The 61,814-nt window shown below is 21.0% G+C and overlaps 8 protein-coding genes across 8 annotated transcripts; all 8 read right to left on the minus strand. All coding sequences in view use genetic code 6, as the record gives it.

The window, feature by feature from the left end:
* Nucleotides 1–1,562: 1,562 nt before the first annotated feature.
* On the minus strand, nt 1,563–5,218 carry TTHERM_01247770 (transmembrane protein, putative; the record flags this gene model as incomplete). Its single annotated transcript, XM_001029905.2, has 3 exons — nt 1,563–4,128; nt 4,225–4,443; nt 4,651–5,218. Coding segments are annotated over 3 exons (3,353 nt in total), but the record flags the coding sequence as incomplete, so codon positions are not given.
* A 4,103-nt stretch (nt 5,219–9,321) lies between these two features.
* TTHERM_01247780 (PAS domain S-box protein) lies at nt 9,322–12,932 on the minus strand (the record flags this gene model as incomplete). The annotated part of the gene is made up of 4 exons (XM_001029906.2): nt 9,322–9,367; nt 9,486–11,820; nt 11,874–12,092; nt 12,365–12,932. 4 exons carry the CDS (start codon nt 12,930–12,932, stop codon nt 9,322–9,324), a joined length of 3,168 nt encoding a protein of 1,055 aa, XP_001029906.2.
* Nucleotides 12,933–16,370: 3,438 nt separating this feature from the next.
* TTHERM_01247790 (transmembrane protein, putative) lies at nt 16,371–20,467 on the minus strand (the record flags this gene model as incomplete). The annotated part of the gene is made up of 4 exons (XM_001029907.2): nt 16,371–16,434; nt 16,629–19,254; nt 19,321–19,539; nt 19,900–20,467. 4 exons carry the CDS (start codon nt 20,465–20,467, stop codon nt 16,371–16,373), a joined length of 3,477 nt encoding a protein of 1,158 aa, XP_001029907.2.
* A 4,316-nt stretch (nt 20,468–24,783) lies between these two features.
* TTHERM_01247800 (PAS domain S-box protein) lies at nt 24,784–29,032 on the minus strand (the record flags this gene model as incomplete). The annotated part of the gene is made up of 5 exons (XM_001029908.2): nt 24,784–24,835; nt 24,913–27,097; nt 27,164–27,382; nt 27,685–28,597; nt 28,802–29,032. The coding sequence occupies 5 exons, from the start codon at nt 29,030–29,032 to the stop codon at nt 24,784–24,786; spliced, it is 3,600 nt and encodes a 1,199-aa protein (XP_001029908.2).
* A 3,255-nt stretch (nt 29,033–32,287) lies between these two features.
* Nucleotides 32,288–36,969, minus strand: TTHERM_01247810 (PAS domain S-box protein; the record flags this gene model as incomplete). The annotated part of the gene is made up of 5 exons (XM_001029909.2): nt 32,288–32,312; nt 32,395–35,197; nt 35,271–35,489; nt 35,648–36,557; nt 36,736–36,969. 5 exons carry the CDS (start codon nt 36,967–36,969, stop codon nt 32,288–32,290), a joined length of 4,191 nt encoding a protein of 1,396 aa, XP_001029909.2.
* A 3,259-nt stretch (nt 36,970–40,228) lies between these two features.
* Nucleotides 40,229–45,214, minus strand: TTHERM_01247820 (PAS domain S-box protein; the record flags this gene model as incomplete). The annotated part of the gene is made up of 4 exons (XM_001029910.2): nt 40,229–43,347; nt 43,412–43,630; nt 43,861–44,782; nt 44,984–45,214. 4 exons carry the CDS (start codon nt 45,212–45,214, stop codon nt 40,229–40,231), a joined length of 4,491 nt encoding a protein of 1,496 aa, XP_001029910.2.
* A 3,828-nt stretch (nt 45,215–49,042) lies between these two features.
* On the minus strand, nt 49,043–53,066 carry TTHERM_01247830 (PAS domain S-box protein; the record flags this gene model as incomplete). Its single annotated transcript, XM_001029911.1, has 4 exons — nt 49,043–49,106; nt 49,271–51,953; nt 52,038–52,256; nt 52,499–53,066. 4 exons carry the CDS (start codon nt 53,064–53,066, stop codon nt 49,043–49,045), a joined length of 3,534 nt encoding a protein of 1,177 aa, XP_001029911.1.
* Nucleotides 53,067–57,011: 3,945 nt separating this feature from the next.
* Nucleotides 57,012–61,463, minus strand: TTHERM_001247830 (cyclic nucleotide-binding domain protein; the record flags this gene model as incomplete). Its single annotated transcript, XM_012799331.1, has 13 exons — nt 57,012–57,133; nt 57,307–57,377; nt 57,622–57,711; nt 57,968–58,057; nt 58,323–58,412; nt 58,699–58,788; nt 59,058–59,147; nt 59,447–59,536; nt 59,821–59,910; nt 60,357–60,446; nt 60,743–60,832; nt 60,999–61,088; nt 61,374–61,463. Coding segments are annotated over 13 exons (1,183 nt in total), but the record flags the coding sequence as incomplete, so codon positions are not given.
* Nucleotides 61,464–61,814: the final 351 nt, after the last annotated feature.

Below are 61,814 nucleotides of genomic sequence, written 5' to 3' on the forward strand. Positions count from 1 at the left end.
TAATTACTTTATTTTATCATCTGAAATATTTTCCTTACTAGGTGTTAGATTGATTTCAAAAAGTAATTAATTAATTAATTAATTATGATATTTAAGATAATAAATTTAAATTATTACTTGAGATTTAATACTAAAGATTCTAATTTTTAACATTATACTAAAGTATTGTTAAGTTAAGCAACTTATTGTTTACTAAGAATACAATTTCTATTTATTTTATTAATAATAACAAAGAATTTAATCTATGAATAAATTATGAATGAATGAATCAAATAGATTAAATTTTATTTATTCTTAATTTTGTAATAAAAAAGAAAAAAATTAAAAAAATTTATTTATAAAAAATTTATGATTAAATATGAATTAATGAATAAATATTTATATTTATATATTTCATACTTTAACTGTAAGTCAATATGAGTTAGAGCTTTCAAGTTAGATTTCATTAACTGTTTATTTAAAAAAAAGATTTTATAATAATAAATAAAATTAATAATGATGGATACATCTTCTAAAATATTTTAAGAGTTATTCTATTACTCCATTTTTTTTTATTTATTTACCATTTTTATTTCTTTGATTTTTAATAAATTAATTAATTATGATCAGAAAGAAATTAATAATTTTGTTAAATTAAAAAAAATTATTGATTTTCTTTTTTAATTATTCTTATTTAATTTGTACCATTCTAAAAATATATATTAATAAATCAGTTTCCTTATATATTCTCCTTTCATTAAGATATAAATAGTAAATACTGTAATTTAAAATCATATTTAAAAAAAGTCAAGGAATTTTTTTATTCCACTGACAATGCGTTGCCAATATCTATTATATGTTTTTAATTTAAAAAATAACCATATTTATTAAATAGATTTTTAAGATAAATTTTGAAATTAATTTTAATATTTTAAAATAATAATATAATAAAAACTAAATTTTATAAATTAATTTAATTTTAAACAATTAAATAATCAATTTACTACATAGAACATTTAATTTATAAAATTTTATTCTATCTTAAAATTTTACATTCATAGAGTAGTAATTTTTTTCTTTTGTATTTAGATACTTAAAATTATCTATTTTATTTATTTATTCAATTTCAGCATTTAATTTGAATTTACCTAAAATATTATTGGATAAAATCGTTTTCATATAGAAGATTAATGTGGAATAGGGTAAAAATTCTCATAGAACTCTTTAATTAATCTCTTAACCAGCAAAAGAGATAAACCCATCCAATTAAAAATACAATGCAGATAATAATTATTTAAAAAAGGAGTAAATAAAGCAATCTTTATTTCAGTAGTTATTAATTATTTTGCAATTGATCATTTTAATATTGTTTAATTCCATTAACAATTTCCGAAATTACTTGAATTAGCTATTTAAATTCAATAAATGAATAAGAATATTATGATTAAGCAAAATGATCAATTAATTCATTCATGTCTTCGATTGAATACATTTCATACATCTCTTAAAATGTTTAAAAAACCATTTAAATTGAAAATATTAAGCCTTTTTATAGGATTCCTTTATACAAGCTGTTGCATTACAACTCCGTTATGTTGGAATTAAAATATTAAGGATAATTTTTTCTCACATCGCAGACATTTTGTTTTAACAGATTCAAATAAAAGTTTTTATACATTGCTTAATCATTTATTGTTATTCCTACTTCTACAACTAAATTTTAGATATATTAATTGTAATTTTAGTTTTAGCTTTAAATAATTGACAAATATTCATATTAGAGAGATTTTTATGGATGTAATTATTTAGATATTAGAAAAACTTATTCCATATGAGATGAGAAATTTTAAATTATCAAAGAGAAAATATCAATTAAAGAAATCTTAACTTTTAGTGTGTGCTAAGATTCTTTTTCAAAGGGATCAAATGCAATTAAATTAATAATAGGTATTACTAGCAGTAGTAATAAAACTATAATTCCTAAAAAAAGTAATATTAAATTTAGTTTCGGTATGCTGCTGAATGATGCAATTTTTCTTTTTCGCTTATTTTGCTATCTTTGAATTTAATTTGGAGCTGGATTATGATGTCTGATCTCTTGCAATTAAGCTTCTTTGCTTTCTATATTTGAATATAAGCATAGATCTCTTACTTGTTAAATTTGTTTTTATTTAATGGAATTTCGATTCTTAATTTATGCTTTATTGTCACAAGTTTGGTTTTCTAAGATTTTCATTTAGTCAGTTTTTTGTAGATTTATTTCAATTTATTTGATCTTAGACTCTATTACAGATGGAGAAAATGTACCAAAGAGCTTTAAAATATTTTGCTTTTAAACTTGAATAATGCAATTTAGAGGTAAAATCGATAATATTAGCAAAGAGCTAATTGTTGAAAATAACATAATTGTAAATATTTGGTAGTAATCCATAATTTCGAATTTGTTTTAAGCATGGTTTTCAACAATTAGTTGCAGATCTTTCATTTTTTGCTTGAAGTTTATGATATTTCCCCATATAAAATCTTCTTGAGAATCTTCATAATTCAAATAATAAAACACAATTTATTGTAAAAGCTACTTTAATGCAGCTTATAAACTTGTTTCATAAGTGAAGAAATTATTTTTTTATTATATATAATTTTCATCTTTTGCTCTTTTAATGTGAACTTTAAACTAATTTTTTTGCAATTCATCAAGTTATTCATCATTGTTGTTTGTCAGGATAAGTCTTTCCAACTTTAACTTGTAGTCTTATATTAATAGATATTGCTGATAATTAATTTGACTAGATTCATATTTTTAAAGATCGTTACTGTCAATGATTAAATATTTATTCTTTTCAAGAATAGTACCATATCTGTATAGCGAAATGAAATTCAAAGGGTCTATAAAGCAAAATAGAGCATCATCTATTTCTAAGAATGATTTGGCAAAAGAATTTAAATTTTATAAATTTTGAATGTAAATGACAAAAGAAACAATAATTAGAATGAGAAAAGCTGCAATTCCTGTGAAAGCCATTAACTTTAATCCAAAAGTAAATTCATTTTTTTTTACTCGTTTTATCATTTTCCTTTTCATCATTTATTCAGCGCTATGTTTACTACTAGAATTTATGCTAGATATTTCGTTTTATTTATTTTGTTAAAATTATTCTTTTTCTCTCCAGTTTATATTACTTGTTAAATTTGATGATGAATGTGAGCTTTAGTTGTCTGATTAGTTTATTTTATTCGGAGAATTATTTTAGATATTCTCTAAATTGTCTTTGCTTTGATAGCTAGAAATTTTATTTGATGCAATTGGCTCAATAATATGTATTTATTTTGTTTTATTAGGTAAAAATGTAAAGTGTCTTTGTTAATTTGTCTGATTTATTTGTATTTATAATCTATCTAGGCTAATTACACTAGGAGACAAAATTGTTTCTACTTACTCAACTGCATTCGTGGAAATTTTATAAGATTAATTTTGTGTTAATAACTATTAATCATAATTGAAATAATTTCCATTTTGATTTAATTATCTTTTTTCATTGTGCTACTGCTGATAATTTTTTAAATTTTACGAATCACAACTTCCATTACTATTCTGATGTAGAGAAAGTTTCTATTCGACACTATCATTTTGAAATTGTTGTTATTAATAACTTCTAAGAGAATTTTTTTCATACTCTTTGTTTTTAAACGCATTAAAATCTTAATTTTCAAAGATTTAAGAAAACTCTTTTGATGAAAAAAATTGAGAATTGGTGAAATTTGCATTTTATTATAATTATATTTTTTCCTAGTTCAAGGATTCTTTCATTTCCTTTAATCTATTAAGTTGTTCAAAGATTAAATTTTTTTAAACATAGTCAGTTATTTATGAGTAAAAATCAATTTCAATCAAATTAATATTGATTTTATTTTTTATAGAATGGCTTAATAACCTAAACTGAATATGAAAAACTTAATTATTCTAACAAAACATATTACTATTATTGTTAGTTTTTAAGGATTAATATAAACTTTCTGATAATAGTGTTTAGCTTTTGTCTGACTAAGGTTTTTTAATTACTAAAACAGAATTTAAGTGTTAATTTAACTACTAAGTCTAAAATAAATCTTCTAAAGTAGGAATCAGATCAAATATGTTTAATTGAGATCCTAATTAATAATAGAATTATTATAAATAAGTTAATAGATTAAATTATTTATTAATAAAAAATAAAGCATAAATAAATTAATTAATATCTTTATTACCGTTTTTATATCCTAGAGGTTAAAAAATATCTAAAAATATTTTCCTTGAAAAATCAGTGATTTTTCCTTCATTTTCAAAAAATATGTAAGAAAAATATTGTTTCTTTTTTTGAATGAGAGCACAGACTCCAAAATCGTTTTCAAAAGCTTCTATTTTTATTCTCAAATCAATAGGAAAAACAAATTCTTCATTATCTAAACCAAATATATTTCTATTTCCTTTTTGTATTTATTTCATGAAAGTCAAGCAACTTAAAAATAAATAAAAAATAAAAGAATATTATATATATATTTGCAGTTTTTCAAAATTTTAACACTGTAAAATGTCATTTTATTAGTATAAATTAAATAAAGATTTAAAACTATTTATCAACCTATATAAATTAAAAATTAAAAAATTGAAATTTTTGAGAATTTGTTAAATACCTAAATTTATGATAGCCATCTATTCATCATCAACAAAATGTTAGATTATTTAATCGTGATGTTTTTTCAGCATATTTGGTATTAAAGTATTCAGTTCTTTGCCATGAATAAATTCAGAACTGTATCCAAACATATTTTAAAATAATTTAGAAGTCTATTTAATCACATATTTCTTTTCTATCAAAGATGTAAATATGACAGATATTTTTTCTGATTGCTAATTGATTAAATTTAGTTTTTTATATTTATTATTCTTTTATTAATTTAGATTTTAAGCAGCATCTTGAAATTCTTTTATACTTCTATTTTAGAAGCCAAAAATTGAAATGAAAATGTAGGCTAGAAATTCAAGATCCGAATCATAAGGATTTATTTAAAATAACTCAATAAAAGTTTATTCTAAATCTTCCTTCTGATTTAATATTGGAGCATACATTTCTTATAATTATTACAAATTAATAAAGTCTCCACTAAGAAAATCGTAAAAATTGCCAATTTAAAGTAAAACTTTTCTTAATTTTTCTTTGCAATCGTTTATTTTATCAGCAAATATAATAACATCCATCATATTTAAATTCTAATTTTCAATCTTAGAGTAAGTCAATTTACTTTATTTATCTTTTAGAATTTATCTCTTAAGTTGCTAAAAGCAAAATAGCTAAGTCGAACCAACAGAATTTCTTTAATTTGCTAATTCATTTGAAATTTAAAAAAGGCTTACAAAACATTTTGTTGGATTATTTATTATTTCGTGAAGATAGCTTAACTGTGATAATTTTAATTCGTTAAGAATTTATTAGGGTTTTTATATTCTCTTTATTTAAATATGCTATTCTAATAAGTGATGTGTTACTCTCTGAACATATTCCTGCCTAAAATGCAAATAAGACATTTCTTTTATTTGCAAACAATCATTTTTCTCCTTTATTTTAAAATATTTTATAAATTCAAATAGCTAAAAAATTAATTTCAAGCAATAAAAAAAAGCATTTAAAAAATAAAAATTTTCTTTTTATCTTCATTTTGAATTTTTTAATAAATATTAATAATTCTAATTTAGTAAATTCAATAATTGAAGTCTAAATAGAATTTATTTAAATAAAAGTAATTTATTTATTTATTTATTTATTTGTTTGGTTGTTTATTTATTTATTTATTACGTGTTTTCTGTATTTATAGCAAAAACAAGATTGATAGTGATCTTCACAATTCTATTCATGGATTTATATGATCGTTTCGTAATTGATTCCTTGTCCTCTATTTAGGTAGCTTTCCTAGCTTAAAAGCGATTAATTTAATAGCAATCTTATAATTTTTAAGAATTTTGAGTCACTACACTTCAAAAGCTCCTTTTAATTTTAAAACTTTTCAAATAAACTTTCATTTTCTTTTTCTTTGTAATTTTTGATTAATTTAATAGACAAAGGCACTGTGATTATGCAAGCAATAAACACTTCAGTATCATTGAAAATATATATTTGTAACACAATACAAAGAGAAACTTGAAAAGAGAAAGCAATTAAATAACAATAGATTTTGTTAATAAAGCTTGATAAATAGTAATCATTGATTAATAAAAAATTAATCTCAACTAAAAAATACAGTAAGGAGTAGATGGCAACAAATCTATGATCTTAAAATTAATAAAGAAATATTAAAATAGTTCTCAAGCATAATAAGAATAATTTTAATTTGTTTGGTCGTTTAGATAGATAGTTTTCTGATTCTTGGAACGAGTAGCTAAAATTGTGGATCTCCAAAAAATATCCTAAAATATTATTAAAAAAGATTTTTAATAATTGATCAATTAAATTGCATATATTATTAATGTGTTTATTTATTAATTAATTAGAACTTTGATAAATGAAGTCATTGTTAAATGATAAATAGTAATGGATTTAACCAATGTTTTAAAAGCTTTTATTCAATCATTTTAATTAAAATTTTATAGAAGTTGAAATTTAAAAGCAAACAAACAATCATGAAATTTACCTATGAGTAGAGTAAGTATAAGATTTAAATAGGATAATGTTACTATATAAATAGAGTACATTGAGGTGTTCTATGATAGAATAAAGGCAGAGACGTTAAGAAATACGTAAAAAGGCCAATAGTTGTAGAAGGTTGTGTAAAAAAAACAGCAATTTGTCAAGTATTTTACCAGTTTTAACTTTTTAGAATTATATACAATAACCAGAGCGAATATAAAGAAGCTATTAAGTAAAGATGAAACAAGAACTAGTAATTTTAAGTAAAATCTCTCAGGTTAAAAGTAGTCATTAATTAATGGTATAACTTAAAAATAAGTGATGAGATTTGACAATTTATTCATTTTATTGTATTGGATCGTCTCTGGTAATTATGATAAATTATTCTAATTATTCTTAGATACGAATGAAAGCACAGTAATACTGTTAATTATAACCATGGAAATCGATAAATTCTTACTCAGTTTGACAGGATAGATAAGTTTAATCATATCATTAAAGTAAAATTATTTTACCCGAGTGAAAAAATTGCTTTAGGATTTCAGCTGAGCTTTCTTAGTTATCATTTAAATTTTTAGGTATTAAAGAGTTTATTTTATTTTTATTATTAACTTTATTTTTTGATTGATATGATAATTTCTGAATATAAATAAATAAAACTAGTAAGTAAGTATGTAAGTATATACCATAATATCATACATTTTTTGAGTCAGTAGCTTATATTTTTTAAATGTAATTTATAATCCCTTATTAATATATATATTTTATTTCCTCTAATAGACTCAAATCGGTTTAGTTTTTGTTACCTTTTTCATTTATAGAGATTAAGTTATTAATTAGATTAATACTTTATAAATTTAAAATACATCTAAAACTTTTAAAGCAAAAATTAAAAACCAGTTTTACGAAAAATAATACTTACTATTTATTTTATTTGATAAATTATTTTAATTTTTAGATAATTGTTTTTAATTTCTTTAAATAAATCTAAAAATAGAAGAAAATCTATTCAATTCTATCTGATAAAAAAATTAGATTCTTATGAGAAGTAAATTAAATCTTTTATAAAGATTTTTACTTTTTTGTACTATCTATCAGGTTCTAAAAATATATGAAAGCATTTTTTTATTTCTTTTCAATTTTGTTTATTTTATAAAATTATTTTTTGCTAAATACTTGTTTCCTGCTCGCTCGCTCGATCAATAATTATCAGAGGATAGCTATATTAAGAATAAAATATATTAGAGGGTTGTTATTGATTAAGTATATGAGAAAAATGGTTTCGATTAAATATATTAGAAAAGTGGTTGGTTCAGATTAAATATACTAGAAAAGTGGTATCGATTAAATATAATGTATTATCAATAATTTAATAGTCAAGTGTCAAAATTAAAGATTTCATCCAGATTTTTATTTATATTCAATAGAAAAAATACTAAAAATAGTAAATTTAATCTAATTATAACAAATTAAGATTCTGATAAAAATATTAATTCATTTAAAAAAGAATTTTATGAATTTTTACATTAGGGTTATATAGCTAATTTATTTTTATTAAATATATAAAAATATATAAAAAGTATAATTAACTTATTAGTACTAATGTTTTTCTAAAAGGTATGAAGGAAGGAAGAGCTTGTTAAAAGCTTTTGATTTTATAAATATTAAAATGATAGATATTTTAAAATACTTTAATTTAAAAGACTTAAAATCGCTAAAACTATTTTTCAAATTAAAAACATATTATTTTTTTTTAATTTAAAAAATGATTTTTTAAGATTTAATAAAATAAAATACATCAATTTAGTTAATACATTTCATTCAAATACAATTACTTTACTTTAAATTTTGTCCAATTTTTAATTTTAATAACATGTAATTACTTTAATGCCTGAAATTTATTTATCTTAAAAGTATTTTGAAATATTTAATAATATTCATTTCTCAATTCTTATTTGTTTAAAATATTGTTAGATGAATTAATTTTCATAGAGAAGATTTATGTGGAACAATTTAAAAATTTTTATTACATTTCCAAGTTAATCTTTAAACCAGTAAAAGAGGTATACCCATCCTATTAAAAACACTATGATAAAAATTATTAATTGAGTAACAAAGAAGTACAGCAAATTTTATTTCACTTAGCTTTCATATTATTGTAGCTAGTCATTCTAATACTATCTAATTCCATTAACTACTTCTGAAATTACCTGAATCAGCTATTTAAATTGAATTATAGAATACTAATTTTGAAAGTCAACCAATTAATTAGTAACTTCATTGATATCTTAATATGAATAAATCTGATACAATTCTTAAAATGTTTAAAACACCTTTTAAACTGAAAATATTAATCCTCTTTATAATATTCCATTAAATATGTTGCTGCAGTTTGATTCAGTTATATTAGAGTTAAAATACTAAGGATAATTTGATCTCACTTGGCACACATTTGAATTTAGCAGGTTTTTATAAAAATCCACATATAAACCTTAATTATTTCTTTTTATATCTAAATCAATAGTTAGGTCTTAAAGGTTTTAAAATGATTTTTGATTATTATTTTAGAGATCTTATAAGTAGGTTTGATAATAAGAAGTTGAAGGAGATATGCCTATTAAGATTAGATATATTTATTCCATATGAGCGCTAAAGTTTTCAATAGTTAGTGAATAAACATCGATCAAGGAAATTCTATCTTTTAAAGTGACTTTGGATTCTGCTTCAAACTTATTAAATACAACAAGATTTAAAATAGGCATGACTAAAAGTAGCACTACAGCAACTATCCCAAATAAAAACAAGACTAAGTTAAATTTCTTTATACTACTAAAAGATGCTATTTACCTGTTGCGTCTATCTAGCTATCTTTGAATATATCTATGAACTTAATTGTTTAAATTCTTTTCATATTTTTAAGCTTATTCACTCAGTAAATTTGAATTGAACTTAAGATTTTTAATTTATGGTATTTGCTTTTACTAATTTTAAGCGCTTTTAAATACATCATTACTGTTATTAGTTTATTCTAAGACATTGAATTATTCAATTTTGTGAAGACCAAGTTCAATTTATTCGATTTAAAACTCAATTGAAGATGGAGAAAATGTGCCAAAAAGTTTTAAAATCTTTTCCTTTTAGGATTAAATCAAAATATTTAGAGGCAAAATTGAAGAAATAAGGACAGCGTTTATAGTTGCAAACAAGATGATTGCAAATGTTTAATACAAATTCATGTTATTAAATTAGTCTTGGGCATAATTTTCAACAATTTGTTGTAAATTTTTCATTCGTTGTTTAAAGTTGTAGATGTTTCCCCAAATAAAACCTTCTTGCTATTCCTCATAATTGATATAATAAAATACAATTTCATAGAAAAACTCCATTAAGGTGTATTATAAACTTTATTTGAAAGTAATGGTGGAATTTTATTTAAATCCATCGCCTTTCTAAAACCCAGCTTCGTAAATTTAAACTTAAAACATATTTTTTTATAATTCATCGAGCTAATCTCCACTGTCATTATTTAAAACAAGCTTTTGTAAGTTTAGATTATAATCTTATAATGTTCTTTACTGCTAAAAGTAAATCTGATTAAATTCGTAATTTTAAAGGTCTAAGCTGTCTATTATGAAGAATTAGCCATATCCTAGTAGATTTTAAAAGTTAATTAGCCCAACAAAATTCATAACATCTATAAAGCAAAATATAGCACCATCAATTTTCAAAAAAGACTGGACAAATGAATCTAAGCTTTTTAAATTCTGAATGTAAATGATTAAAGATACAATACTGAGAATAGTAAAAGCTCCAACTCCTGTGAAAGTTATTAATTACAATCCATTGGAATATTTTGCTTTTTTAATTCTTTATATCATTTTCTTTTTCAATATTTCCTCAGTGCTGAACTTACTAGAATTGACACTAGCGATTTCGTTTTTTAATTCTTGTTTCATTTCTTCTTTTTCTTTAAAATATTTTTTTGTTTATTCTCTATTTAGATTTTATAACTCTTCACTGAGAATTTATTCTTCTAAAAATGGATGATCTATGCTATTTATTATATTTTTATTTTTATTTTAAATTACATTTGATTGATTTTTTATGATAAATTTGTTAGATGCATTATTAGATGAAATTTCTTAGAGATTCTGTTTTAGTGATTAAATATTTTAAGCAGGCAAAAAAATGATATCTTGTTACTCGTTTGATTAGTTAATCAGAATCTGTTATCTTTCTTAACTTAGAATCGTTGGAGACAAAATTTCTTAGAGATTCTAACTAAATGATTAAAAATTTTAAGTCGGCATAAAAACAATATCTTGTTACTCGTTTGATTTGTTTATCAGAAACTGTAGTCTATCTTGACTAACAATCGTTGGAGACGAAATTATTTCTGGTTATTCAAATGTATTTGATGGTATCCCTCTAGGGTAATTTTAAAATTATATTTCAATGCTCTGTTTATCAAGATTTCCATTTTAACTTAGACATTTTAATTCTAAATAAGTTTTTTGAGATTAATTTTCAGTGTTTTTGAAGAAATTTATTTCTTGAAACATTTTTTAATTTAAACTATTATTTTAACTTTGAGATTCTTAGATTTCTACTAAATTTGGATTTAGATCTATCTTATTTGCTATATTTTTTTTAATTGTTTGACATTTTTAAAAGTTTCTTAAATGATTTTTTTCATTTTCTTTGTTTTTGATTTAATTTTAGTCTTAATTCTCAAATAATTATGAGAATTCCCTTGTAGAAAAATACTGTTGCTACATAGATTTCATATATTCTGTAGTTTATTAACTCTAGACCATTTTTTGAAAATCTTGTTATTATTTCAAAGCTTATTATTTATTTAACTAATCTAAAATAATATCTTTTTTAATTTGGTCTGTTTCTTTTTGGTAATAATCTATTTCTATTAAATTAATATTGACTTTTTTCTTTGTGATAAGTCTTAAAAACCTGAATTTAATATGAAAAATTTCGCTGCTTTGTGAGAAAAGATTATTATTATTTTTAGGTGATTAAATAGGCTTTTCATGAGAATCTGATTTTGTATTTTTGAAAATTGTTGGTTGTTTTACTGCCATAATCGTACTTACTTATATGTTTGACTACTGAGTCTTAATTAATTCTTCTAATGAAGGAATCAGATCAAATATATTTATTTGTCGCTCTTTTAAATTATTTGTTTGTTATTTAATAAAGAATTAACTTCAAATATTTTACCTGATTTAAAAACAGGAGTTTAAAATATGTCTAAAAAAATTTTCTTTGAAAAATCAGTGATTATTCCTTCATCTTCAAAAAATATATATGAAAAATGTTATTATTTTTTCTAAATGAGAGCACAAACACCTAAATCATTTTCTAAAAGTTGTAATTTAATTCTCAAACTAATTGGAAAAACAAATCCCCTATCATCCAGACCAAAAACATTTCTCTCACCTTTATTAATTAAATTTATTTATTTTATTATAAAATAGTAAAAAATAAAATAAAATGTTTAAAACTTTTCATAAAATTTTAAATTTTCTTTAACCAGAATGAATTTATCTCGAAATCTTTTATTAAGATTTGATTTATTAAAAAATAAAAATTATCAAATTTTTAATATAATTTAAAAAATCAGAACTATTAGTTAGTAAGTATGTATGTATGTATGTATGTATGTAATATGCGGAAATTAATAAATGCAAATATAATTCTAAAAATAATACCTAAATTGATAATATCCATAGATTATTCATTGATAAATGACTGAATCATTAAATTATGATGCTTTTTGAGCAGATTTGGTATTAAAGTGTTTAGTTGCTTTCCTTGAATATTTTCAGAAGTGAACCCAAACGTTTTTTCGAATATTTTAGATGTTTTTTTAACAATAAACTCTTTTTCTATTAGCGACATATATAATAGGCATGATTTTTCTGCTTTTTAATAGATTTAGTTCTGTCTTTTTTATTAACCATTCTTCTACTAAGAAATATCAAAAGCATCTTCTTGGAATTCTTTGATTTTTCTATTTTAGAAGTCCAAAATTGATGTAAAAATACATGTTAGATATTAAAGATCAAAGTTTAAAGCATTTATTTAAAATAATTCTTTTAAATTTTATTCTAAATCTTCATTTAAAGTAATTATGGGAAGAGACATATTCTACACTTAATATAAATCAATAAAGTGCCCACTTAAGAAATCATAAAATTGACCAATTTAAAGCATAGCTCTTTTTAATTTTTCATTACAGTCATTTATTTTATCATTAAATACAATGACTTCCATCATTTTTAGCTTTTAATTTTCTATATTTGAGTCAAATAACTTTATTTAGTAATCATTCAAAATTTAAAGCTTTAGTTGCTCAAAGTAAAATAGTTAAATCAAACTAGTTTGATTCTTTTCATTTAGATAAATATTTGCAATTTATTAAAGATTTACAAGAACCCTAGTGGGATCGTTAATTACTTGATAAAGATAGTTCAAATAAGATAATTATAATTTCTAAATGCTTTCTTTTTAGTTACTTTTTTGCTTGTTTTAGATATAAACTTCAAATAATTGTAAAATAACTCTTTAAGCATAATCCTATCTTGAATGACTTTATGAAAATTCTTCTATTTGCAAAGAATTAATTTTCTCCTATTTAAAAAATAATAAATTAAAAATGTAAAAAATTAGGTAAGTAGGTAGTTAATTAATTAATTAATTATTAAAAAGAAGATTGAAATTTTAATGAAATTTAGTCTTTATTCAACATTAATCAAAGTAATTCTTTTTGTAATTTTAATAAAAACAAACCTTTATGCAGTTCTAATCAAAATAAATATTCTTGAATATTAAAATGTAAATAAATAAATATCTAAAAAATTATTTTTTTATTTCAAAAAATTAATAAAAGAAAATATTTTACAATCGTATTCTTATATTTATAGCAAAAACAAGATTGATCTTTATATTCACATCTAGCTTCATGAATTTATATTAATGTTTCATAGTTAATTCCTTTTTTTCTATTTAATTAGCTTTCTTAGCTTGAAATTGATTAATCAATGAATATTTTTATAATTTTTAAGAATTTGGAATTATTGCATCCAAAAAGCTCTCTCTCACTTGTAAATTAAAAGAATAAACTTTAATCATAATATTCTTTGTATTTTACTATAATTTGAATTGTTAAAGGGACTGTGATTATGCAAGCAAAAATTACATCTGTGTTTGGAAAGATGTATATTTCAATCAAAATACAAAGAGAAATTTGTAGTGAAGAAGCGCATAAATAGCAGTAAATTTTGTTGATATATTTAGATAAGTAATGATCTTCGAATAATAATAAAGTAACCTCAATGAAAAAGTAAAAAAAAGAGAAAACAGCTAGTAAGTTGTGGACTTAAAATTAATATAAAAATATTAAAATTGTTCTCAAAAACATTAAAAATAATTTGTATTGATTTGATTATTTCGCCAGATAGTTTTGTGACTCTATAAATGAGTAGCTGAAATCATGAATCTCTAGAAAATATCCTAATAAATTCAAAAAGAGGTTTTGCTTATTACAATAAAAACTCTAAATTAATTTAAAAAATGTAATTTATGAATGTGATTTATTAAGATAATGAATGTTAGGTTTTATCATAATCTGATTATCTAATTTTATGGATATAAATTAAAGTTCATTTAAAAAATCAAAGTAGCAAAACATATTAAATTTATTTATATACCTATTAGTAGAGTAGAAGCAGCATTTAAATATGATATGATCACAATATAAGTTGAATATGTTTAGTTTTTCTATGAAATAACATTTAGTGAGATGTTAAGAAACACATAAAAAGACCATTTGTTGTAGATTGTTGTGTAAAATAGGAAATAAGGCTTGAAGTATTTTTTTATTTTAAATTTCCTAATCGCTTAATCAAAAATAATATTTAGGATATACGATGCATTTAAGACAAACGAAATAATAGCCAATGAAACTTCATAAGAGTGCAACTATGGAGTAAAATAATCATTAAGCAATGGAATAACTTAGAGATATTTGATAAAGTTGGACACATCATACACTCTTTTTTATTATATTGTCTGCGTTTACTGCGATGAATCTATTCTCTCATTTTTATATATAAACGAAAGCAAAGTAAGATTATTTATTATAACAATTAAAATCGACACATTTATGCTAAGTTTTAAAGGATGAATCAGCTTAACCATATCATTAATATAAAATTATTTTATACGCCTGAAACAATTAAATCTTAAATTTGTTAAAGAATCGCTTTATAAAGCTTGCTTAAACTTCTTACTTCTCATTTTACTTACTTATTTATTAAAATTATGATTTATTTGTATTTTTTCTTTAATCTTTTTTTTCTTAATCTTATTTTTCAAGCAAATATATCTACCAATTTTTGAAATCACCTTAATAAATGTTAAGCCAGTTTTTAATAATTCAGAATGATTAATTTATCTATAACTTTAAAGAGAAGTTTTTCCATTATTAAATTAGATTAAGTAATTCAAATATACATATGGAATAGATTTTATAATTTTCTTTTAACTTTCTTAAATTCCATGCTTATTCTAATCAATCAAGCTTCCTTTTTGTACTTAGTTACTGAACTAGTTAAATAATATGTTGAAATTTTTTTTATTTAATCGATTGAATGGAAGGGATATGACTCAATGTAAACAAATACTAAAAGAATAATAAGTTTTGTCAAAATAATTCTATAAGTTGAGTAAGTCAACTTGACACATACAAGAAATTTAATTAAAAATTAGTATTTTCATTATTTACCAAATCAAAATATCCATCAATATATTTTATAGACCTTAATTTATATTCTGTAAAGAATATCGAAATTAAAAAAAAAACTCTACGTAAGTTATTACAAATTAACAAATAAAAACACATACAAAAATTTTAATTAATATCAAAAATCATTTATTTGTATTTAAAATCTGTCTATCTTTATATCTGTCTGTTTACATATCTAAACCATTAAATGTAACAAAATTTAAAACTACATATATCTTTTAGATAAATAATTACATATATAATAGAGATCAGAAGTATAATAATATTATTCTAAAGAATACATAATTTTAGAAAAAATAACAGAATAATATTCTGAAAAAAATATTTGTTTTATACTTGAAAATAAATATACTTTTTTATATTAATTTATTTTTTTTTTGTTTAATAATAATGAGATATAATAATTTATAAAAAAAACTATATTTAAAAATATAAATATTAGAAATATCTCATTTATTTTTTATTTTTTGGCAATTTATTTTTAAAAAGTTTATCAATTAATTATGAATATTCCATAAAAATAAACATCAAGACTCATTTAAAACAACGAAGCTTATGGTGAAAAAAATTATTATTAATGACAGTTTTACATTATATAAATAAACAATATAGTTACTAAATATTATTTTAAGTGTATGAAATATAAGTGAGCTGGCCAATATTTATATTTCTTTATTCAACGCTACTTCTATGAGATTTTTCTAAAATATGATTAAATAAAATCATTTTCATAGAGAAGATTTATATGAAATAGCGTGAATATTTTGGTAACCCTTTGGAGTTATTTTCTAAACCATTAAAAGAGGTATAACCAACCTATCAAAAATACTAAGCAAATAGTTATCAATTGAATAATAAACAAATATAGCAAACTCTGCTTTAAATTTATTTGATATTATTACAGCTGTTCATTTTAGTACTGTCTTATTGCATTTACAACCTCTGAAATTACTTAAATTAGTTGCTTAAATTCTATAAATGAATAAGAATTTTATAAATATATAAACTAGTTAATAAGCTCATTAATATCATGAATTTAATAAATTTAGTATAGTTCTTAAAATGTCTAAAAAACTTTTTAGATTGAGAATATTAAGCCTCTTTGTAATATTCCATTAAATAGTTTGTTGCATCTAGGCTCAGTTATATTTGAATTAAAATATTACGGATAATTTTATCTAACTGAGCACACATTTTCATTTAATAGATTTTAATAAAAATCTATGAATATTCTTTAATTATTTCTTTGAACTCCTAAGTCAGCAGTTAAATTTTAAAAGTATTAGAAGACTTAATTATTTTAATCTTAGAGACTTTGCATATAGCTTTAATAGTAAGAATTCGAAGGAGAGGAGCCAATAGCTATTAAATATACTTGCTCCATTTATGGAGATTAGTTTTCTATTATTAAAGAGTAAACATCGATTAAAGAAATTCTATCTTACAGAGTAACTTTAGATTCTCTTTCAAAAGGATTGAATTCAATTAAATTTAATATAGGCATAACAAGTAACAGAGCTACAGCAATAATTCCTAAAAAAAATAAAACAAAATTGAATTTTGGGATATTGCTAAATGATGCTATTTGTCTAGTTCGCTTATTTACCTATCTTTGAATATATAGAGGAATTTGATAGTTTAATTTTCTTTCATACTTTTATTCTTCTTCTTGCTAATTCGAATAGAAATTTAAATCCCTTACTTGCTATATTTACTTTCTTTTACTTGTAGATCTTTTATTAGAGTAAGTACTGTTATTCGTTTGCTCCAAAATATTGATTTACTCTATTTTAAAAAGGCCAAGTTCTATTTGCTTTATTTAAAATTCTATTGTTGATGGTTAAAATGTACCAAAGAGTTTCAAAACTTTTTCCTTGTAAATTTAAATAACAATGTAAATAGGTAAAACTGAAAATACTAACAACGTGCTGATAGAAGTAAATAAAATAATTGCAGATATTTACTAGTAATTCATTTTGTTAAATTATTCTGTAGCATAATTTTCTACAATCATCTGTAAATTTTTCATTCTTTATTTGAAACTGACGATGTTTCCCCAAATAAAATCTTCTTACTACTCCTCATAACTAATATAATAAAATGTTATTTCATACAAAAATTACATCAGAGTGTATTATAGACTCTATTCAAAACTAGTGGTTGAATTTTTTTAAACTCTAGCATTATTGTAAAATCCAGCAGAGTAAATTTGAATTTAAAATAAGTTATTTTATAAATCTTTAAGCTAATCACTGCTATCATTATTAAGAACAAGCTTTTATAAACTAGTATTATAATCTTACAAGACCGCTTATTGCTAATAATCCGATTGTTAATTCTCATAATTTTAAAGATCTGGGTCATCTATAATTAAAGATTAACTTCCTCCCAAAACTGATTAGTAGTTATTGAGTGCAACCATATTCATTATATCAATAAAGCAGTAGAGAGCATCATCAATCTTTAGAAATGATTAAACAAAAGAATCCAAACTATTTAGATTTTCAAAATATATGATAAGCGATACAATACTTAAAATTACAAATGCTGAAATTCCTGCAAAAACCATGAGCTGTAATCCTTTATTAAAGTCCATTTTTTTAATTCTTTGTATCATTTTCCTTTTCATAATTTCATCAGTACTGTATTTACTAGAGTTTATACTTGCTATTTCATTTTTTTACTCTTGTTTTAAATCATCTTATTCTCTAAAGTTGTTAAAACTTCTAGTTTCTCTTTTGACAACAGATAACTCTTCACTAGTAATTTTTTTATCTAAAAAATTATTATCTAATAAGAAGCTATTTTATTTAATATGCTAATAATGAGCTATGTTGTTTCGATTATGGTACTTATTTAGATATTAATAAGAAGAAATGTTGTTTAGAGATATTTCTTGTAAGTTATTACCATTTTGTTAAATTTATTAAGGATAAAGTTTAAAATTATAATATTCATTTGACTAATTTATCAGAAATTATTATTTTTCTAAATGAGAAATAGCAGGAGATAAAATCATTTCGGTTTAATCAACAGCATAAGTCATCATTTTGTTTGGAGAATTTATCATAGATAATTAAAGTTCTTGATTTTATTTATCATATAATCCATTGTAATTGAACTATTATAGTTCATAGTTTCTTTGATAAATATTTGAATTTTCAGAGTTTTTCAAAAATGCTTAATCTTATAAATATCTTAAATAATTATTGTTATTATTTTAAAATGTAAGTTTATTGGAATCGTTTTAGTTTTGAATTTATTCAGGTTTACTTTTTTCTAGCGTTTACTATTTTTAAAAATGATTTTAAAAATTTTTTATTTCTTCATTATTTTTCATCGGATTTTAATCAGAATTATCAAAAACATAGGTGAAATCCTTGGTAGAAAAATATTATTGCTATAAAGAATTGGCAAATTCAAAAGTTTATTAGCTTTCTGATTTTTAAAATATCTTTGATTCTTTTTTTATTTTTTATTTATTTAAATGATCTAAGATCATAGATTTTTTAACTGTGTTTGTTTCTTTAGAATAAGAGTCTATTTCAATATACTTAATATCAACTTTATTTTTTGTTTGACGACTAAAATATCTAAATTATATTTGAAAAATTTCATCGTTTTGTGTAAATAAATTGTTAAATTATTTTGGCTATGAAAAGTGATTTTTACTATTTTAGGTTAAATGTTATTCTTTTACAACTAAAACACTGCTTAAATGTATATTTATCTATTAAATCTTAACAATCTCATCAAGAGAAGGAATTAGTTCAAAAATGTTTAATTACTATTCTGTTCAAAATTAATTAAATAATTTTTATTTTAAAAAAAATTTCAAAAAAACTTTAAATATTTTACATTTTTTAAGTCCAAGAGATTGAAATATGTCTACAAATATTCTCTTTGAAAAATCAGTGATGATTCCTTCATTTTCAAAAAATATGTATTAAAATACTTATTTATTTTTCTTAACGAGAGAACAGACTCCTAAATCATTTTCAAAAACTTGTATTTTTATTCTTAAACTAATAGGAAAAACGAAACCTTTTTTATCCAATCCAAATACATTTCTTTCTCCTTTATTTATTTATTTATAATTCAAACAAAATTTTAATTTTCAATCATTTTATAAAATCAACTTATTAAATTTTATTATCTTGCTTTATTTAATTTAAATATGGATTATTAAACAAAAATAAAATCAATTTTTTTCAAATATAATGAAAAAATTTAAAATTTTTTTTTGAATAATTTTCAAATTTGAAAATTTTTTGCAAAAAGCTTAGCTTTAGTTATGGATATATAACTTTCAATATTATTTGTTTGATACAATTAAAATATGAATGAATTTAATCTGGAAACATTAAAAATAAATGTGGGGTATTTCTTTATTAAATAATTTAATTTTAAAAATGCATGCTAAGAAATAAAAAATACCTTAGGTAATAATTTCCATCGCTTATTCATCAACAAATGCCTAAACCATTGAATTATGTTGCCTTTTAATAAGATTTGGTATTAAAATATTTAGTTATTTTCCCTGGATGAACTCAGAACTGTAACCAAATATTTTATCAAATGTTTTTGAAGTCTTTTTAATCAAAAATTCTTTTTCTATGAAGGATGTGAAAAACACACATATCTTTTCTGAATTTTAGCCTATTTCAACTAATTTTTTTTAATTATCATTTTTCTATTTTGAAAGATCCAAAGCTGCTAGCTGAAATTCTTTCACTCTTCTGTTTTAGAAATCAATAAGTTAGATGTATATACTAGTTAGATATTATAGATCGATATCTAAAGGGTTGATTTAAAAAAGCTCTACAATATTTTATTCTAAATTTTAGTTTAAATTTATTAAAGGGAGAGATATTTCTTGTAATTTTTGCAATTAAATATAGTTTCCACTTAAAAAATCATATAAATGGCCTATTTGCAATAAAAGAGTACTAAATCTCTCTTTGCATATATTTATTTTATCATCAAATAGAATGGCTTCCATCATATTTAGTTATTAATTTTCTATATTAGAGTCAAATAACTTTATTTTGTAATCATTTAAAATTTATAGCTTCAACTACTCAAAGTAAAATTAATCTCTTAAATTAATTTTATTCATTTTATTTAAATTGTATATTGATATTTTTTAAAGCTATACGAGTACTCTAGTTGGATTGTTGATTATTTCATAAAGGTAATTCAAATATGATAATTATAGTATGTATGAATTTTTGCTCTAGTTGTTCTTTTCGCTACTTTAGATAAAGACTTCTATTAATTATAATATTACAAATTAAGCATATTCTTACCTGAAATGATTTTCAGATAATTCTTCGATTTGCAATGACTCTTTATTATCCTTTTAGTTAATTTTTAAATAAAATTTATTCTAAAAATATGATTTTAAAAATGTAGAGATAAAGTAAATTAATTAGGTATCAATCTATCTATATAAAATTTTAATGACTTAAAAAATGATTAATTAGTTAATTAAATTTTTAAAAATGTAACAATTTCTTTCTTGTTAGAAGTAATGTATTTCAGAATTAAAAAATATGTTACATATCTTCTGAATTTATGACAAAAACAATATTGATTATTATCAGTGCATTGCTTTTCATGAAATTAAATTATAATTTCATAGTTGATTCCTTATCCTTTTAGCAAGTAGTTATTTTAGCTCAATATTGCTTAATTGATTAGTATTCTTACAACTTTTAAGAATTTCCAATCTTTGTATAATAAAAGGTCTCTGCTATTTGAAAATTCTTGAAATAGACTATGGTTTTACATTTCTTTGTAATTTTTGATGATTTGAATTGATAGAGGCACTGTTACTATACAAGCAAAGATCAGATCAATACAATTAAATATATACAATTCTATTAAAAAGCAGAAAGTGATTTGAAGAGAAGAAGCGCATAAATAGAAGTAGATTTAATTGATATCTTTTGATAAAAAGTGATCATCAAATAATAAGAAAGTAACTTCAAGCAGAAAATAGACGAAAGAATAAATAACAACTAATTTTTCTCCTTAAAATTAATATAGAAAGATTAAAGCTGTTCTTAAAATAGCTAAGAATAATTTTTGCTTGCTAGCTTATTGTGCTAAGTAATTGCTTTTTTCTTAAAATGAGTAGCTGATATTATGTACTTCTAAAAAATATCCTATGTTATTTATAAAAATAATTAGGTTTCATTTATTGTGCACGTTTACAAAGATTTTAATGCTCATCAAATAGTAGATGAATTCAATTAATATAATTAATGTTGGATTTAATCAAAATTTAGCAAATTACATTGACGAAAACACCTAAATTAATTTAAATTAAGAAAATAATCATTTAATAAATTACCTATTGCTAAAGTTAAAATAACATTTATATAGGACATTAATATAATAACAAGTGAGTATGTATTACTATTTTCTGATAGAATATTTAAAGAGATATTCAAAAATACATAAAATGGCCATTTATTGTAGATTGTTGTATAGATTTAGAAAAATAATTCATAATATTTTGTCAGATTCAGTTTTCTAAAAGCAAAGACAAAGGCTAAACTAAGGATAAAAAGGCTATTTAAGACTAACGAAATAATTGCTAATGATATTTTATAATAGATTTATGAGACGAAATAATCTTTTAGTAATGGTATGATCTATAGATATTATATAAAATTTGATATATCATAGATTCTACTTTATTTAATAGTCTGCTGTTATTACGTTTAGCTATTGTTTTAGTTCTTTAGTGCAAACGAAAGTATAGTTAGATAGTTAATTATGACAATTAAAACTGATATATTTTTAGTCAGATTAATTGGGCGAATTAATCTAACCATATCGTTTATATAAAATTATTTTAGTTTATAGCTATTAAAGCATTATTTCATTTATAAATCTTTTTAGGTATTTTACGTAGCCTTGGTATTTCTCATTTTATTCATCTTTCTGATTATATCAATTTGCTTTTTTTTCTAACTCTTTATTTGAATGAATAAAAACTATACCTTGCTTGATTGATAATAAATATATTTATTTACTTATAAGATTGTTTTTGGTGATTTAGAGAGATCAGCTTTTTCGTGAAATTTAATTAGTTATCTAGCTAATTTATTTATTTATTTCTTTTTGTTAGATTTTTGGGAAATTTAGAATGTTATTTTTTCTTATTTCCATAAGTATTTTGTTAAATTATCATTAAAAAATAGAATTTAAAAAATAATTTCCTTTTTAAAATTGATATAGGAATACATTTTAAAATAAATATAGGAACTTTAAATACAGTTTTTTAAGGAATAACTAATATGGAAATATTAGTAAATAATATAGATTAATTTCTCTTGAACAAAAGAAACTCCTATGCCTTCAGTTTTATTAAATGACAAATTAATTAATTAAAATACTCACAGCCAGCTGCACTTTTCTTTCATAATTTGAGTAAATAGATATAATTAAGTCCCAATCAATTGAATATTAATTTATATTTAATGGAACTATATTTACCACAATTCTTCTTAACTTATGATACTTACAGAATCTAAACAAATAAAAAAATTAAATCATTAATCAAATCAAAACAAATAGAAAAACAAACAAAGAGCAAACAAACAAATATAAAAATTATATTTAAGAAATTAAAAGCTCTTATTTATTTGCGTGAAGATAAATGTGTTTACTCTTTAATATTTACTTAAAAAATAAAAGTAATTACATTATTAGAATTTAGAAAACATATATATGTATGGTTTATTTTTGATATATGAAAAATATTTAATTTAAACGATACTTTTGAATCAAAAACAATTATTGTATTAAAAAATATATGCTTTTATTTAAAATATTCAAAATATTATTTTTTTATGATTAATTCTAAATATTATAATTTAATTTTATTATTATTTTTAAAAAATATATTCAATATGTATCCTTAGGAAGAGATGTATTTATATACTGTAAATTCAAAGTGTAAATCAGTTTTAATTTAGAGTAAATTTAAATCCTTAATAAAAGTAAGTTTATAATTGTACAATTTATTTCAAAATCTTATAAAAGATCTAAATTACAAGTGAAGAGTTTTTTATTTTTTATGTCAAATAAAATAATTATATAATTTGATTTGAAAAAAAGTAAGTTCACTTTTTAAATTTTGAATTTCTACTGGATAAATTATTTATTTACTACTATAGTTAAATACCTTTTTAATTTTCGATAGGCTATCTATTTATTCTAATGAATATTTAATTAAAAGAAATTTAGACAAATGTTTTATTACAAATATTAAGATATATCTTATTTGAATTTATGATTTTAAATATAAAATAATGAATAGGTTATCAACTTACTTATTTTATAGCAATTCAAAAATATTCAATCAAGACTCATTTAAAACAAACGAAGCTTACGGTGTAAAAAAAATATTATTAATGACGGTTTTACATTATTTAAATAAAAAATATAGTTACAAAATATTATTTTAAAAAATGAGCTGGCCAATATTTATATTTCTTTATTCAACGCTACTTCTATGAGATTTATCTAAAGTATGATTAAATAAAATCATTTTCATAGAGAAGATTTATATGAAATAGAGTGAATATTTTGGTAATGCTATGGAGTTATTTTCTAAACCATTAAAAGAGGTATAACCAACCTATCAAAAATACTAAGCAAATAGTTATCAATTGAATAATAAACAAATATAGCAAACTCTGCTTTAAATTGATTTGATATTATTACAGTTGTTCATTTTAGTACTATCTTATTGCATTTATGACCTCTGAAATTACTTAAATTAGTTGCTTAAATTCTATAAATGAATAAGAATTTTGTAAATATATAAACTAGTTGGTAAGGTCATCAATATCTTGAATTTAATAAATTTAGTATAATTCTTAAAATGTCTAAAAAACTTTTTAGATTGAGAATATTAAGCCTCTCTCTAATATTCCATTAAATAGTTTATTGCATCGGGGCTCAGTTATATTTGAATTAAAATATTACGGATAATTTTATCTAACTGAGCACACATTTTCATTTAATAGATTTTAATAAAAATCTATGAATATTCTTTAATTATTTCGTTGAACTCCTAAGCCTGCAGTTAAATTTTAAAGGTATTAGAAGACTTAATTATTTTAATCTTAGAGATTTTTTAAATAGCTATAATAGAAAGAAGTCTAAGGTGAGGAGCGAGTAGCTATTAAATAAACTTGCTCCATTTATGGAGATTAGTTTTCTATTATTAAAGAGTAAACATCGATTAAAGAAATTCTATCTTACAGAGTAACTTTTGATTCTCTTTCAAAAGGATTGAATTCAATTAAATTTAATATAGGCATGACGAGTAAGAGGGCTACAGCAATAGTTCCTAAAAAAAATAAAACAAAATTGAATTTTGGAATGTTGCTAAACGATGCTATTTTTCTAGTTCGCTTATCTGACTACCTTTGAATATATAGAGGAATTTGATAGTTTAATTTTCTTTCATACTTTTATTCTTCTTCTTCTTGCTAATTCGAAAAGAAATTTAAATCCCTTACTTGCTATATTTACTTTCTATTACTTGTAGATCTTTTATTAGAGTAAGTACTGTTATTCGTTTACTCCAAAATATTGATTTACTCTATTTTAAAAAGGCCAAGCTCTATTTATCTTATTTAAAATTCTATTGTTGATGGTTAAAATGTACCAAAGAGTTTCAAAACCTTTTCCTTGTAAATTTAAATAACAATGTAAATAGGTAAAACTGAAAATACTAACAATGTACTGATAGAAGTAAATAAAATAATTGCAGATATTTACTAGTAATTCATATTATTAAATTATTCTGTAGCATAATTTTCTACAATCAGCTATAAATTTTTCATTCTTTATTTGAAACTGACAATGTTTCCCCAAATAAAATCTTCTTACTACTCCTCATAACTAAGATAATAAAATGTTATCTCATAGAAAAATTGCATCAGGGTGTATTATAGACTCTATTCAAAAGTAGTGGTTGAATTTTTTAAAGCCCTGTTATTATTGTAAAATCCAGCAGAGTAAATTTGAACTTAAAATAAATTATTTTATAAATCTTTAAGCTAATCACTACTATCATTATTAATAACAAGCTTTTATAAACTAGTATTATAATCTTACAAGACCACTTATTGCTAATAATCTGATTGTTTATTCTCATAATTTTAAAGATCTAAGTCATCTAAAATGAAAGATTAACTTCCTCCCAAAACTGCTTAGTAGTTATTGAGTGCAACCATATTCATTACATCAACAAAACAGTAGAGAGCATCATCAATCTTTAGAAATGATTAAACAAAAGAATCCAAACTATTTAGATTTTCAAAATATATGATAAGTGATACAATACTTAAAATAACAAATGCTGAAATTCCTGCAAAAACCATGAGCTGTAATCCTTTATTAAAGCCCATTTTTTTTATTCTTTATATCATTTTCCTTTTCATAATTTCCTCAGTACTGTACTTACTGGAGTTTACACTTTCTATTTCGTTTTTTTACTCTTGCTTTAAATCTTCTTATTCTCTAAAGTTGTTAAAACTTCTAAATTCTCTTTTGACAACTGATAACTCTTCATTGGTATGTTTTTTTTCTAAAAAATTATTTTCTAATAAGAAGCTATTTGATTTGATATGCTAATTTTGTGCTGTATTGTTTCGATTATGCTACTTATTTAGATATTACTATGAAAAAATATTGTTTAGAGATTATTCTTGTAAGTTATTACCATTTTGTTAAATTTATTAAGGATAAAGTTTCAAATTATAATATTCATTTGATTAATTTATCAGAAATTATTATTTTTCTAAATGAGAAATAGCAGGAGATAAAATCATTTCGGTTTAATCAGCAGCATAAGTCATCATTTTGTTTGGAGAATTTATCATAGATAATTAAAGTTCTTGATTTTATTTATCATATAATCCATTCGAATTGAGCTATTTTAGGTCATAGTTTCTTTGATAAATATTTGAATTTTCAGAGCTTTTTAAAAATGCTTAATCTTATAAATATTTTAGATAATTATTGTTACTATTTTAAAATGTAAGTTATTTGGAATCATTTTAGTTTTGAGTTTATTCAGGTTTAATTTTTTCTAGCGTTTACTATTTTGATAAATTATTTTAATAATTTTTGAAATCTTCATTTTACTTGATCGGATTTTAATCAGAGTTATCAAAAACATTGGTGAAATCTTTTGTAGAAAAATACTATTGCTATAAAGAATTGGTAAATTCGAAAGTTTATTAACTTTCTTATTTTTAAAATATCTTTGATTCTTTTTTTATTTTTTATTTATTTAAATGATCTAAGATCATAGATTTTTTAACTGTGTTTGTTTCTTTAGAGTAAAAGTCTATTTCAATATACTTAATATCAACTTTATTTTTAGTTTAATAGCTAAAATATCTAAATTATATTTGAAAAATTTCATCGTTTTAAGTCAATAAATTGCTAAATTATTTTGGTTATGGAAAGTGATTTTTATTATTTTAGCTTAAATATTATTCTTTGATAACTAAAACACTGCTTAAATGTATATTTATCTATTAAGTCTTAACAATATCATCAAGAGAAGGAATTAGCTCAAAAATGTTTAATTGCTATTCTGTTCAAAATTAATTAAATAATTTTTATTTTAAAAATAATTTCAAAAAAACTTTAAATATTTTACATTTTTTAAGCCCAAGAGACTGAAATATGTCTACAAATATTCTTTTTGAAAAATCAGTGATGATTCCTTCATTTTCAAAAAATATGTATTAAAATACTTATTTATTTTTCTTAACGAGAGTACAAACTCCTAAATCATTTTCAAAAACTTGTATTTTTATTCTTAAACTAATAGGAAAAACAAAACCATTTTTATCCAAACCAAATACATTTCTTTCTCCTTTATTTATTTATAAAATTATTAAAAACAAAAATAATTTCCTAAGAATAAAAAAAATAACAAATTGTAAATTTTCTAATAAGGTTCATCAAATTTTCAATCAAAAGAAAAATTTTTATAAAAATTTTTGCAAAATTTTTTAGCTTTAGCTATTTATGGATGGATGGATAACTTTCAAAATTAATTGTTTGATACAATTAAAAGATGAATAAATTAATTATATCTGTCAGAATTAAAAATGTGAGGTATTTCTCTATTAAATAACTTAATTTAAAAAATGCATGCTAAGAAATAAAAAATACCTTAGGTAATAATTTCCATTGAATATTCATCAATAAATGCCTAAATCATTGAATTATGTTGCCTTTCAATAAGGTTTGGTATTAAAATATTGAGCTATTTTCCCTGGATGAACTCAGAACTGTAACCAAATATTTTATCAAATGTTTTTGAAGTCTTTTTAATCAAAAATTCTTTTTCTATGAAGGATGTGAAAAACACACATATCTTTTCTGAATTTTAGCCTATCTCAACTAATTTTTTTTAATTATCAGTTTTCTATTTTGAAAGATCCAAAGCTGCTTGCTGAAATTCTTTAACTCTTCTGTTTTAGAAATCAATAAGTTAGATGTATATACTAGTTAGATATTTTAGGTCAAAATCTAAAGGGTTGATTTAAAAAAGCTCAACAATATTTTATTCTAAATTTTAGTTTAAATCTATTAAAGGGAGAGATATATCTTGTAATTTTTGCAATTAAATATAGTTTCCACTTAAATAATCATAGAAATGGCCTATTTGCAATAAAAGAGTACTAAATCTCTCTTTGCATATATTTATTTTATCATCAAATAGAATGGCTTCCATCATATTTAGCTATTAATTTTCTATATTAGAGTCAAATAGCTTTATTTTGTAATCATTTAAAATTTATAGCTTCAACTACTCAAAGTAAAATTAATCTCTTAAATTAATTTTATTCATTTTATTTAAATTGTATATTGATATTTTTTAAAGCTATACGAGTACTCTAGTTGAATTGTTGATTATTTCATAAAGGTAATTCAAATATGAATATTTTAGTAACTAAGAACTCTCGCTCTTGTTTTTTCTCTCTCTGCTTTAGATAAAGGCTTCTATTAATTATAATATAACAAGCTGAGCATATTCTTATATTTCAGATAATTCTTGAATTTTCAATGACTCTTTATTATCCTTTAAGTTAATTTTTGTGTAAAATTTATTATAAAAATATCATTTTAATTAAAAAGTTAAAAATAAAGCAAATTTTTTTGGCATCAATCAAAAAAATATTTTAATGACTTAAAAATATCATTAGTTAATTAATTAAATTTTTAAAAATGTAACAATTTCTTTCTTGTTGTAAGTAATTTATTTCAGAATTAAAAAATTTGTTACGTATCTTCTGAATTTATGGCAAAAACAAAATTGATTATTATCAGTGCATTGCTTTTCGTGAAGTTAAATTATAATTTCATAGTTGACTCCTTATCCTCTTAAAAAGTAGTTATTTTAGCTCAATATTGCTTAATTGAGAAGTATTCTTATAACTTTTAAGAATTTCCAATCTTTGTATTTTTAATGGTCTCTGCTATTTGAAAATTCTTGAAATAGACTTTGATTTTACATTTCTTTGTAGTTTTTGATGATTTAAATTGATAAAGGCACTGTTACTATACAAGCAAAGATCAGATCAATACAATTAAATATATACAATTCTATTAAAAAGCAGAAAGTGATTTGAAGAGAAGAAGCGCATAAATAGAAGTAGATTTAATTGATATCTTTTGATAAAAAGTGATCATCAAATAATAAGAAAGTAACTTCAAGCAGAAAATAGACGAAAGAATAAATAACAACTAATTTTTCTCCTTAAAATTAATATAGAAATATTAAAACTGTTCTTAAAATAGCTAAGAATAATTTTTGCTTACTAGCTTATCGTGCTAAGTAATTGCTTTTTTCTTAAAATGAGTAGCTGATATTATGTACTTCTAAAAAATATCCTATTTATTTATAAAAATAATTAAGTTTCATTTATTATGCTCGTTTACACAGACTTTAATGTTTATCATGTTATAAATGAATTCAATTCATATAATTAATGTCAGTCAGATTTAATCAAAATTTAGCAAATTAAATTGATGAATGAATACACAGAAATTAATTTATATTAAAAAAATAATAATTTAATAAATTACCTATTGCTATAGTTAAAATAACATTTATATAGGATATTATTATAATAGCTAGAGAGTAAGTACCATTATTTTCTGATAGAATATTTAGAGAGATATTAATAAATACATAAAATGGCCATTTATTGTAGATTGTAGTAAATATTTAGAAAAATAATTCGTAATATTTTGTCAGATTCAGTTTTCTAAAAGCAAACAAAAAGACTAAACTAAGGATAAAGAGACTATTTAAGATTAACGAAATAATTACTAATAATATTTTATAATAGATTTATGGGGCGAAATAATCTTTTAGTAATGGTATGATCTATAAATATTTTATAAAGTTTGATATATCATAGATTCTACTTTATTTAATAGTCTGTTGTTATTACATTTAGCTAATGTTTTAGTTCTTTATTGCAAACGAAAGTATAGTTAGACAGTTTATTATGACAATTAAAACTGATATATTTTTAGTCAGATTAATTGGACGAATTAATCTAACCATATGGCTTAAATAAAATTATTTTAGTTTAAAGCTATTAAAGCATTATTTCATTTATAAACCTTTTTAGGTATTTTACCTAGCCTTGGTATTTCTCATTTTATTTATCTTTCTGATTATATCAATTTTTCTTTTTTCTAATTCTTAATTTATTTGAAGGAATATAAACTTTATCTTGATTGATGATAAATAAATTTATTTATAAGATTGTTCTTGGTGATTTAGAGTAGAGATCGAATTTTTCGTAAAAATTAATTAGTTATCTAGATCATTTATTTCTTTCAATTAGATTGTTTGGAAATTTCGAGTGTAAATTTTTCTTATTTTCAATATATTTTTTGTTAAATTAGCATTAAAAAATAGAATTTAAAAAATAATTTCTTTTTCAAATTGATAAAATAATACATTTTAATATAAATATAGGAGTTAAGCACCTGTTTTTAAGGAATAACTAATCTAAAAATATAAATAAATAAAATAGATCAATTTCTCTTGAATAAAACAAAACTTTTATGGGTTCAGTTTTATTAAAATATAAATTAATTAATTAATTTATATACTCCAAACTAGCTGCACTTTTCTTTGATAATTTGAGTAAATAGATCTAATTAAGTACTAATAAATTGAGTATTAATTTATATATAATGGAACTATATTTACCTCATCATTTCTTAACCTTCAGAATTTAAACAAATAAAAAAATTTAATCACTAATCAAATCAGAACCAAGAGAAAAACAAACAACTACAAAAATCACATTTAAGAAATTAAAAATTCTTATTTATTTGCCTGAATATAAATGTTTTTACTATTTAATATTTACTTAATAATAAAGACAATTACATTGTTAGAATTTTGTAAACATATATATATATATCTATATATATGTATGGTTTATTTCTTAATACGAAATATATTTAATTTAGCTTATGAATCCAAAACAAACAAAAAAACAATGATAGCTTTATAAAATGTACTTTTAAATATAAAATATTCAAAATTTTATTTATTTATTATGATTAATTTTAAAAATTATAATTTAATTTTATTATTATATTTTAAAAGTCTATTGAATATGTACCCTTAGGAAGAGAGTTATTTATTTACTATAAATTCAAAATGTCAATCTGGTTTAATTAAGAGTAACTTTTAATCATTAATAAAAGTAAGTTTAAAATTTTACAATTTATTTCAAAATCTTCATAATTATCTAAAATACAAATGATGAGTTATTGATTTTTTATATCTAATAAAATATTATATAATTTGCATTTAAAAAAAGTAAGTTCACTTTTTAAATTTTGAATTTTTACTGAAGAAATTATTCATTTTATTACTAATATTTATTAGGATACAAGGTCCGTTTGTTTTCTATATTTTGATGCCTACTTTTTTTCTAAAAATTAATTTTAAATTTAATGATTTTTTTTTAAAAAGATGATGTTTTTTAAACTTGTCACTCATTTTACAGTTGATAATTTAAATTTAGCTACCATTTTATACTTTAAAACCAGCTTTTGCTATTAATATTGTGCAACCCTATATATATAAATAACATTTTAGGATTTAGTCTTTCAGTATCAAAAATCCTGCTATTTCTATATAGATTTAAATCTTATAATTTTTGGGCTTTATTAAAATAGCATGTTAAGAAATCTTGATTATAAAAAAGAAAGATTTGATCAACAAAGCAAAAATTGTTTTGGAATAACTTGATATTTAAATTTTAAACAACATAATATATTCAATTCCTAATAGGCTTAATTAAATACGTGATATAAAATAAAGGTAAAATTACATAAAATTAAAATTATTGTTATTTTTCAATTTTTTAAAATTTGCTTTTAAATTTTATGAATAAATTCATGCAACCAAACAACCTAATGTATGTTTGAAATGAAGAAACAGCTATTTATTGTATTTTTGATGACTTTTAAAAAGATTTTAATTTGACATTTAAAAAATATATCCTTTTTATAGGCTAATTATCTATCAATCTTCAGCTCCTAATTTGCATTTATTTAAAATATTATTAAATAAATTAATTTTCATAAAGAAGGTTTATGTGGAAAATCGTAAATATTTTAGTTGTATTTCTGAGTTAGCCTTTAAACCAGTAAAAGAGGTAAATCCATCCAATCAAAAATACTATGCAAATAATTATTAATTGGATAATAAAGAAGTAAAGCAAATTTTATTTCAATTAATTTTCATATGATTGTAGCTAGTCATTTTAATACTATCTAATTCCATTAACTGATTCTGAAATTACCTGAATCAGCTATTTAAATTGAATTATTGAATACTAAGTTTGGAAGTAAATGAATTCATCTGTAACTTAGTTGATATCTTAAATTGAATAAATCTGATACAATTCTTAAAATGTTTAGAACACCTTTTAAACTGAAAATATTAATCCTCTTTATAATATTCCATTAAATAAGTTATTGCAGTTTGATTCAGTTATATTAGAGTTAAAATATTAAGGATAATTTTATCTCACTTGGCATACATTTGAATTTAACAAATTCTAGTAAAAATCCACATACATGCCTTAATTATTTCTTTTTCCCTAAAAATCAGAAGTCAAATCTTACAGAAATTAAAAGGATTCTGAGTTTTAATTTTATAGATCTTATAAGTAGGTTTAATAATATGAAGTAGAAGTAGGTGAGCTTGAAAAAATTAGATATATTTATTCCATATTAGGAGACAAGTTTTCAATTATTAATGAAAAAATATCAATTAAAGAAATTCTATCTTGTAGCGTGGCTTTTGATTCAATTTGGAAAGGATTAAATACTACTAAATTTAAAATAGGTATTATTATAAGAAGTGCTACAGCAACTATCCCAAATAAAAACAAGATTAAGTTAAATTTCTTAACATTACTAAAAGAAGCCATTTATCTGTTCCTTTTATCTAGTTATCTTGGAATATATCTAGGAATTTAATTGATTAATGACATATTTAAATTCTTTTATGCTTCGTCAATGTGTTAATTTGAATTAAAATTAAAATCTAATATTTTTTTTACACACTTTTTTTAAATTAAATTTTTTTTATGCATATTTGCACTACTATCAATTTATCCTTACAAGCTATTTTATTCAATTTTAAATAGACCAAGCTCAATTTATTTGATTTGAGACTCAATAATAGAAGGAGAAAATGTACCAAATAATTTTAAAATCTTTTCCTTTTAAACTTGAATCACAGCGAATAGAGGTAATATTGAAAAAATTAGAATAGTGCTTATGATTGCAAATAAAATTATTGCAAATGTTTAATATAAATTCATGTTGTTGAATTGATCTTTGGCATAATTTTAGACAATTAATTGTAAATTTTTCATTCTTTGCTTGAAGTTATAGATATTTCCCCATATAAAATCTTCTTACTGTTCCTCATAATTGAGATAATATAATGCTATTTCATAGAAAAACTCGCCTAAGGTGTATTATAGACTTTGCTGAAAAGTGGTTATTTAATTTTGTTGTCCTTATGCATTGTTGTAAAATCCAGCTGCATAAATTTGAATTTAAAACATGTTGTTTTGCAAATCATAAAGTTAGTCACCACTGTCATTATCCAAAACAAGTTTTTAAAAGTTAGAATTATAGTCTTATAATATTACTTATTACTGATAATCAGTTTAATTATATTCATTCTTTTAAAGATCTAGACTGTCTAAAATAAAGGATTAGCTGAATCCCATTAAACTTTAGTAGTTACTTATACCCAGTAGATTCATTACATCTATAAAGCAATATATAGCATCATCAATTTTCAAAAATGAGTGAATAAATGAGTCTAAGCTATTTAAATTCTAAAAATAAATAATTAAAGATACTATACTAAGAATGATAAAAGCTAAAAATCCAGAGATATTCATTAAATAGAGTCCTTTAGTAAATTCTGTTTTTTTAATTTTTTAAATCATTTTTCTTTTCATAATTTCTTCAGTACTGAATTTGCTAGAGTTAACACTAGCTATTTCGTTTTTTAATTCATCCCTTAATTCTTCTTATTCTTTAAAATTTTTATTTTTTTGTTCATATGGAAAACCATCGCCAAGACTCTCTTCTTTAAATGGATTACAGGAGTTACTTGTTATACTAAGGCTATTATTTTCGATTACATTTTTGTTTTTTTTGTTGAAAATTTTGTTCAGTTTTCTGTGAGAAGAATTCTTGATTAATGATGTCTCTTAAAAATTTTAACAATCTAATTAATTTTATTAATTAAGCTAAAGCATAGAATCTAATTGCTCGTCTGGTTTTATGAGAATTTATTGTCTTTCTTGGCTTAAAATTATAGGTGATAAAATCATCTCTGGATATTCAATTAAGTTTGTTGAAACTCCTACTGGAGAGTTTATTGTTTAATATTATAGTTCTTAGTTTTATTTATCATATACTCCACTTGAAATGATGTATTTTATATCATTCTATTTGAGGTAGGTATTTATAGTTTGATTTTCAAAATTTTTTTAAAATCTTAAGTCTTGTAATTGTTTTTAATGCAAATAATTGCTTTAATGTTGAAGTTTGTATATTTCTTTTAAGTTTAGAGTTTTATCTGTTTTACTTTATTATTTTTATAAGCTATTTAAGCAATCTTCTTTAATATTAATATTTATTAAATCTTAATTTTCAATTATTTATGAGAAATCACGAGTAGAAAAAAATTGTTGTTACAATGAATTTAAAATATCTAAGCTTTATTAATTTTCATCATTTTTTTAAAAACTTTAAGATTCTTTCAAAATTTTCTATTTATTCAACTCATCTAAGATAAACATTTTTTTAACTGGGCAAGTCTCCTTTTGATAAGAAATTATTTAAATGTAGTTGGCATCAACTTAGTTCTTGGTAGAATATTTAAAATATTTAAACTTGATATGAAAAACCTGATCACTTAAAGTAAAATAATTATTAATATTTTTAGGTGATTAAACATAATTTTCGAGAGGAGTTTATTTTTGATAAGGTACTAAGTTTGATGAATCTTTTATAATTAAGAAGCCATTACTTTCTTTGTTTAACTATTTAGTCTGAACTATGCTCTCAAGAGAGGGAACCAGGTCAAATATGTTAAATTATGTACCTATTAAAAGACAATTTTTGTTTAAAACTATAAATATTGGAAAATTATTGTTTTTGAAAGGAAAATAATATACCAATTTTATAGCCATGAGATTAAAATATGTCAAGAAATATTTTCTTAGAAAAATCAGTAACTATTCCTTAGTTTTCAAAGAACATATAAGAAAAAACTTATTTTTATTTTTGAATTAAGGAGCAAACTCCGAAATCATTTTCAAAAACTTGTATCTTAATCCTCAAGCTAATAGGAAAAACAAATCCATTTTTATCCTATGCAAACACATTTCTCTCTCCTTTGATTTAATTAAATAAATAAAACTAGGATAAATACCTTAAATCATCATAAATTAATTACATAAAAAACATTTAAAATTTTCTTAGTTTAGTATTGTAAATTTATGATATATTACAATTAATTTAAAATTTTAAAAAGTAAATTAAAATAAATTACCTTAGATGATAATATTCATAGATTGCTCATCAATAAATTATTAAATCATTTAATTATGATGTTTTTTTAACATATTTGGGATTAAAAGGTTTAATGGCTTTCCTTGAATGTAATCAGAATCATATCCAAATATTTTTTTAAATTGGTTTGTAGATTTATTAACTAAGAAGTCTTTTCCAATCAAAGAAGTGAATAAAACGCATGTTTTAGACAATTCTTAATTGATTTAGATAACTTTTTTTTACTTATTAGAGTTCCTTATTGAAATTTATTTAGCAGTTTCCTAAAATTCTTTTATTCTTCTATTTTAGAAATCTAAGAGCTATGTATAAATGCTTGTTAGATATTAAAGATCTAAGTCTTCGGAATTTATTTAAAACAAATCAATTATGATTTATTCTAATTCTTTTTTTAAATTTATTAAAGGGGAATACATACTTTCTAAATCATCTAAGCAAATAAAATTTCCACATAAAAAATCATAAAAATGACCAACTTTAAATAAAACTTTTTGCATCTTTTCTTTTAAGACATTAATTTTTTCATCAAATAGAATGACCTCCATCATATTTATATTTTAATTTTCTATGTTAGAATCAAATATTTTCATTTAATAATCGCTTAAAATTTATTCCTTTAGAGATTAAAAATAAAACTTCTCATTAAGTCCAATATTTTGATCATTCAAATAGCTTATAGACATTTGTTAAAGATATACAAGAACTCTAACTGGATCATTGATAATATCATAAAGGTAGTTTAAATGTGATAATTTTAATTAACTAAGGTTATCATTTTAGTGATTACTGTGAATATAAATTTCAAATAATTCTAAAATAACTTTGTTAGCATATTCTATTCTAAATTGTTAAGCTTAAAATTCTTCTATCTTTAAAGTTTAATTATCATTCTATTTATTAAACATTAAATATTAATTAATATATAAAAATAAATGTAATAATTTACTAAAATGATAGAAATTATAATAGAAAATTTAATGTTTGTTTTAATCAAAAAGTAATTATTTTCAAAATAAAATAATCACAAAAGAGAATTGATTTTTGAATTAAATATTTTAAATATGTTACAGATCTTCTGTACTTGCTACAAAAGCAAGATTAGTTGCGATTTTTGCAGTTTTATTCATGGATTTGAATAATCGTTTCATACTTAATTCCTTATCCTCCTTATAAATAGTTTTCTTAGCTTAGCATTACATGATCAAAAAGTATTCTTATATTTACTAAGAATTTAGAGGCACTGCATTATAAAATGTCTGTTTGATTAGAAAATTAATCAAACATATTTTCCGCTTATTTCATTTTGTAATTATTAATTAACTAAATTGATACGGGTACTGTAATAATGCACGCAAAAGTAACATCACTATTTTAAAAAATAAAAGTTTGTATCAAAATACAAAGTGATATTTGTAGTGATGTAGCACTTAAATAGTAATTAATTTTATTAATATCTTTTGATAAATACTCATCATTGATTATTAGCAAAGTAACCTCTAAAAGAAAATAGAAAAAGGAGTAAATAGCAACAAATTTGCTTCCTTAAAACTAATACAGAAAAATCAATATTATTCTTAGAAATAATAATAAATATTTTTGGTTATTTGATTGTTTTGCTAAATAGTTTTGCTATTCTCTAAATTAATAGCTGAAGTCATGAATCTCCAAGAAATATCCTATTTAATAAAAAAAACGATGGTCTTGCTAATTTTTTTACTACTCTCTTGTTTAATGAAGTAATCAAATTAATTAAAAATCTACAGTAAAAATAACAACTAATATTATTTAACAAATTAATTAATAATTTAAATTAGATGGATAGAAAGAGAGGTAGAAAGATAGATAGATACAATTACAAAATTTTATTAGAATTTAAAAGTAATAAAATTAATTAATTTACCTATGGCAAGATTTAAGATAGTATTGAAATAAGATATTACTACAATAGAAGTAGAGTGTTATTAGGTGTTATCTGATATAATATAAAAGCAGATATTAAGAGATACATAGAGAGGCCATTTATTGTATAGTGTTGTATATAAAGATAAGTATATTTTGTAGTATTTTGATAGATTGAATTTTCTAAATGTATAAGCAGAAGATAAAAAAAGAATAAAAAAAATGTTTAAGATTAATGAGATTATAGCAATTGTAGCATAATTAGAGGTTAATTGAGGAAAATATTCATCTAGAAATGGCTTAATTTAAAGATATTTAATGTAATTAGACACTTCATTGAATCTTCTTTATTAAATAATTTATGTTTGCTGATTTAAATTTCTATCATCATTCTTTAATGCAAATGAAAGTACAACAATACTATTAATTATGATCATAAAGATAGAAATATGTTTGCTTAGATGGATAGGACGAATTAATTTTATCAGTTCATTCATGTAAAATTATTTCAGCTAAATACTAAGACTGCTTATATTGGTTGAAGAATCCTTTTGGATAGTTTGTTTGGCATTCATATCTTATTATTTAGTTTATTTAATTGTTTACCAATTTATTATTCTTTTTTGTAATAAAAATTAATTTGATTTCTCAAATCAATAATGCAAATAAGAAGAGTTTTTGATATTTTAGATTTTTCAATTACTAAACTGAAGATCTTTAAAAAGAGTGACTGATATAATGTTTGAGAAATGTAAGCTTAAAATTTGCTCATTGCTAATAAATAAATACTAGCTTAAATAAATTAGAATTTAAAAAAAAAGAAAAATCAAAGCAAATTTTTTAGGGTTTTTGGCATAAAAATATTTCGCTGCTAAAAATTTTAACTAAAACTTTAATATTTTATAAATAATATAGAATTTTTGTATTTATATTTACAAATAGTAGTCATTAAAAATTCAAGCTTTAATGCCTTATTTAACTCCCATTTCTATTATATGATAACAATAAATCTATTACTAATGAATACATATAAAACATAAATACCATTTTTAAAATTAATTTAAATATTTCATTCATGCTAATTTGAGTTTTATTTTTGTATTTATATTCATGCTAAAATTTAATAGAGCAAATTAAAACATTAGGATGCTGCAAACTTCCTTTTTAATTTGAGTAAATTTATTAGAAAAGGGAATAAAAATTGATTTCTTAATGATTACAATTTTTTAAATTTCAATACTCATAATTTTTTTAAGACTTTTACTAGCCTCAAAGTTTTTAATAGATATGTTTGTATTTGTATTTGTTTCAAAGTTAAGCATAAGAAAAACATAAATATTAATTTAGAAAATAAAATCATAAAAACTATTTACTCTTTATAAAAAGAACATTTAACTAGCATGCTCATCAAACTCTTAAGATAAATTTGCCACTAATTTCTATCAAATATTTTATATTTGATAAAGCACAATCATTTATTTATTTATCTTCATTATATATTTATTTTTACATAAAAACTCTTCAAATTAAGTAAATATAAAACATAAGCTTCGCTTCTTTTATCTTTAAAAGATGGAAAAATTAGATTTTTAATATAATATTTTTGTAAATTTTAAAAATCTAAAATGAATAACTTACTTAAAACAAATTAATCACTTAAGAGTGATGATGAGTTTGATGAAAAAATATATTTTTCTTCTTATTATTAATAATAATTATATTTCTAAATACATTTTTTTTACCATTTATGAATGTTTTGTTTAATAGGCAAATAAATAAATTTATAGATAAATGAAAATCTTAGTTAGCTTACATTTCAAAAAGTTAATTTTAATGATGTTTACAACATAAATCTTTAGTGGTATTAAAAAAATAGAATGCAAGTTAATTAATTAATTAATTAAGTAATTAAGCATTTTTTAATGATTATCATAAATAATTTATTATCTAATAATATTAAAAATATTACTGGTTAATTTTTCCATTTGATCTGCGGAATTTCAAAGGATTGATTGTAAATATAAAATAAACTTTTTAACAATTTACATAAAATATTTTTAGATTTTGATTTTTTTACTTATAAATTCGCATATAGTCAAAACCTGACCTAATAATCTATCTAAAGATTTAAGTAAATAAATATTTTTAGAAATATTTAATATGACATTGATTCAATCTTGTTTAGCTTTTTAATTTACTGTAAATTGTAAGCATCAGGAAGGAAGCTGTAATAAAAGTTTTTTAGATTGTAAATTTCTCAAAATTCTTGCATTAATTTATCAGAAATTCAAAGATTCTAAAAACTAAGAAAAAATTTTTTACCATAACTAAATTAGTTCAATTTAACTATATATCAGATATTGTTTATGGATTTTTGCTTAATTTTAATTAAATATTATTAAAATAATTCTATAAAACTGAAATAACATATAATCTTAAGAAATTTATTTTTATGAATATTAAAATATATCTTTTTCGAATACATTATTTTAAATAAAAAAGAATAGGTGACATATTTTATAATGTTTAAAATTTTAAGGTAAACAAAAGTATAATTAATAAACATTCAATATTATTCAAATAAAAATATTGTAACCAAATATTATTTTAATGATTATGAAATATAAATGAGTTTGGTTGTACTATATTTATTATTCTTTATTCAACTTTACTTCTATGAGATTTTTCTAAAGTATGATTAAATAAAATCATTTTCATAGAGAAGATTTATATGAAATAGTGTGAATATTTTGGTAGCCCTTTGGAGTTAGTTTCTAAACCATTAAAAGAGGTAGAGCCAACCTATCAAAAATACAAGACAAATAATTACTAATTGAATTATAAATAAATAAAGCAAATTCTGCTTTAAATTGATTTCATATTATTACAACTGTTCATTTTAGTACTGTCTTATTGCATTTACAACCTCTGAGATTACTTGAATTAACTGCTTAAATTCTATAAACGAATAAGATTTTTATAGATACTTAAATGATTTGATCAGCACATGAATATCTTGAATTTAATAGATTTAATATATTTCTTAAAATGTCTAAAACACTTTTTAGATTGAGAATATTAAACCTCGTTACAATATTCCATTAAATAATTAGTTGCATCGAGATTAAGTTATATTTGAATTAAAATATTAAGGATAATTTTCTCTAACAGAGCACACGTTTTCATTTAATAGATTTTAATAAAAATCCATGAATATTTTTTAATTATTTCGTTCAACTCCTAAGTCGGCAGTTAAATTTTAAAAGTATTAGAAGACTTAGTTATTTTAATCTTAGAGATTTTGTATATAGCTTTAATAGTAAGAGGTCTAAGGTGGTATACCAATAGCTATTAAATAAACTTGCTCCATTTATGGAGATTAGTTTTCAATTATTAAAGACAAGACATCAATTAAAGAAATTCTATCATTCAGAGTAACTTTTGATTCTCTTTCAAAAGGATTGAATTCAACAAAATTTAATATTGGAATGATTAGTAACAGAGCTACAGCAATAATTCCTAAAAAAAATAAAAAAAAATTGAATTTTGGAATTTTGCTAAAAGATGCTATTTGTCTAGTTCGTTTATCTGCTTTTCTTTGAACATAAAGAGGAATTTGATAGTTTAATTTATTTTCATATTTTTATTCTTGATCTTACTAATTCGAATAGAAATTTAAATCCCTTACTTGTTATATTTACTTTCTTTTACTTGTAGATCGTTTATTAGAGTAAGTGCTGTTATTTGTTTGCTCCAAGATATTGATTTACTCGATTTTAAAAAGGCCAAGCTCTATTTGCTTTATTTAAAATTCTATTATCGAAGGTTAAAACGTTCCAAATAGCTTCAAAATTTTTTCTTTGTAAATTTGAATTAGAATGTTAAGAGGTAAAACTGAAAATACTAAAAATGCGCTGATAGAAGTAAATAAAACAATAGCAGATATCTACTACAAATTCATTTTATTAAATTACTCTGTCGCATAATTTTCTACAATCAACTGTAAATTTTTCATTCTTTATTTGAAACTGACGATGTTTCCCCAAATAAAATCTTCTTGCGACTCCTCAAAACTAATATAATAATATCTTATTTCATAGAAAAATTACATCAGAGTGTATTGTAGACTCTATTCAAAAGTAGTGGTTGAGTTTTTTTAAACTCTATTATTATTGTAAAATCCAGAAGAGTAAATTTAAACTTAAAATAAATTATTTTATAAATCGTTAAGCTAATCGGTACTATCGTTATTAAGAACAATATTTTATAAGTTAGCACTGTAATCTTTCAATATCGCTTATTGTTAATAATCTGATTGTTTATACTCCTAATTTTAAAGATCTAGCTTATCTATAATTAAAGATTAACCTCCCAAAACGGATTAGTAATTATTGAGTGCAACAAAATTCATTATATCAATAAAGCAGTAAAGAGCATGATCAATCTTTAGAAATGATAAAACAAAAGAATCTAAACTATTTAAATTTTCAAAATATATGATAAGTGATACAATACTTAAAATAACAAATGCTGAAATTCCTGCTAAAACCATAAGCTGTAATCCTCTATTAAAATCCTTTTTTTTTATTCTTTGTATCATTTTCCTTTTCATTATTTCCTCAGTACTGTACTTACTAGAATTTACGCTAGCTATTTCATTTTTTTACTCTTGCTTTTAATCATCTTATTCTCTAAAGTTGTTAAAACTTCTAGATTCTCTTTTGTTAACTGATAACTCTTCACCAGTTGTTTTTTTTCGCTAAAAATTATTATCGAAGAAGCTATTTTATTTGATATGCTAATAATGCGCTATGTTGTTTTTACTATGCTACCTATTTAGATTTTAGTAGGAAGAAATGTTGTTTAGAGATATTTCTTGTAAGTTGTTACTATTTTGTTAAACTTATTATGAATAAAGTTTTAAATTATAATTTTCATTTGACTAATTTATCAGAAATTATTGTTTTTCTTAATAAGAAAAAGCAGGAGATAAAATCATTTCTGTTTAATCTACAGCACTAGTTAGAACTTTGTTTGGAGAATTAATCATTGATAATTAAAGTTCTTAATTTTATTTATCAGATAATCCATTTAAATTGAGCTATTTTAGCTCATAGTTTCTTTGATTAATATTTGAATTTTCAGAGCTTTTCTAAAAAGCTTAATCAGATAAATATCTTAGATAATTATTGTTACTATTTTAAAATGTAAGTTTATTGGTATCATTTTAGTTTTAAGTTAATTCAGTTGTTTTACTGGATTTACTTTTTTCTGTTTGCTATTTTTAAAAATTATTTTAATAATGTTTTATATCTTCCTTATATTTGTTCGGATTTTAATCAGAATTATCAAAAACATAGGTGAAATCCTTTGTAGAAAAACATTATTGATATTAAGAGTTGGCGAATTCTATAGTTTATTAGCCTTCTGATTTTTGAAATATTAAAGATTCTTTTTTTATTTTTTATTTATTTAATTGATCTAAAATCATAGATTTTTTAACTGGGTTTGTTTCTTTTGAGTAAAAATCAATTTCAATATAATTAACATCAACTTTATTTTTTGTTTGACGACTAAAAAATCTAAATTATATTTGAAAAATTTCATCATTTTGTGTCAATAAATTGTTCACTTATTTTGGTTGTGAAAAGCGATTATTACTAGTAAAGGTTGAATACTATTCTTTTACAACTAAAACAGCGCTTATATGTTTATTTATCTATTAAGTATTGATTATCTCCTCAAGAGATGGAATTAATTCAAAAATATTTAGCTATTGTTCTGTTCAAAATTAATTAAATAATTTTTATTTTTAAAATAATTTAAAAAAAACTAAATATATTACATTTTTAAATTCCAAGAGATTAAAATATGTCTACAAATATTCTCTTCGAAAAATCAGTGATTACTCCTTCATTTTCAAAAAATATGTAAGAAAAAATTTATTTATTTTTCTTAACAAGAGCGCAGACTCCTAAATCGTTTTCAAAAACTTGTATTTTAACTCTTAAACTAATTGGAAAAATAAAACCTTTTTTATCCAAGCCAAATAGATTTCTTTCACCTTTATTTATTTAATCATAAAATTATTAAAAATAAAAATAATTTTTTAAAAAATAAAAAATGTAAATTTTCTAAGAAGGTATAGCTAGACGCCCAATTAAAATCATGTGGTTTGGGTATTAATTGATAAAATTAAAAGATATATAAATTATATTTGACACATTAAAAATGTGAGGTATTACAGTATAATGTAACTTAATATTAAAAATCGATTCTAAGAAATAATAATACCTTAATAAACAATGTCCATAGATTATTCGTCGATAAATGACTAAAGCATTTGGTTGTGTTACCTTTTAATAAGATTTGGTATTAAAATATTTAGCTATTTTCCCTGGATGAACTCAGGACTGTAACCAAATATTTTATCAAATTCTTTTGAAGTCTTTTTAATCAAAAATTCTTTTTCTATGAAGGATGTGAAAAACACACAAATTTTTTCTGAACTTTAGCCTATTTCAACTAATTTTTTTTAATTATCAGTTTTCTATTTTGAAATATCCAAAGCTGTTTACTGAAATTCTTTAATTCTTCTGTTTTAGAAATCTATGAGCTAGATATATATACTAGTTAGATATTTTAGGTCAAAATCTGAAGGGTTAATTTAAAAAAGCTCAATAATATTTTATTCTAAATTTTAGTTTAAATTTATTAAAGGGACAGACATTTCTTCTAACTGATGCAATTAAATATTGTTTCCACTCAAAAAATCATAGAAATGACCTATTTGCAATAAAAGAGAACTAAATATTTCTTTGCAAGTATTTATTTTATCATCAAATAGAATGGTTTCCATCATATTTAGCTATTAATTTTCTATGTTAGAGTCAAATAGCTTTGTTTAATAATCATTTAAAATTTATAGCTTCAATTACTCAAAGTAAAATAAATTAATCAAACTAGTTTTATTTGTTTTATTTAAAATATATATTGATATTTTTTAAATCTATACTAAAGCTCTAGTTGGATTATTGATTATTTCATAAAGATAACTCAAATATGATAATTTTAGTAAGTAAGAAATTTCTCTCTAGTTGTTCTTTTGACTGCTTTAGATAAATACTTCTATTAATTATAATATAACAAGCTGAGCATATTCTTACCTGAAATGCTGCTCAGATAATTCCTCAATTTGCAATGACTCTTTATTCTCCTTTTAGTTAGTTTTTATATAAAATTTATTCTAAAAATATGATTTTATAAAGGTGTTGGATAAAGCCAGTTTATTTGGCATCAAACAATCAATCTTTTATAAAATTTTAATGACTTAAAAATATGTTAAGCTAATTAAATGATTAAATGTAAGAATTTCTTTTGTTAAAAGTAATTATTTCAGAATTAAAAAATATGTTACATTTCTTCGAAATTTTTGACAAAAACAATATTGGTTATTTTGAGCGCATTGCTTTTTATGAAGTTAAATTATAATTTCATAGTTGATTCCTTATCCTCTTAACAAGTAGTTATTCTAGCTTAATACTGCTTAATCTAGAAGTATTCTTATAACTTTTAAGAATTTCTAGTCTTTATATTATAAAAGGTCGCTGCTATTTAAAAATTCTTAAAATAGTCTTTGATTTTACATTTATTTGTAGCTTTTGATGATTTGAACTGATAGAGGTACTGTAACTATACAAGCTAAAATCAGATCATTACTTTTAAAAATATACAATTCTATTAAAAAGCAGAAAGTGATTTGAAGAGAAGAAGCACATAAATAAAAGTAGATCTAATTAATGTCTTTTGATAAATAGTAGTCATCAAAAAGCAAGAAAATAACTTCAACTAGAAAGTAAATGAAAGAATAAATGGTAACTAAGTTATGTCCTTGAAATTAATATAGAAATATTAAAATCGTCCTTAAAATAGCTAAGAATAATTTTTGCTTACTAGCATATTGTGCTAAGTAATTGCGTGATTCTTAAAAAGAGTAGCTGAAACTATGTACTTCTAAAAAATATCCTATATTGTTTTTAAAAATAATTAGATTTTTTCTTAAACTTGTTTACAAGATTCTTCAACTTATGAATGAATTCAATTAAAATAATGACAAATTTTAAAAATAATTAATGTTATATTTAATCAAAATTTAGCAAATTAGATACATGAATACACAGAAATTAATTTTAATTAAGAAAATAACCATTAATAAATTACCTATTACTATAGTTAAAATGGCATTTAAATACGACATTAATATAATACCTAGAGTGTATATATCACTATTTTCTGAAAGAATATTTAGAGAGATATTCATAAATGCATAGAATGGCCATTTATTGTAGATTGTTGTAAATATTTAGAAAAATAATTCAAAATATTTTGTGAGATTGAGTTTTCTAAAAGCAAACACAAAGGCTAAACTTAGAACAAAGAGACTATTTAAGATTAACGAAATAATTACTAATGATATTTTATAATTGTTTTATGGGGTGAAATAATCTCTTAGTAATGGCACGATCTATACATATTATATAAAATTTGATATATAATAGATTCTACTTTATTTAGCAGCTTGCTCTTGTTACATTTAGTCAATGCTTTAGTTCTTTAATGCAAATGAAAGTATAGTGAGACAGTTTATTATGACAATTATAGCTGATATATTTTTAGTCAGATTAATTGGACGAATTAATCTAACCATATCGTTTATATAAAACTATCTCAGCTTTAAGTTGTTAAAATATTATTTCACTTATAAATCTTTTTACATTGGTTACTTTACCTTGATATTTCTCATTTTATTTATCTTTCCTATTATTAAAATTTGATTTTTTTCTAACTCTTTATTTGAATGAATAAAAATTTATATTTTGATAGATAATAAATTTACTTATAAGATCAGTTTTTGGAGATTTAGAGCTAGCTATAATCTTTTATTGAAAATTTATTAGTTATCTAGCTAATTTATTTATTACTTTTAATAAGATTTTTTGATAAATTTTTTGCTAAATTATCATAAAAAAATAGAAGTTGAAAAATATTTTCCTTATTGAAATTGATAAGGAATCCATTTTAATTTAAACATAGGAAGTTTAAAAACAGTTTTGTAAGGAATAATTAATCTAGAAATTTAAATAAATAATATAGATTAATTTCTTTTGAATAATTAAAGAAAACTTGTATATCCTCCCTCACCTTTATTCAATAGAAATTAATTAAAATACTCCCACACTGCACTTTTCTATTATGATATTAGTAAATAAATATATTGATTTAGATCCCAATCAATCAATTAAATAAACATTACTTAATATATTTTGGAAATATATTTATCACATTTTTTTATAGACCTTCCATATTATTTGTAAACAAAGAAAAAAATTGAATCAGTAACTAAATCAAAATTAGAAGAAAAACTAATCTAAAGATCATATTTAAGTAATTAAGAGTTCTTATTTGCTTGGATAAAAGAGTTCAACCTTTAACATTTTCTTAAAAAACAAAGAAAATCACATTATTAGAAATTAGTAAACATATATATTTAGTTTATTAAGCATTTAAAATATAATATATTTAAATGATACTTATAAATCCAAAACAATTCTAGTTTTATAAATTTTATCCTTATATTTTTAATATTCAAAATTATTTTTATTTATGAATAAATTTAAATAATATATTTGATTTTATTATAGTCTATTGAATACGTATCTTTTTAGGAATAGAATTATTTATATACTATAAACTGAAGGTATCAATCAGCTGCATATAAGTGCGAATTTGAATAATTAATAAATTTAAAAAAAAATAAATATTTTAATTTTTATCAAATTATAAAATTAAAGGAAAGGATTTACATTTAAGTGTTAAATAAAATATAATAACTCATTTGATTTCTAAGATAAATATGAGCAATTCCATAAATATTTTGAATATTAATTATATAGCAAAATCATTGATTTGTTGAATTAATATATAGAAAGATGTTAAAAAATGATTAAATTTTAGTTTTATTTTAATATTCTTCTTTATATTTATGCTAGCTATTGCTTATAAAAAATTAGATTTTTATCATAACCATTCTTGTTTTAAATAATTAGTAAGTTAAGATTAATAGCTTAAACCAAATAACCTACAAAATAATTAGCTCTAAATCTCTTTTTATAAATAATATCATTTCTACTATCATCCTTCAAATATTAATAAGCAATTAAATAAATAAATAGATAGATAATCATAACATAGAATATTTAGCTTTCGTTTAAAATTAACTAAATATTTTGCTTTTTGCATAAATCCATCATAGGGTTGATGAGGAAAGAAAGCATATTAATATTAATAAAGAAATTAAGCGCTTTTATGAAATAACAAAAAATATTTCGTTAATCAAATAATATCAAAAATTTACTAATTTTTTAAATTTATTTTTTTTATAAATGTTGATTGCAAATACCAAACTTATTTTTAATAATTTAAAATAAGAACTTATTTTAATATAATTTTTAAAAATGACAAATGATTAATATCTATTTAACATTTATATAAAAAAATATATTATATGTCATAAATTTATTATTAATTTTATCTTATGTACATTTTGAATTTCCTGTAAATTGTAAGCATCAAGAAATTAATGCAAAAAAAATTTTTGCAGCTAAATATTGTAAACTTACAATTTATTCTTTTTTAATTAATTATTATATGAAAGTGATGGCCTAATAAAGTAAGATTACATTTTTTGAAACAATTAAATTAGTTCTACTGACTTAATATTAATAGTGTATCGTTAAAATATTCCATAAAATTGAAATAGCACGGATTAAGAAGATTCGGAATTCTTTATTTAAAATAATAATATATCTTGATTGCATGTATTATTTTTAATTTAGTGAATTAGCGAATCAGCTAATTAAATATGCACCTAATTCATAGAGAACCTCTAATTGAGCGCGCATTTTTGGTTGCTCAGCGTGCAAAATTAATTAAAATTTACAGGTGCGCTGTTTTAAAATTTATTATTCCGTGCACTAGTTCTCTGTGTACCAGATATCCATTTATGTTTTACTACTTGTATTAGTTGCTTAATTAATAAGATAATTTAAAGGAATTTAAATCAAAATTCATTGAAAAAGAAATATGATGAATAAAACTATTAAACAAATAAACAAAAACGTAGATATTATTTTAAAGTTTATGAAATATATATGTAAATGATCTATATTTTATTACTCTTTTTCAACTTGTATGTTTCTACGAAATTTTTCGGAAGTATGATTAAATAAAATCGTTTTCATAAAGAATATTTATGTGAAATAGTGTGAATATTTTGGTAGCTCTTTATAGTTAGTTTCTAAACCAATAAAAGAGGTATAACCAGCCTATCAAAAATACTACGAAAATAATTACTAATTGAATAATAAATAAATAAAGCAAACTCTGCTTTAAATTGATTTCATATTATTATAACTGTTCATTTTAGTACTGTCTTATTGCATTTACAACCTCTGAGATTACTTGAATTAGCTGCTTAAATTCTATGAATGAATAAGAATTTTATAGATACATAAACTAGTTGATAAGCTCAGTAAAATCTTGAATTTAATAAATTTAGTAAAATTCTTAAAATGTCTAAAAAACTTTTTATATTGAAAATATTAAACCTCTTTGCAATATTCCATTAAATAATTTGTTGCATTACGATTCAGTTATATTTGAATTAAAATATTAAGGATATTTTTATCTAACTGAGCACAAGTTTAAGTTTAATAAATTCTAATAAAAATCAATGAACATTCTTTAATTATTTCGTTCAACTCCTAGATCAATAGTTAAGTTTTAAAGCTATTTAAATACTTGCTTGTTTTAATCTTATAGATCTTGCATATAGCTATAAAAGTAAGAAGTCTAAGGTGGTTAGCCAATAGATACTAAATACACTTACTCCATATGCGGTGATTAGTTTTCTATTATTAAAGAGAAAACATCAATTAAAGAAATTCTATCTTATAGAGTAGCTTTTGATTCTCTTTCAAAAGGATTGAATTCGACTAAATTTAAAATTGGCATTATAAGCAAGAGAGCTACAGTAACAATTCCTAAAAAAAATAAAACAAAATTGAATTTTGGTAGATTGCTAAAAGATGCAATTTATCTAGATCGCTTATCTGCCTATCTTTGAATGTATAAAGGAATTTGATATTTTAATTAATTTTCCTATTTTTATTCTTCTTCTTACTAATTAGAGTAGAAATTTAAATCCCTTACTTATTACAATTACTTATTTATATTTTTAGATCTTCTACAAGTGTAATTACTATTGTTGGTTTGGTCTAAAGTGGTAATTTACTCTATTTTAAATAGACCTAGCTCTAATTGTTTTATTTAATATTCTATTATCGAAGGTTAAAAAGTGCCAAAGAGCTTCAAAACCTTTTCTTTGTTAATTTGGATTACAATGTTAAGAGGTAAAACTGAAAATACTAACAACGTGCAAATAAAAGTAAATAAAGCAATAGTAGATATTTACTAGAAATTCATTTTATTAAATTAGTCTTAAGCATAATTTTCCACAATCAATTACAAATTTTTCATACTTTATTTGAAACTGGAGATATTTCCCCAAATAAAATCTTCTTACTGCTCCTCATAATTAAGATAATAAAATGTAATTTCGTAGAAAAACTACAATAAAGTGTATTATAAACTCTGTTAAAAAGTAATGGTTGAGTTTTTTTAAACTCTAGAGCTATTCTAAAAACCATCAGCATAAATTTGAACTTAAAATAACTTGTTTTGTAATTCATTAAGCTAATCTCTGCTATCGTTATTCAAAACAAGTTTTTATAAATTAGCATTATAATCTTTCAGTACCATTTTTTGCTCATATTCTGATTGTTAATTCTAATAATTTTAAAGGTCTAAATCATCTATAATCAAAGATTAGCTTTATCCCAAAACTGATTAGTAGTTATTCATTGCAACAATATTCATTACATCGATGAAGCAATAAAGAGCATCATCAATTTTTAAAAACGATTAAACAAAAGAATCTAAGCTATTTAAATTCTCAAAATATATAATTATAGAAACAATACTAAGAATGACAAATGCTAAAATTCCTGTTAAAACCATAAGCTATAATCCTTTATTAAAATCCTTTTTTTTAATTCTTTGTATCATTTTCCTTTTCATAATTTCATCAGTACTATACTTGCTAGAGTTTATGCTAGCTATTTCATTTTTTTACTCATGCTTTAAATCTTCTTATTCCCTGTAGTTGTTAAAACTTCTAGATTCTCTCCTTTTTACTGATAATTCCTAACTAATAATATTTTTTTGTAAAAAAGGATTATCTAAGCAGCTATTTTATTTCAGGTAATTATGTTAATTAGGCGTTATATTGTTTCTACTTGGTAACTTATTCAGATATTAGTATGAAGAAATATTATTCAAAGATATTTCTTGTAAATTGCTGTTCTTTTGTTAAACTTATTATGAATAGAGCTTCAAATTAAAATATTCATTTGACTAATTTATCAGAAATTATTACTTTTCTTGATAAGAAAAAGCAGGAGATAAAATCATTTCAGTTTATTCAATAGCGCTAGTAAGTATTTTATTGTTTGGAGAATTTATTGTTGATATTTAAAGATCTTGTTGATTTTATTTATCTTAAAATTCATTTGAATTTAGTTATTTTAATTCATTTTTTCTTTGATAAATATTTAGATTTTCAGAGTTTTTGAACAACATTTAATCTTATAAGTATTTTAGATAAGTATTGTTATTATTTTAAGGTATAAATTTGTTGCTATCAAATTAGTTTTGAGTTTGTTCATTATTGTTAGAAATATTTTTTTCTTTTGTTTACTATTTTAAAAAATAATTTTGATAAATTTTTATATCTTCCTTATATTTGGTCGGGTTCTAATCTTAACTTTCAAAGACTTAGGTAAAATCTATTGTTGAAAAATGCTATTGTTATAAAGAGCTGAGATATTCTAAAAAAGTTTATTAGCTATCTGATTTTTGAAATATCATTGATTCTCTCTATATTTTTTATTTATTTAACTGATCTAAGACCATTAATTTTTTAACTGGGTTTGTTTCTTTTGAGTAAAAATCTATTTCAATATACTTAATATCAACATTATTTTTAGTTTAACGACTAAAAAATTTAAATTAGATTTGGAAAACTTCATCGTTTTGTGTGAAATAATTATTAATATATTTGGGCTATGAAATGTGATTTTCATGATTTAAATTTAAGGCTGAATATTAATCTTTTACTACTAAGACACTGCTAAAATATTTGTTAGTCTATTAGGTCTTAACTATCTCCTCAAGAGAAGGAATCAACTCAAAAATGTTTAACTATTATTCTATTTTAAAAAAAATAATTTTTAATTTAGTTATTTAGTGAAAGAGTTTGGAATTTAATTTGGTAAATATTTATAAAATTTTACATTTTTTCAATCCATGAAATTAAAATATGTCTAGATATATTTTCTTTGAAAAATCAGTGATTATTCCTTCACTTTCAAAAAACATATAAGAAAAATTTTATTTATTTTTCTAAGCGAGAGCACAGACTCCCAAATCATTTTCAAAAACTTATATCTTGATTCTTAAACTAATAGGAAAAATAAAACCTTTTTTATCCAAGCCAAATAAATTTCTTTCTCCTTTATTTATTTATAAAATTGATTTTAAATAAAAATAATTTTTTAGAAAATAAGAAAATAAATAAATAAATTATTAACATATTGCATAAATGTGAAAACACAATATTTTCCAAAAAAACAAAAATATTTTTAAAAAATTTTTATACCCAAATTTTATAGATACTAAATTTTATTTGATAGGAAGGAAAATGTGATGAATTGCAGTGTTAAAAAATTTAAATTTGTTTAAAAGTAAAAAATACCTTAGGTAATAATTTCCATCGCTTATTCATCAATAAATGCCTAAATCATTAAGTTATGTTGTCTTTTAATAAGATTTGGTATTAAGATATTTAGCTATTTTCCTTAGATGAACTCAGAACTGTAACCAAATATTTTATCAAATGTTTTTGAAGTCTTTTTAATCAAAAACTCCTTTTCTATGAAGGATGTAAAAAATACACATGAATTTTCTGAGAATTAGCTTGTATCAGCTAACTTTTTTTTCTTGTCATTTTGCTATTTTGAAAGGTCCAAACCAGCTTAATGAAATTTATTAACTCTTCTGTTTTAGAAATCTATGAGTTAGATGTATATACTAGTTAGATATTAAAGATCTACATCTAAAGGGTTGATTTAAAAAAGCTCAATAATATTTTATTCTAAATTTTAGTTTAAATTTATTAAAGGAATAGACATTTCTTCTAGTTGATGTAATTAAATATAGTTTCCACTCAAAAAGTCATAGAAATGACCTATTTGCAATAAAAGTGTACTAAATCTTTCTTTGCAAGTATTTATTTTATCATCAAATAAAATAATTTCCATCATATTTAATTATTAATTTTCTATATTAGATTCAAATAGTTTTATTTTGTAATCATTTAAAATTTATAGCTTCAATTGCTCAAAGTAAAATTAATTAATCAAGCTAGTTTTATTTGTTTTATTTAAATTATTATGTATTGATATTTTTTAAAGCTATACTAGGACTCTAGTTGGATTTTTGATTATTTCATAAAGATAGTGCAAATATGATATTTTTAATTCGAAAGAACTCTCACTTTAGTTGTTCTTTTAATTGCTTTAGATATAGGTTTCTAGTAAATAAAGTATAACTAACTGAGCATATTCTTACCTAAAATGCTATTCAGACAATTCTTCAATTTGCAATGATTCTTTATTTTCCTTTTAGTCGGTTTTAATAAAAATTTATAATGTAAATATAATTTAATATAATTAATTAAATTGAATTGACGTGAATCTATCCTTTATAAAATTTGATGATTAAAAATATGTTAAGCTAATTAAAATTTTAAAAATGTAAGAATTATTTCTTTCTATTTCGAAATAATTTATTTCAGAATTAAAAATATATTTATTACATATCTTCTGAATTTATGACAGAAGCAATACTGGCTACTATTAGAACATTGTTTTTCATGAAATTAAATTATAATTTCATAGTTAATTCCTTATCCTCTTAGTAAGTAGTTACTTTAGCTTAATACTGCTTAATTCAGAAGTATTCTTATAATTTTTAAGAATTACTAGTCTTTCTATTATAATAGTTCGCTGATATTTGAAAATTAGTGAAATAGACTTAGATTTTACGCTTCTTTATAGTTTTTGATTAATTTAATTGATAATGGTATTGTTACTAAGCAAGCCAGAATAATGTCAGTATTTTTAAAAATATACAATTCTATTAAAAGACAGAAAGTGATTTGAAGAGAAGAAGCACATAAATAGAAGTAAATTTAATTAATGTCTTTTGATAAGTAGTAGTCATCAAATAGCAAGAAAATAACTTCAACTAGAAAGTAAATGAAAGAATAAATTGCAACTAAGTTATGTCCTTAAAATTAATAAAGAAATATTAAAACTGTCCTTAAAATAACTAAAAACAATTTCTGCTTGCTAGCTTTTCGTGCTAAGTAATTGCTCGATTCTTAAAAAGAGAAGCTGATATTATGTACTTCTAAAAAATATCCTATATGGTTAATAAAAATTAATTAAATTTAGTTCTTATACTAGGTTACTAAGATTTCATTATTCTTCAACTAAGAAACTTTTCAATGAATGTAAATGTAAATTTGAATTATAATTAATTAATGTAAGATTTAATCAAAAACAAACTTTATATTTATTAAATGACTGAATTTAAATTAAGAAAATAATAATTTAATAAATTACCTATTGCCAAAGTTAAAATAATATTTGTAAAGGATATTAATATAATAGCAAGTGAGTAAGTATTACTATTTTATGATAGAATATTTAGGGAGATATTCATAGATACATAAAATGGCCATTTATTGTAGATTGTTGTATAGATTTAGAAAAATAATTCATAGTATTTTGTGAGATTCAGTTTTCTAAAAGCAAATACAAAGGCTAAACTTAGAACAAAGAGACTATTTAAAATTAACGAAATAATTACTAATGATGTTTTATAGTATTTTTATGAGGACAGATAATCTCTTATTAATGGAACTATTTAAAGATATTGTATAAAATTTGATATATTATAAACTCTACTTTATATAATTTTTCTAAGCTATTAAGGTTATTTAATACTATCAATCTTTAATGCAAAAGAAAGTATTATGAGGCAGTGAATTACAACAATTAAAATGGATATAGTCTTAGTCAAATTAATTGGTTTGATTAATCTAATCAAATGGTTTAGATAAAATTATCTCAGTTATAAGTTATTAAAATGTTATTTTGTTTATAAATCTTTTTAGACTGCTTACTTATTAGACTTAGTATTTCTCATTTTATTTATTTATTTATCTTTCTGATTAGCTATTTATCTATATAATTTTAAATAACTATTTATATATCAAGATGAAATAAATCTGATTTTTAAATTATCACATTTATACTTTTATGATAATTTTTGAATGATTTACATATATCATTTTTAGTGGAAAATTTATTCATAATCTAGCTAATTAATTTATTTTGTCTTAATTAATTAATCAGAGTTATTGGAATTGTAGACTATAATTTCTTCTTATCTAGGTGTAAATGTATCATATATATTAGCATTAATATTTAAAATCTAAAAAATAAATTATAAATAAAAGTTAATAAAATAATATATTTTAATATAACATAGAAAATTTAAACATTTATTCTTATCTAGAAATGTAAATAAATAAGTAATAAAGATTACTTCTTTTGAATAAAAGGTAATGCGTAGATTGATCTTCAGTTTTATTAAATTACGAATTAATTAATTAATCAAAATATTCCCACGCTGTATTTTTCTTTTATGATTTGAGTAAATAGATAAATTTTAGATCCCAATCTATTGATCATTAATTTACATATTACTTGTAATCACATTTTTTTTTATAGACCTTCAATAACTTCATATTATCTTAACAAAGAAAAAATTTAATAGTTAATCAAATCAAAACTTAGAGAAAAGCAACCATAAAAATTATATTTAAGAAAGAAATTAAGAATTCTTATTTGCATGAATAAGAATGATTTACTCTTTAAGAAATCTGAAAAAAGAAAGGTAATTAAGCTTTTGGAAATTAGTAAGTAACTAAGTATATTTATTTATGGTCTGATTGATATTTGAAATATTATCTAATTTAAATAATACTTGTAAAATCAAAATAATTTTAGTATTTTTGAATGAATTCTAGCATTTAAAAAATTTTTAATTTTGTTTATTTATTTACGATTGCATTTTATTTTTTTTAATTCATTTAAAGATAGATACTCATTTTAACATGATTTATATCTTAAATCCCATCCATATCGCGGTTTAGTATTATATTAAGCTTTGAATTAAATAATACATAAAAGCAAAAAATGAATAATTTTTATTCAATATTTATCTAATAAAATTCTAAAATAATTGAGCTTTTAGACTACACTAAATAACTATTAAAAATTAAATTTAAATAAAAAATATATTAATTATAATTGAGTAAATATGAAAAGCATACATTTAAAAAATACTTTATGGTAATAATAATTTGATTACTCATTCACTAAAATTGCAATCAAATTAACAATATTATACATAGAAGAAGAAAAATAACACAAGCAACAGATGACTTAGAAGTAAGTAAAAATCCAAATATTAGAGAAGAATTTGAGACACTTCAGAGAATGAATTTATAATTTAAAAGAACCAATTATTTTACATGAATAAAGAATTAATGCATTTAAATATTAAAAATATGCTTTTTAGCAATATTCCAACTAACAAAAAGTAAATTAAAATTTTTTAATAACAAAGTAAATATTCGTAGATAATGAAGGTAATAAAAATCATAAATTAATCAGTATTTTTATTTATCTATGAGTAATAAAATATAATGATGTGTAAGGAACCTTATAAAGTATTTTTATTGTCAATATAAATTCAAAAATAATAAGTGAAAGTGGAGACCTTCCATAAAAATAAATAAATGTTAGAACTAAAAAAACATATAAAAGAGTAAATAGTTATTAAATATAAATGAAAAAATATAATTTATATTATTAAATAAATTCAAAAAATAATTGAACTTAACATAATTTTATTTTATATAAAACTTATTGATAATATTGTAATATATTATTTATTTAAAGAATTTTTTACTGATAAAAACCTATTTATAAGATAACCAAAATATGATATTCATAAATATAAAAATTATTATAAATAAATCTATCATATATATTTTAGGTTAAATTTTCTTTTTACAAAATATTATATAATAAAACAAATTATTTTCTATTATTCAAATATTTTATATTTATTCATCCTTTTTCACTTATTGCATGCCTATCACCATAACCAATTTATTTCAAATACAACTAATCTTTTTAATTTAAGACACTTGCTTATTAGTTTCTTTTATTATTATTTTGGGTAAAAAAGTCTATATTTTATTAAATTAATAAATAAAAAAAGCATTAGCAGAGTAATAAAGAAGAAATTGAAAAATTAAATAAACAAATTAAAAGGGCATATCATTTTAAATTCATTTTTATATATAGAATTATCATAATCCAAAACAAATAAACTAAATTTACTAAATTTAAAGTGATAAACTTGAGAGAGTAATACACTTTGATAAAGCAGAACCTAAGTTTGATGCACCGATTGCACCAATTTAATTGTAACTTTTTAAATATAGAAGAAGAAATAAATAATTAATAAGTTATATAGAAGGAAAAATTATGAAATTATAAGAAATAAAATAATAGATAATAAAAAGAAATGTTAAAAATAATAAAATGAGTTAAATTAATAGAGAAAAAACGCAATTATTACTAACTAATAAACTCATTAAAAGAGCTTTATTGTTTTAAATTCATTTTTATAATTAGAAATATCACAATCCAAAATAAACAATAAGTTTTTTACCAAATCTTAAGAGACAAATTTGTGAGATTAGTGAAATTTGCTAAACCAGAACTTAAGCCTGATGCACCTTAATCTCCAATTTTATTTTAGCTTTTTTTAAATATTGAAGAAAAAATATATAATTAATAAGTTATTTAGAAGAAAAAAATGATGAAATAATATTAAATAATAAGAAATAAATTAATAAATAAATAATAAAATCAAATTGTAAAAATAAAAAATGAATGAAATTAAGAAAGATGTGGAAAAAAAAAAATCTAATTTAAAAATTAAATGAGTTTAATTCTTTTAAATTCATTTTTATTAATAGAAATATCAGAATCTAAAATAAAAAAACTGTTTTTACGCAAGATCAAGTGTCAAATTTTAGAGATTAGTTGAATTTGCTAAAGCTGAAACAATGTCTGATGCACCTTAATCACCAATTTCATTGAATCTTTTTAGATATTGAAAGAAATATAAATATATAAAATAATTTATAAAGAAGATAAGAAATATTTGAAATGATAAATTAATAAATAATAAAAGCTAATACTAAAAAAAAAAATTAGTGATATTTATAAATACAGTAGGAAAGAAAAAAAAACAAGTACAATTAAAAAAAAATTAATACTTATAATTAAATTAAATGAGCTTCATTGTTTTAAACTCATTTTAAAAAAAGAAATTTCACAATCTAAAACAAATATACTGTTTCTTACCCAAGAGAAAGTGTCAAATTTAAGAGATTAGTACAATTTACTAAAGCAGAACCTAAGCCTAATGCGCCAGTTGCATCAATTTAATTTCCACTTTTTTAGTATTAAAAGAATATATAAAATTGATTAGTTTCTTAGAAGGAAAAAATGAAAAAAAACATAAAATAATAAGAGGAAATGAATTAATAAATAATAATTGTTGAAAATAAAAAAATGAGTGAAATTAAGAAAGATAGAAGAAAAAAATAAAATTACAATAAAAAGCAAAAAGATAAATAAACTAATAAAAATCTTAAAAAAAATTAAAAGAGTTATAATGTTATAAATTCATTTTTATAACTAAAAATATCACAATCCAAAACAAATAAACTGTATTTACGCAAGATCAAGTGTCAAATTTGAGATATCAGTGCAATTTGCTAAAGCAAAACTAAAGACTGAAAAATCTTAATCACCAATTTTATTATAACTTTATAAAATATTGAAGAAAAAAATTTTATCAATAAGTTATTTAGAAAGAAAAAATATGAAATGAAACAATAAATAAATAATAGAAACAAATGAATAAAACTAAGAAAGAAGAAAAAAAAAACACACAAGTACAATAAAAAAGAAAAAGATAAATAAATCTAACTAATAAAAAGCTAATAAATACATAAATTAAAAGAGTTTTTTTGTTTTAAGTTAATTTTTTTTAATAGAAATATTTTAATCAAAAACAAATAAACTACTTTTTACCCAAGAATAAGTGCCAAATTTGAGATATTAGTGCAGTTTGCTAAAGCAGAAACTAAGCCTGATGCACCCATAGCACCAATTTAATTATAACTTTTTAAATATTGAAGAAAAAATAAAAAATTTTTTAATTATTTAGAAGGAAAAAAATGAAGAAAAAATATGAAATTATAAGAAATGAATCAATCAATCAATAAATAATATAAGCAAATGTTGAAAACAAAAATATGAGGGAAATTAAGAAAGACAGAAAATAAAAAAAAACATAAGTACACTAAAAAAGTTAAAGATAAATAAATCTAATAAAAAGCAAATAAGCAATTTAATAGAGCTTTAAAATTCATTTTTATAAATAGAAATATCACAATTTAAAAGAAATAAACTGTTTTTACCGAAGGGCAAGTGTCAAATTTGAGAGATTAGTGCAATTTACTAAACCAGAACCTAGGCCTGATGCTCCAACATCACCAATTTAATTGTTACTTTTTAAATATAGAAAAAAATATTTCAATCATATATTATTTAGAAGAAAAAAATGAGGAAAAAATAATGAAATAATAATAAGAAGTGATTCAATAAAATATAATAGCAAATGTTAAAAATAAAAAAAATTAGTTAAATTAAGAGAAAAAAAATACAAGCTCAATAAAAAAGAAAAATATAAATAAATCTAATAAAAAGCTCATAAACAAATTAGAAGAGAAACTTTTTTTTTAAATTTATTTTTATAAAATTAAAATCATATTCCAAAATAAACTGAATTTACTGAAGATCAAGTTTCAAATTTGAGAGATTAGTGCAATTTGCTAAAGCAGTACCTAAACCTGATGCCCCCAAATAATCAATTTAATTTTCACTTTTTAAATATTTAAAAAAATAAATAATTAATAAGTTATTTAGAAAGAAAAATTAAAAAAAAATAAGAAATAGTAAGTAGAAATGAATTAATAGATTAATAAATAATAAAATGTAATGTATTAAATAAAAAAATGAATGAAATTAAGGAAGATAGAAGAAAAAAAAAACACAAGTACAATAAAAAAGAAAAAGATAAATAAATCTAATAAAAAGCTAATAATAAGAAAAGTGTGGTTGGCACTCTATTTTTTAAGGCTTAATTTTTTTCATTCATAAATTTTTAATCTTGATTTTTTAAAAAAATTAAGTTCAAAAAAATATAGTGCCAGACCATAATTTTCCTATTATATAAAATCTAATAAACGAATTAAAAGTGTTTAGTTGTTTTAAATTCATTTTTATAAATATAAATATCACAATTAAAATCAAATAAAATGTTATTACCCAAGATAAAGTGTCAAATTTGAGAGATTAGTGCAATTTTTTAAACCAGAACCTAAGCCCGATAAACCAATTACACCAATTTTATTGCAACTTTTTAAATTTTGTAGAAATAATATATAATTAATAAATTATTTAGAATGAAAAAATGAAGAAAAAATATGAAGTCATAAGGAAAAATTAATTAATAAATGATAAAATTAAATCTTGAAAATAAAAAAATGAGTGAAATTAAGAGAGATAGAAGAAGAAGAAAAAACACAAGTACTATAAAAAAGAAAAAAATAAATAAATCTTATAAAAAAGCAAATAAACAAATTAAAAGAGCTTTATTGCTTTAAATTCATTTTAAGAAATAGAAATATCACAATCCTTTTAACTGTTTTTACCCAAGATAAAGTGTCAAATTTGAGAGATTAGTGAAATTTACTAACGCAGAACCTAAGCCTGATATACCTTAATCTCCAATTTTATTGTTACTTTTTAAATATTGAAAAAAAATATTAAATTAATAGGTTATTTAGAAAGAAAAATTGAAGAATAATTCTAATAAAAATTTAATAAACAAATTAAAAAGGTTTAATTGTTTTAAATTCATTTTTATAAATAGAAATATCATAGCTCAAACAAATAAATTGTTTTTACCCAAGATAAAGCGTCAAATTTGAGAGATTATTGCAATTTGCTAAAGCAGAACCTAATCCTTATGCACCGATTTCACCAATTTAATTTCCACTTTTTCAATATTTAAGAAAAAATGGATAATTAAAAGTTATTTAAAAGGAAAAAATGAAGAAAAAATATGAAATAATAAGAAATGAATTAATAAATAAGAAATGTTTAAAATAAAAAAATGAGTGAAATTAAGAAAGATAGAAGAAGAAAAAACAAATTTCATAAAAAACAAAATATAAATAATTCTAATAAAAATCTAATAAACAAATTAAAAAGGTTTAATTGTTTTAAATTCATTTTTATAAATAGAAATATCATAATCCAAAACAAATAAACTGTTTTTACCCAAGATAAAGCGTCAAATCTGAGAGATTAGTGTAATTTGCTAAAGTAGAACCTAATTCTGATGCACCTATTGCACCAATTTAATTGTTACTTTTTAAATATTGAAAAAAAAATATTTAATTTATTAGTTATTTAGAAGGAAAAAATAAAGAAAAAATATAAAATAATAAGAAGAAATCAATTTATAAATAATAAAAGCAAAAAAATAAAAAAATGAGTGAAATTTATAAATATAATAGAAAAAAAAACACAAGTACAATTAAAAAGAAAAAAATAAATAAATTTGATAATAAACTAATAATCAAATTAAAAGAGTTTAATTTTTTTAAATTCCTTTTTATAAATATAAATATTATATTCCAAATCAAATAGACTGAATTTACACAAAATCAAGTGTCAATTTTGTGATATTAGTGCAATTTGCTAAAGCAGAAACTAGAC

The sequence above is a fragment of the Tetrahymena thermophila genome (genome assembly GCF_000189635.1).
Source record: "Tetrahymena thermophila SB210 genomic scaffold scf_8254477, whole genome shotgun sequence".
NCBI lineage: Eukaryota > Ciliophora > Oligohymenophorea > Hymenostomatida > Tetrahymenidae > Tetrahymena > Tetrahymena thermophila.